The following is a 72,089-nucleotide window of genomic DNA, read 5'->3' on the forward strand; positions in this document are numbered from 1 at the left end:
AGCCTCTGCAGAGATCTGGGTTATAATTCTATTCAAATTGTATTTTATTGGGTCCCTTCAAAGTGCCAGAAATGAACTAGATCCAGGGAGGTGGAGATGGGAGGGTGGAGGGAGAGGGGAGATACTAAGAGAAACAATATAAGATAGTATCCTTTAGTGGGCTTACTCTCTAGGGTGATCAAGTAATTTTGAGAAATACAGGGTTAACAAAAGACAAACCTGTTTCTTTAAGGCATAACTTCTTGGAGCTTTAAATTAGCTGATATAATTTGGGACTCTCCTAAAAGGAGGGGTATTACATTTCCCAAATGTCTATGGATTTTTCTTATTTTTTGAGGAGCATCCCAAGGAAATTATTTTGGAGGAAGTTTCTTTCACTACAGCACTTCAGTTCCATCTTCTTTAGATAAATAATGACATTACATCTTTTGTTATACTCAGATGTCTATGAACACAGGATTGTTTGACTTCCTGGTGAGCCCATGTTCCCTCTCGCTTCTGATCAGGCCTGTTTAACTCAGAAGAGCAGGGCCTCATTGAGGTCTCAAGCTTGATTCACAAGGTGAGTGCTCAGAGTTTTATGAGCCCATTAAGGACAGAGCCCGGGGCTCAACGGATGCACATATTAAGTGGAGGAGAGATATGGGGATCTAGTAGGGTGGGGATCGGAGGCCTTTGGGGCTAGGTAGAGATCCGAAGAGAAGAATCTCATGGACTTGAGGAATAAGGAATATGGTTCAACTTGGTTTCTCTACCTAGAAAAACAGAAGGCATCCAGCTGAGTTTCTCTCTATACCACGCACCTGGTACAAAGCAAACAACTCATAGCAATGGTATAATTGATGATACAGGAAAAAAGAGAGGGAGGAATGAAAGCAGTCCAAATTTTTAGGGGAAAGAGCATTTAAGGTGAGTTGAATCTTTATCTGAGTCTGTCCAAAATTCTATAAGAAAAACACCATAAACGAGCTGCTTATAAAAAACAGAAATTTATTTCTCACAGTGAGGGCTGGGATGTCCAAAATCAAGATGCCAGCAGATTTGGCGTCTGGTGAGGGTCCACTTCCTAGTTCATAGACAGCCATCTTTTCACTACATCCTCACATGGTAGAGGGGGCGAGCCAGCTGCCTGAGGGATCTTTTATAAGGCACTAATTCCAATTACGAGTGCTTTGCTCCCATGACCTAATCATCTTCAAAGTCCCCATCTCCTAATGCTGTCACTTTGGGGGTTAAGATTTCAACATAGGAATTTTGGGTGGACACAAACATTCAGACCATAGCAACTTTGGAGAAACTCCGAAGCAAGTGCCAGGGGTTAGTGACTTCATGGATTGGATTTGGGGAACATTGAAAACTGGGTTCTTTAGGCCCAGTACTCTAAAACCTTAGAAAGGATAGGCATTAAAAGGCACAATACTAGGTAAAATCTAGGGACTGTTGTAGATTTGGTATAAGGGAAAAATAGGTAGAGCGAGTAAATATGGAATTAGAATTTAGAGGCAGAACATGAAAACTTGGGTTATGGTGAGAAAGGAGGTCACAGGTTGGAGGAAGGGGCAGCTTTTTTAAAAGGCTAGGCTCTTCCGGCATCTCCACAAAAGGGAAGCCCTAAAGCTCTGAGACCACTCCGCCAAGGTTAGACTGCACTGCGCAGTGGATGAGAGACCCTGGTGGGCAGAGTGGACATAGATAGGGGCAGGAGCGGGCGTCCAGCAGAACCCTGTGATAGACTGCAGAAAACAGACCAGGGTTTCTGGAAAGACATTAAGTGCTTCCTCAGTGTTGTGTCACTTAATCAGAGGAAGTGGGACAACCGTCGTCGCCTTCTGATCAGAGGGGTATATTCACAAGGGGAGATGGTGTATGTGTCACCCCAGAGCTTTGTCAGGAGTCTCAGCTCCAAGGAGAGTTCTCTTTGCTAGATTTAGAGAAAGAGAAGGAAGAAGAGGTGGAGGAGAAGAAGATCGAAGAGAGACTGAATCAGGGAGAAGTACAGAGAGAGAATCTGAAAGGAAGTGATCACATACAGTAGAAAGTGAAACCGAAGTGTAACCACCCACCCAAACTGCAAAGGTCAAACCTCTCTGGTCCACCCCACAGGCGGAAACATCTCCTCTTTCTCAGGCACCTGTCTGGGCCACAGCCATCTTCCTCCCACAGCCTGCCCTGCCTACCTTAGAAGGTAGGAGCAAATGAGAGGGTGAGTGTGGAGGAGATTTAAATGACTTCAAGTGCTCTACAACTACACACTACAATTTTTGCTCTACTCACATTCAACCTGTTTCTTCTGACCTAGGTGGGGTAAAGGGGTGAGGAGTCAAAAAGCTGGTACTTTGGGCCTTGCTCTGCTTCTCTGCTGGATTTCAGATTCCTTAATTATAAAATGCTGACATAAAAATAAATGGTCTTTAAGGTTCTTCTCAGTAAAATATTTTATGTTTTGAATAATACTAGCTGCCATTTATTGAGTGACTACCCTGTGAAAAATGATTAATATATCTTAACTCTAATCCTCAAAACAATTTAGAAAGTGGATGTTGTGATCCACAGATGAATTGATGAATTAAACGAGATTGTGTCTCTTTCTGACTTTTTTCACCCTGCAAACTTCTGTGCTCACACATGGACCCTGAAACTGATATACAGTCATGTGTTGCTAAACGGGACGGGGATACATGCTGAGAGATGCATCATTAGGCAATTTTGTCGTGCAAACATCACAGAGTGTGCTCACACAAACCTGGATGGTACAGCCCAGCCCACTACACATCTAGGCTGTGTGGTATGGCTACTGCTCCTGTACTGTAGGCAATTGTAACACCATGGTAAGTATTCATGCGTCTAAACATTTGTAACCATAGAAAAAGTATAGAAAAAAAAAAACAGTATAAAAAATAAAAAACGGTACATCTGTATACGGCACTTACCATGAATGGAGCTTGCAGGGCTGGAAGCTGCTCTGGGTGAGTCAGTGAGTGAGCAGTGAGTGAATGTGAAGGCCTAGGACATCACTGTGCACTACTGTACACTTTATAAACACTATACTCTTAGGCTATGCTACATTTATAAAAACTTTCTTCTTCAGTTATAAATCAACCTTAGCTTACTGTAACATTTCTACTTCATAAACATTTTAATTTTTTTTTTTTACTTTTCGACTCTTGTAATAACACTTAGCTTAAACTCAACTTATTGTACAGCCATACAAAACATTTTCTTTATATCCTCATTCTATAAGCTTTTTTCTATTTTAAATTATTTTACTTTTTTTTTTTTTTTACTTTTTAAACTTTTTTTGTTATAAACTAAGACACAAACACACACATTAGCCTAGGCCTATACAGAGTCAGGATAATGTCACTGTCTTCCACCTCCACATCTTGTCCCACCAGAAGGTTTTCAGGGGCAATAAGATGCACGGAGCTGTCATCTACCGTAACAATGCCTTCTTCTGGAACACCTCCTAAAGGACCTGCCTGAGGCTATTTTACAGTTAACTTTTTTTTAATAAGTAGAAGGAGTACACACTAAAATAATGATAAAAAGTATAGTATAGTAAATACCTAAACCAGTAGCACAGTCATTGATTACCATTATCAGGTATTGTGTACTGTGCAGAATGCTAGGTACTATACATTCATACGACTGGCAGCGCACAAGTTTGTTTACACCAGCATCGCCACAAGCACATGAATAATGTGTTGTGCTATGACATTATGAAGGCTGTGATGTCACTAGGCAAGAGGAATTTTTCAGTTCCATTATAATCTTATGGGACCACCGTGGTATATACGATCCGTTCTTCAGTAGAAACGTCACTATGCGGTGTATGACCGTCCTTCTAACAACCACCAGGTGGCAGATTATATCCATTTTCTAAGCTGGCAGTTGCGCAGGTAGGAATCTGAAACTAGCCATTGCCCAGAAGATTGACCTAACCCAGACTAAGGAATTAACCCAGGTATGGACTATCTAGACAACTGCTGTTTGCCTGATGTGAATCACAAGAGGTTGACGGATTTAGGAGCTAAATGGGCAACTGAGGGCTTCTTCCTTAAATTGATCAATTTGAATTAAGTATGTCCAGGTTTAATAAGATTTCAAAAGGTTAAGGAGTAAAAGGAAGGCTGTCCTGGCAGAGAGACCTGAGTGAGCATAAATACCAAGATGGAAAAGTATAGGATATGCTTGGGAAAAATTAAGTAGCTCAACGTGGCTATCCTGTGAGTTGTATAATGAGAAAGAATGAGTGGAATCTAAGACAGTTAATATAAATTGAGATCACATCTAAGAAATCCTCAAATGTCATATTTTGGGGTTTGAACTTTGTTTTAACTGTTAAATTTTTCTTTTGAAATAATTTCAAACTTACAAAAAACTTGTAAGAAGAATAAAGAGAACTCTTGTACACCTGTCACTCCGATTCAGAGTTGTTAATATTTTGCTTTACTATAGCATCTTTTTTTTCCAAAATTAGTTATAGATATTATGCCCCTTTACCCCTTACCTAAAAACAAAACAATGATCTTCATAACTACAGTACAATTATCAAAACAAAAAATTTAACATTGATACAATATTATCTAATTTACAGACTTTATTCAAATTTCGTTATTTTCCTAATGATGTGCAGGCTCACACGTTGTGTATAGTTTTCATGTCTCTTTTGTCTCCTTTAATCTGGAATTTTCCTCCACTTTCCTTTATATTTCATGACATTGACATTTTTGAAGAGCATGGTGCTTCTATTCTGTAGAGGGTCCTTCAATTCGATTTGCCTGCAGTTCATGGGATTAAATTTTGTCAGGATTACTACATGTGATGATGTATCCTCTGTGCATCACGTCAGGAAGCACATGATACCAGTTTTCTTATTATTGGTAACAGAAGGCTGTATTCTCCTTTTTGTTTGACTATAAAGTTATAATTTTTCTTTTTAAATTAATAAGTACTTTTAAATATTTTAAAACTATGCAAATATCCTATTTCTTACCAAACTTTCAACTTGTACCTACTAGTTTTGGTATTTTATTAATACATTGAGTTAAGCAGGATAAAATCAGAGCCATGTTTAGAAATATCACTCTGGAAGCTGTGTGTGTGTGTGTGTGTGAATGTGTGTGTGTGCGTGTGTGTATTTGTGTGAATTTACTATCTCTAACTCCTATACATTGTAGCACTTTCTTCTATCTGGGACTCTAATACTGGAGTTCTAACCTGCTCCAGGAAACCTTTTAACGTGGAGCCTAGCACACAAGAATCTTGGTAGATTAGAAGGTGGGAAATAGATGCCTTTCCAGCCTGATGCAGCCCAGTCTCAGATCACATATTTTGGTTGTATTTGTTACCTTTGGCAGGTACTCTTGCGCAAGGCACAACTGGCTCAACCATGAGTGCAGAGACAGCTGTGGATTGGCTTTTGGGAACATAGAATCTGAGAGAGAACAAGTATATATATTGAGCTCTCTCTTCTAGTTGTTTCACTATGCATCCTCTCATTTAATCTCACAGAAACTCTTCAAGGCAGGCACTATTATTCCCATTAAACAGATGAGGAAACTGAGGTTCAGCAGTCTCTGCAGAAGGCCAGTATTTAAACCATGATCTCTCTGATTTTGAAACTGTATCATTTCTGCTGCATTATAACTCCGCTGATTGCAATGACAATACTAAGAGCAACTCTTGTCATCATCTTATAACTGAAACAATCATCTTTTTTAATATACATTTTTCTCACATTCTCGTGACGATTTGTGGGAATAGAGCAGATGCCATTTATCTCATTCGATAGGTGAAGGTAAATGCCCACATGGCTAGTGGGAAAACCAAGCCTTTTGACTTTTAGTCAAGAGATTTTTCTAATTTTATCATGTGCCCTCTCCTAAGGAGGTGGGAGAGGATTTGGGGGAGTGAGGGAGAAGAGATAAGGAGTGAAAGCTATGGGGTGGGGAGACCTGTGAAATCGAAATGATGCTTCTGGCTTCCTGGACATGAGCTGTGAGGCTGCCCAGTGATGCCTGCAGGCTGCGGATGCAGGGCACATCTGCGCCCTTTCTGGTTCCTCCTGCCAGAGCCCAGGAGATTGGCAGGGACCCTAGAGAAGACCCACTCCTGGGTGCAGGGCAGATGCTGAGCAGCTGAACGAGCAGGATGAGCAGGCAGGGAGGGCCTTCTCCTCCAGCTAATTCAGGTTTCCAGAGGGCTGAGAGTGTAGCCTCCTTCTGTCCTCCTTTGGGAGAAGGAAAGCTGCTTCTCTCCCCTCTTGCTCCCAGTGGCTCTACAGCCCCAGAGGAAGGTCTTTGGGAAAAAGAAACCTGAAGGAGGAACTTTCAAGGTGTGAAGGGAAAGAAGAAACTGGTCTTTTGCTTTACTCTTTCTCATAAGACAAGAGGCAGCTAGGGGAGGACAGAGAATGATTGTGGGGCTCTTGCAGGGGAGGAGAAAGGTTAAAAGCTGCAGAGAAAGTTAACTCTGAGGGTAAAGAAAAGGATGCCCAACAAAGCTCTACTTATCTACCCACTCTCCCAAATAACAGCAGACCTCCGAGTGGGGCTGGCTTAGGCTTGACGTAAAAAAAGATTTTTATAGACCTTCAAGGTTTTCTGTCACTTCATGGATAGACAGACCCTCAGGTCCCTTTAGACGCCCAGAGGGATGGGATAATGCCTGGAGGGGCAGTGTGTTCTGCAGGGAGGCAGTGACAGAGAATAGGCCCTCTGGATTTGAATCCCCACGGTCATTAACTGGCTATTTCAGGTTGGGCAAGCTACACAACTTTGAAGCCTTAGTGGTCTCATACAACATGGGGCAATAATAATGTCTATCTCAAAGGGATGTGGGATTGAAAGTAAAGGGGGCATGTAGGGTGCAATATATCACCTCGTATGTAGTGAGTGAGCAGAGAATCCAGCTGTTACCACACTTTCCACTACAGCGAAAGAGCATTGGATTGAGGGTGAGAAAATCCAGTTCTATTTGTTTCTTTCTAGATGTCCAACTCTTTCCCTGGCAAACAATATTTTCTCCATTTTCCTCTGTATGTCCTCTAGCAAAGAGGCAGTGTTGTGTGAGATCCAAGTTCTATTTGCAATTCTGATGCTAACCTACATTTTGAGCTAATGCCAATTGCTTTACCATGCTGAGCCTCGATTTCCCCATATATACATGGAAAGAATAATACCTATTTTTGGTTATTGATGAATAGCATAGTGTTTAGAGTCAGACAGGCCTGGATTTGAATCATACCTTCAACATTAACTAGCTATATGATGGTGGGCATTTTATTTAATGTCTCCGAGCCTCAGTTTCCCCAATTGTTAAATGGGAATTATTCTACCTAATACTTTGTTGAACTTTGTAAAGACTACTTCAGACAGTAAATGTAAACTGCTTAACTGAGAGCCCAGCTCAAAGGAAGTAACCTGGGAGTAAATTAGTAGCCGGTAGCTTTTCTGTATGAATGAAATCACCTAAGAAGTCTTCTTTTAATCATATTTCCTCTGCCTGAAACAAAAAGGAGATAAGGGGTGTGCAAATTTCAAATCCTTATTCTGTTTCTCCCATTTAAACTGATGCACTGAAAAAGTATCTATAAGGATATTTGTTCCAAACTCAGCCATAACCTGCTCCAATACTCTTCATCCATCCCCTGTAGGGTAACCCACAAGGCCCATCCATCAACTCTCAAGCTCACCTTTGTCATGCAGAGTGGACCAGCCCATAGCTATAAATCCCCCTCCCTCAACACACACTCACACCAACACACACACTCTCACACACACACCCGCATACACACAAACTGCACACACACAGACTGTACACACAATTTCTCAAAAGCTAAATTAAAATCACCATCCATCCACTGCCAGAGCCCCTTTCCTTTTCCCTTCTCCCAAGGGAGTCCTCACCCTCCATTGACATCCCCCTCCCCCTACTCCATCCTCTAACAGGCACACACTGGTCACCATTCTACTTCTCCTCCCCTTTTCTATTGCTCAGTGATTATATTCTCCACCTCCCAGTGTCATGCTAATACAAGCTCCTGGCACAGCTGCCCAGATTAAATTAGAGCCCAAACCAGCAGGCTGACTAATTATATTTTCTTGGTTGGAATTGTCTTCCCCCACCTTTGGGGTACGGGGCCAATAAAGAGTAAATGAGCACTGCCAATATTTGCTGAGGATATTTGACTCTTCTTGTCTGAGTGTTTTTGTCCTCCCCAACCTATCTGGGCCCTTTGAATTAGATTAGACCAAAATGAGAGAAGAGAGTTTTAACCAAAGAACCCTCCTAAATCCCATCGTTTTCCTGCAGGTCTACTCAGCTGGGCCTGACCACTGTCATCAGGCCAAGGAAGAGAAAATGGCATGGAACTCTTTCTTTCTCAAGAATGAGAATCTACTGGACACCCTTGTGAGTCCCTTTTTACTTCCCAGCTCCTCCTTTCTTTCTTCCAAATATTTTTTGCCACTTGTCCTGCAGTGATAATTGCTGACATCGTTTACTTCTGTTTCATGTGCAAAGAATGGTACTCCCCTTACAGAACACTGTTTCAAAGCCTATCCCCAACTTTCATCTTTCCTTATTTATGGCTGGAACATAACAAAAAGTTTCAATTTGCCTAGAGAAAAAGTTTTCTTTATTCCATAAACACTTATTGTACACTTAACATATGCCACATAGTGCAATGAGTGCTAAAAGAATGTAAGGGGCCAGGCGCGGTGGCTCACGCCTGTAATCCTAGCACTCTGGGAGGCCGAGGAGGGTGGATCACTCGAGGTCAGGAGTTCAAGACCAGCCTGAACAAGAGTGAGACCCCGTCTCCACCAAAAAATAGAAAAGAAATTATCTGGACAACTAAAAATATGTATATATAGAAAAAAAAAATTAGCCGAGCATGGTGGCACATGCCTGTATTCCCAGCTACTCGGGAGGCTGAGGCAGAAGGATTGCTTGAGCCCAGGAGTTTGAGGTTGCTATGAGCTAGGCTGATGCTGCGGCACTCACTCTAGCCAGGGCAACAAAGAGAGACTCTGTCTCAAAAAAAAAAAAAAAAAGAATGTAAGGGCATACTTCCTACTTTCAAAAAGATCAGGACCTCATCATGGGTATAAATATGTGCAGATGTACATAAATCAAGACATCTGCAGGGTGCAGTGTAAACACAAGAGGCTTGGGGTAGGAATCAGAAAAGACATTATTGAAGACTTGATCCTTGAGTGAAGTCTTAAAATATTGTTCAGAAGGCCAGTAAAATGAGGACAAAAATTGAGGGCGAGAGATGAAAGATATAGAGGCAAGGAAGGCATAGCAATTTCATGACTGGCAAGTATAAGGGATAAGACAAAAGGAGTATCCAGGGATGAGTCTTGAGGAGTTGTTTTATGTCTGGAGCTCTCTGGGCCCCAAATTCATGTCTTCTGAGCTGAAGGAGAGCAGATCTGTTTCTGAAAGATACAGGCTACCCAAATTAGGGCCCTTTCCTTTGCTATCATCTTCCCTCCTCAAGTTTACCTGCAATAATTCTTCCCATAAATAATTGTCTGATTCTTGTGTGACCATTTCCTTTGGAAGTGCATTTAAGTAAGAATCTAATATTTCCAAAGCACTGAAGCAAAAAATTCTGGCAGTGGAATTTCTAAAAACAAATGAAAACCTCTGACTGGATCTGTAATGTTCTCCTGTATACTCAGTGACCGTCTCTGCCTCTTCATTCATTCATTCGTTCATTTGGTGCCAATTTTTCAGCCCTATATCAAGCACTGTCATGTATTAAGCACTATTCTAGAGATGACCCAGGGTAAATGAATAGGAGGGTCCTTCTCCTTGAGGAGCTCAGTCTACAGGAAGAGAGACTAATACATAGATAATTAGAAAGAGTGTGATGAGAGCCCAGGGGAGGGACATTGTGTTCCTTCCTAGGGTTGCCATTAGCAAAGTACTGAAAACTGAGTGGCTTACTTGTTGCAGGCTAGCAGTCCAAAATCAAGGTGTCAGCTGGCCACACTCCTTCTGAAGCTGGCAGGAGAAGCCTTCTTTGCTTCCTCCTAGCTTCTGGTGGCTTGCTGGCAATCCTTGGCATTCCTTGGCCTACAAATGCATCACCCCAATGGACTACCTTCACACAGGATTCTCTCTGTGTGTCTCTGTCTTCACATGGTCATCTTCTTATAAGGACATCAGTCATATTGGGTTAGGGTCCACTCCACTCCAGTGTTATTAATTATATCTGCAGTAACTTGTTTTCTAATAAAGTCATATTCTAAGGTACTAAGAATGTACTTAGGACTGATATGACTTAAAATAAAATGTAATATCATAGTGGAGAGGGAAGGATAAATAGGTGGGGCAGGGAAGATTTTTAGGACAGTACATCTCTTTTGGAGGGAACACAAATTCACAGTTTAACTTGTAACAGGTACTAATTCTTCCTATCCGTATCAAGAGCTTCCTAGGGTTGGGAGTGATTGAACTAAGGTTTAATTCCAGAAAATCAAATAAGAATTATCTAAAAGAGTAATTCAAGGGAAGCTGTTCCTATGGAAGAAATAACATGAGAAGAGGCATGAAGGAATGGAAAGTTCATGGATAGATTAGGGAAGTGTGAAGAATTTTCTGTAGCTGTAGAGTATAATATTCAAAAGCAAAGTGGTGAATGATGAGATGCGAGAAGTGTGCTTGGATCAGATAGTGACAGGCTCTGTGGTTACCTATCTTGGTGTCAGCAGAGACTGTATCTTATGGACTTGTGACTTGGGCCTGAGTAGTTAGTGAGTGTGATGTGGAAACAGGGAAGTGGGAGATAGCCCTGTCCTCGGTGGCTGAAATGGCCCTCCCATTCCCCCTCCTTCCCTACCAGGCACAGGCATCATCTCCGGACTTCCCTGTGAAATATAAATCCCGACAGAAAGAGATTCTGTCTTATTCATTCACATATTTTCAGCTCACAGCACAACAGCTGGCCTAGTGGACATGATGAATTTAGAATGGTTGAACGAATGAATAGATGGAAAAGTACGTTCAGCACAGCAAAACTCTGCACAGGCCCTATTGGCCAAGTACCAAGTACTGTGTCTACGCTCATGCCATTTACCCATCCTGGTGCCTTCACTTCTCTCTGCTTAGCTATCTTTAAGGTTGCTGCAGGGAACATCTTGTGGGTGGTAAGGAAAGATTCACAGAAATCTTTAGCAGTCTGGACTTACTATAAACTATATGGGGAGGGGAAGTAGCTTGAGATTACATGGCAGCAGCAGCCTAATTATTCTGAGTCCCAGGGATGCTGGGACAGTGATGCACAGAGAGGGAGAGTGGGGTGATTAAGGAAGCAACTTGAACTCTCCTAACTCAGCTTCTGTGTATACCCAGTGTTTGCACTTCCCAAGAGAGGATCTGATAAGGGCCCCTCACCAACATCCAAGATGAAATGTTCCTACTGGGTAGAGTTTTGTCCTAGGTCCCTTCAGAGGGGATTGGTCTCTACTGACCCTTGGTCCAATCAGCTCCACTGCAGGGTTTCAAATTTTGCCCAAGGCCTACATTATCATTTTAGGGAGGATGAACCACTATTCTCAGAAAGGGATAGTGGACCAAATAGACTTGTTTTTAAGACCCCTCTTCAGAATAAACCACTGAGTGTATCAGAATGAAGTGATCTAGGTCTGAAATTTCATAGCCCTTGAGGATTTTGCCACTTCCTAAGCATATGCCTTGTATGGGCATATTTCTATCTTTTATGCCGTCTTTAAAACATTTCCTCACTCACTTATCTATCTTTCCAACATCTCTAAGTAATGAAAAGATTATGAACTTTGAGGTCAGGTAGACAAGGGTTAATGACATTGGGTCATTAATGTTCCTCTTAGCACTTCAGTGTCCTTACTGTAAAAGACACAATAATGTTTCCTTGCAGTTTATATTGAATATTAAATTAGAAAGTGGTGTGAAATTGGCTCATGACATGCCAATTTTCTTTCTCATTTCCTTAAGAGTAAAGATGACTAGGAGTTCTTTGTAACCACTTTCCTAGGACCTGATTCAGAGCAGGCACACACAGTGCTCATTGACACACAAGAATATATTCCACAAGAAAATACCTTACCAGGTGCTAATGAATATTATGGCTACTTACAACAATATTACAACAGCAATCCAAATTATTACGTGCTCATATAACTGCACTGCTTTCAGAATATGGGAAAGGAACACATAATTTGTTTCTTGCCTAACTTTGAAAATGCTGGAGGTCCGACTGGTTTACCAGACTGGCCCCTTCATCAGTGGTTCCTTGTATCTCTTCATTGCTCTTTTTAGCCATTTTTCCTCCTACACACATCCACCCCAGCCACAGGGTGACTTATGCAAGAGCAAGGTGTGGAGAGGAGTAGAGATGTTTGGAGAGAGGAAAACATCCAGGAGAAAGAAACAAGGGGGGTGATGGGGGAGTTCGGGAAAAAGGCATGGAGGCAAGAACTCACTTCACTTCCTTTTCTACATCTTTCTTCCCTATTTTAAGGCATTCTCCTTTCTCCTTTTTGCATTCTAGGCTAACTCTTTGGATGAATTCTTTAGCCTCTCACTATTTTCTCTTTCCATGCTTGTATATACTCTTTATAACACATTTAATTCAATTGTTTGTACAGTATTTTAAATGTTTTAGAGTCATAAACTCCTTAAGGACTGGGACAAAGATATTTATTTTGAATAAAGAATTCTCAACAAGGACTTCTCACTGGAAAAGAGAAGTAGGATTTCTCTCATCATGGGAGGAATCTAGAATAGGTTGAAACCAAATTAGAACATTCTGACTTTAGATATCAGGAGTTTTTATTTTCCCTGAGAATAGCTGTGAAATATTATTTTTTAATTTTTATTTAAACATAGATAATCATGAATAATATCACATAATTGGAAAGAAACTTGTAAGTCCAATTCCCCCACTAGATTCCAAGTCCCTGGAACAGTGCCTAGGCCATCAAAAATGCTCTGTAAAAAATTGTGCAATGATGTCAGGTTGTCACATCAATAATGCGGGGATTGTTGAGAGAACCATAGTTCTGCTCAACACATGTAATAAATGTGCTGCAGAGACTACATTGAAAAGTAAGACAGATTTTTAGCATGAGAAGAGTTTGCATTCTGTAGGAGAAATGAACAAACAGCATTAATTGTGATGACACAGCATACAACAAATGCTATAACAGAGAGAAAAAAACGAGTGCTACTTTCATTTACTGTAAGGACAGAGGGCTGATTCAGCCTGGGAAGGACAATTATTGAGGATATGGCATGGACTAAAAAAATGAATGAGATTTTAACAAACAGAGAATGAAAATTGTTTGTAGGGAGGCAGAATAATCTAATTGGAATCTAATTTGGAGATAAAAAAGGGTCCTAGGAGATGAGGGAGGGAGCATGTGACCACTTGGGGTAAGAACATTTCTGGCTGAGGAAACAGCAAGTGCAAATGCCCTGAGCTAGGACCAAGATCTTTGAGGAACAGCAAAGAAGCCAGTGATCCTGGAGTAGAGTGTGCAAGCCAAAAAGGGTCCAAGATCACGTCGGAGTGATAGGAGGAAAGGAGGGGGCAGAACGTGTAGAGCCTTCTCTGTCATTGCAAGGACCTAGGCTTTTACTCTGAGTAAAATATGAAGTTGTTAGAACTTTTTGAGCTAAATGATGACATAAATATCACTCTCATTGCTGTGTTGAGAATAGGCTGAAAGGATCAAGGACATAAGCAGGGAGACCAGTGAGGAGACTATAAACAATACTTCAGGTGAAAGATGACAGTGGTTCAGACAAAGGTGGTAGCAAAACTAGTGGGATTCTTAAATTTTGAAGGTGGGACCAACAAAAATGTGTTGACGGGTTGGAAGTGTAAGAGAGAGAGCACTCAGGAATGACCTCAAGCTCTTGGCCTGGGAAGAGGGGATTGCCAATAGTAACTGAGAACCACAAGCTTGGAAGAGGAGAGATTTGGGTGAACAGCAGGAGCTCAGCTTTAGACATGCTAAGTTTGAGACACATCTTAGTCACTATTTGATGATATCAAGTTGGCAGTTGGATATATGGGTCAAGAGTCTAGGGTGTGATCTGGGCTGAAGATGCATATTTGGACATCATCACTTTTTGCAAAGACGGCTTTAGAACATAATGATATAGAGTTAGATGATCATATAGAGTTATAGAAGGAAGATAGAATTGTGATTTCAAATTCTGTGATTTGTACCATCATGTTGGATTGCTTTCAAAATGAATTTAATGTTCTCTGTGCTCTAATGGTATGTAATATAGCTCAAGAAACCTGCAGGGAGTTCATCGGAATTATACATTTGACTACTAACTTATTTTAAACTGGTAAAAGATACCTTTTTACTGTAAAAATAAAAAAAATTAAAAATCACACATAGCCTACTGCCTAAGTGATAATTATTGTTAAAAATCTGTTGTAACCCATTGGAACCCACTCTACTAAGTGAAGAATTACAAGAATGGAAAGACAAGCACCACATGTACTTGCCATCAAATTGGTATTAACTGATCAACACTTAAGTGCACATATAGTAATTAATAACATTCATTGGGTGTCGGGCAAATGGGAAGCGGGAGGAGGGGACGGGTACATACACACCTAATGGGTATGGTGCGCACTGTCTGGGGGATGGACACGCTTGAAGCTCTGACTCGGGTGGGGCAAAGGCAATATATGTAACCTAAACATTTGTACTACAGTAGTATGCTGAAATAAAAAAAAAAATCTGATGTATTTCTTTCCCGCCTTTTTTCTTTGAATGCTTCCAAATGCAAAGTTTCCAAAAATTCTACCAAAATAACTTGTTGATAAGACAAAGTTGAATTTCTTGCTTACTGTGACAAGAGAGATCGCTATCTCATTAGAGTCTTACTATTATTTTTCATGATAAAAGACAGGAGTCAAGGTATTTATAAGGTTTGCAGGCATAGCTTAAGAAGGATTTTTCAATATAAGAAATGAGCAGGACTGTATAAGTATGATGATATGATAGTTTAGGATTGGGAGAGGTAAGAATTATGACATGAGAATTTTGAAGAGTCTTAGATGGTAAACAGTCATTTGATGTGTACTTAAATGGTTTTCTTTTTGGGTGAATTCCTGAAATAAAGTTATTTCAGATATATTTTTCTCCTGGCCAAGAGCTTCTGGAATAGTGAAGCTATGTTAATGTAGACAGTAAATTGTATGAGTGTAGAAAGGTTTCAATTCTTAATATACATTGCAGGGAATTGTGATCATATTGTATACATAATTTTGTATATTATGTTCTTTTTATTTACTTTATGCCATTTCTGTGTTGCATATATCTACTGTAAACATTGTTGGTAAAAGCTACATACATTCACCTTATAAACTCACCTAAATTGAATTAATGATTCTACTGAGCCCATTTCAGTTACTTCCTATTTTTAACTTCCACAAATAACACAGGAATGAATTTACTTGTACACAAGGATGGATCATTCTGAACATAGATTGTTTCCTTTAGATAGGAGCATGTGAGGTGAAATTATGGAATCAAAGGATTATAGTCACATCTTAACTCTAACGTGACTTTGGTTTGGTTTTGTTTGTTTTCAGGTAAGCTCTAGTCACGTAAGTCAAGCCACCTTAGTGGGTAACCTCATTCAAGTCACTATGGGTATTTTATCTTTCCTTTTATTCCCATCCATAAAATAATCTGTGCTTTCTGCCCAAGGGAGAAAAAATAAGTGTAAGGCAGACATTTAGAGCTCTTCATAAATATGGGTTTGCTATTCTCTATGGCTCAAAATGGTTAGAACCTTAAAAGCCAGCGCTATTTTGCAACACTTTTCCCAGAAAACAAGTCGCTGCATTATCAACTCCTGTCAAAAATGATAGAACAAGGAAATCTATTGCTGGCTTTTCTCAATTCTCACAATCCCCCATACCAAAAATAAAAACAAAAACACCTAAGTTTTCATCTTAATGTAACCCCCGTGGGTTTACTTATGCATGGTACATAAAATAGGTTACTGTGAAGCTTTAGAGAAAAATGCACATAAATACCCAGTTCATATTTGGTGCTGAGTTAATGAGAATACAGTCCAAAGTTGCATCTGTCTCAAAGCACAGCTCAAATCCCACTTCCTTATGGATCCATTCCCTGAGCCATGAGACACTTTCTCGTAGAGTCCTAGGGCACATTTTGTACCCATATTTTTTCTTCTATTAAATTTATTCATATGTATGACTAACCTCCATTGGACTATGAAACTCTGGAATCCCTGGAGTGTTTCCTATTTTATTCACATTTGTGTCCTCAGCATCTCATAGGATTCGAACAAATAGATATTTGTTAAGCGGGATATAATTTTGGATTTTCTGCCGATTAATATTTTCTGCACCATTGCTCCCTACCATCAATGTGCCTAATCCTGAATTTACCAATAACCTGATGTACTATTACATCAGTAAGTCTTAATTATGTAGCATCAGGCATCCCAGTAGGGGAGTGACTTCATTGGGCTGTACTTTCTCTTCCAATTCTGTGACTTCAAAGGCTTCCCTTGAGGGGACAGCAAGAATCAAGCTGAGTGAGGGTAGAGGAAAGCAGGGAAAATAGAGGCCTCCAGCGAGGGCTGAGAGGGGATGAAGTGGGGAATGGGAACTTTACCTAAATCTTCCACAGCTCCCTTAGAAACTGCCCACAGGGAAGGGGAAGGGGAGGGGCTGGTGGCTGGGGGCCAGGGAGGGAATGTTGAAAGGCTGACAGATGGAGTGCTCCCTTTGAGCGCTCTCTGAGGACCAACCGTTGAAAAGCCACACAATATACAGAAGTAAATCAAATCGAGGAACATGTGCACTAAAGAAGGGAAAGAAGGGAAGGGGGAGAGGGCACACAGTAGGGAGGGGGCTGGGATGGAGGTGGAGATCCCTTTGAGCCAGAAGAAGAGAGAGAGAAAGGAGTTAGGGAGAGGAAAGGAAGCCACACTCCAAGCAGTTTTTCTGGAGCAGTTGGGGAGTAGGGGGAAGATGCGGACAGGGAGGGTCAGAGAGCCATAATATCGTAAGGTCTCAGGGGACTCACTGGGCATTTCATTCATTCTCAGGAGTCTAGGCAAGACCAAATCCTTAATAACTGTGTGTGGGGGTGGGGGACAATACACAGGCAAAGACTCCACCAACAGCCATAACAATAAGTGGTAACATCTCCCCACAAACTATTGTAAGAAGTTCCTAGAGGATAGTGCAGTGGTTAAGCCTGGCCTCAGCTGGCACTCACAAAAAATATTCAGAGCCTTAATTTAGCCTTTAAAAATGTTAAATCCCTTCTAGCCTGGGGGAAAAACAACTCTCACCCTTAAAGCTGGATTTGGGCTTCTAACTCCTGGATTCATCTGCGTAAGGGTAGAAGGAGAGGGACTAATATGAAGAGGCTGACCCTGGGGGTATGTTTTTTAGAGTCTCAGGATGGGGCAAAGGGAGGTTTTGTTTTTGTTATTGCCTTTTTACCTCTCCTTCCTCACTTTATCTTTTCCAATTATCATTTTAATCCTTTTTGTTTATAAAACCCTGAGCCCCCAATATCTCTACATCCCTCTAACGCCACTCCTTTCCAGCCTAGGGAGGATGAGAGAGACGTTTTGCCTTTAATGGTGGAGTAAGCTAGGATGAACCAGGGAGAGCTAAGGTCCGGAAGTCCAAGAATGAGCAAGTTTGGTACTTCAATGCATGACGTGAGTAAGGTGACCATATAATGTACATCCAAGCTGGGATACCTTTAAACATGAAAGAAGCTCAAAAATAATACGCATTAATTGATCTATGACAGGTGCAAACTGTGACTATACTAAGGAAACCAGAACTCATGGTCACCCTATAGATGACAAAATCAGCATGTAACCCACAGTTATGTACTGCCTCTGCACGTGTGTGTACGTGTTTGGGGAGAGGGCAGGAGAACTTGCCATGAAGAATCCCTCTTTATGATAAGTACCTAGGACCATTACTTCCCTTTATCTACCCAATGTTACTCCTTGGAGGTGAGGGGATTCTAGAATGGGTCATGAACTTATTTCATTTTTTTTTAAATTCATTTTTTTTTATTTCACCATATTATGGGGGTACAAATGTTTAGGTTACGTATGTTGCCCTTGCCCCCCCTCCCCCCACAAGTCCGAGTTTCAAGTGTGTCCATCCCTCAGATGGTGCGCATTGCACTCTTTGTGTATGCATATACCCGTCCCCTCCTCCCCCCTCCCCTTCCCCCCTGCCTGACATCCAATAGATGTTATTCTTATATGTGCACTTATGTGTTGATTGGTTAATACCAATTTGATGGTGAGTACATGTGGTGCTTGTTTTTCCATTCTTGGGATACTTCACTTAGGAGAATGGGTGCCAGCTCTATCCAGGAGTATACAAGAGATGCTATATCACCATTGTTTCTTAAAGCTGAATAGTACTCCATGGTATACATATACCACATTTTATTAATCCACTCAAGTACTGATGGACACTTGGGTTGTTTCCACATCTTTGCAATTGCGAATTGTGCTGCTATAAACATTCGGGTGCAGGTGTCTATCCTTCCTGTCCTCAAAGGATAAAAGGAATAGAATAATAATCAAAATAAATAAAAGGGGCATAGAAATAAGCCCCTTAGTACAATGTTCATTTCCTGACTGTGTGATCTTCAACAAGTTACTCATTCTGTTTTGCTCACTGATACATCCCCAGTGCCTATTACACATAGGAAGCACTCAAATATTTATTGAATAGGTGAATTAATGGACCTCATTCTTCTCATCTGTTAAGAAAAGTGATAATAGTAGCACCCATCTCAAAGAGTTGTTGCAGCAATTTAATGAGGTAATGCAGGTAAATAAATGAAGTAATGCTCTCAATTTGATGTAAAAATTCAGAAAATACTTGCTGTATGTGTTTCTAAAGCAGATGAGATGTGCAGACTATTGATGCAACAACCATATGGTTCAGATTCTTAGCAAATGTCAGTTTCCTCATTTATCCTTACCTTTTTCCTCATGCTGTAATTCGGGTGTCTTAAAATACTTACTTTTGAACTCCAAAGGGCTAGCACAGCTTTGTATTCTCTGCATTGCTTTACTCCCTGCCTTCCTAGTTTATACCTGCATTAAAGTGTCTAGATATTAAAGTAGTTCTAGCTGAATGAATGGGTGGGTGGAAGAAAGGTGAAATGTCTGAGAATTTCAGCTATACCTTTGTGGTTGAAGAATCATTTATTGTAGAAGCAGAAAGCTGGAATTTGAGAATTGGGCTATGTGGACATTTCTCATATTCTTTTGCTATTTTTCTTCCCTTAAAATTAGTGGGACAGGCCGGGCGCGGTGGCTCACGCCTGTAATCCTAGCTCTCTGGGAGGCCGAGGCGGGCGATTGTTTGAGCTCAGGGGTTCGAGACCAGCCTGAGCAAGAGTGAGACCCCATCTCTACTAAAATTAGAAAGAAATTAATTGGACAACTAAAAATATATAGAAAAAATTAGCCAGGCATGTTGGCGCATGCCTGTAGTCCCAGCTACTTGGGAGGCTGAGGCAGGAGGATCACTTGAGCCCAGGAGTTTGAGGTTGCTGTGAGCTAGGATGACGCCATGGCACTCTAGTCCGGGCAACACAGTGAGACTCTGTCTCAAAAAAAAAAAAAAGAAAATTAGTGGGACAGTGGGGAACCCTACCTGGAAGATGCTTCTCAGGCTGGTGACCAGTTTATGGCTTGTTTCTGTGGCTAGCTTCTGCAGCGATCTCCTTTCAACACTGCTTGGCTCAGATCCTAAAATATTTTGCACTCTATTTTCATGAGAGATGTTGTTCTTTATGCTCTAGGTTCATAATATAGTGACTTTATGCTCTAGATTCATAATATAGTGTCTTAAAACATGAGATCTAGGGTAAGGTGGGGCTCAGGAAAGGCCAGATGAGTGGAAGGGCATGTTCCCATTGTAGGAGCTTCTAGGGACCAAAATACTACTATCTCCCTATATTGCATTATCAGTTGTGGTGGTAAAAAGTCTTTCCTGAAATGGAATCTCAGGAAAGCATATTGTAGGCAAAATATGGTTCTTCTGGACATATCCTGGGCAATGCAGATGAGCTGCTTCAGGCAGAGTCACCAAAAAGACCAACGTTAATCATTTTACTTTCAGTGTCCGTCCTGGAGCATTGGAGAATAGATTCTGGATTCCTAGTTAACTATCAGTCACCTGATTTAGGATGGCAATATAGTATAGTGGAGGTAGACTGCTTGTATCCAAGCCCCAGCACCCACCACTTGCTGGGCCCATGTGACCTTGGGTGAATGACTTAACCTGTTTGTATTCCATTAATTCATTTGTAAAATGGGGATAATAATAATAAGAATACCTAACTCATAAGGCTGTTGTGATAATAAAATAAATTAATACATGCAAAGCACTTAAAACAGCATTTGACATATGGTTGGTGTTCCATAACGATTAGCTATAATTATTACAGTTAGTAATTAGTTTCTTCTCATTGGCTTCTACCTCACTCAATGATGAATGCTTAGGAGAGGTGACCTGATTAGAGCACTAGCCTAATGGAGCAGACCACTCTAATCTACCATGGATGCAAGGGAACTGCCCTCATAATGCTGTAGAGCCCACTTGGAGTAGTAGCTCTTTGACTTTGATCTGGGGGTGCCCAGCAGTGCTCTGTTTGGTCCTCTCAGAACAGTGAAGGCATCTTGAGGGTAATACTTGGTTTTATTCATCTCTTTATCCTATTTCTTTTTTGCAGTGGTAAATTAAGTTTGGATTTTCAGGCAATTCCAACACCCTCCATCAGATATTTTTCAAGGATTAAGAATCACATGATTCAAGCCTCTTAAATTTAACTTAAAATTTTCTCCTAAAACTAGGCAAATGCTCCTGGGGCTGAGGGTATAAGGGTGGAGTTGGTGGGAGCTAGTGCAGTGATCTTTTCATGGGAGAGTCATATCAGCATATATATTCCATTGTTTGGTGTTGTGGGCTGTGGCTATCAGGTATCTTCCTGAAAATAAGTTTGGCTATGAGTGAGGAATGGGATTTTAAAGATAGCATATTGTAATTGTGTTTTAAAATCAATTTCACTTTCACAGGTTATACAGCTAACACTTAAACAGCACAGATTTGAACTGGGTGGATCCACGTCTACAAAGATTTTTTTTTTTTCATCCAAAGTCAGGATGCGAAACCTGCCTGCGTGGATTTTTTGTACACGTGAGTTCCGCATGGCGGACTGTGGGACTTGAGTTGCATGAATTTTGGTATATGCAGGGGTCCTGGAAGCAATTCCTTGCCTATTCTGAGGGATGACTGTATATGAATAGATTATACCTGTACAAAAAGAAAATAATTTCCTTTGATAACTACCCAGGCTCAAACTACTTTATCTCAGTTCTGAGATATCCCAAGATAAAGACCAATGTTATCAATTTTTGTGTGTGTATGTGTGTGTGTGTATATATAATCAGATATATATCTGTAAAATACATGTATTACTTAATGTATGTGTGCACATTTTTCCTTAAGTGTATCATATTGAACCTGTAGGTCTACAAATTTTTTTACATTTCCCCCCACAGCATGTTAGTACATCTAGTAAGTACATTTATTGTTAGTATATGTAGACCAACTCTTACAAATTCAATGGTATTCCATTGTTTGGCTAACCCAATGGTTACTTAATGTATTGATAATGTACTTTTTCACTATTAAAAACAATGTTTTAATTAACATCTCTGTCCCATAATGACTCCTTGGGCACACGTGTAGTTATGTTAGAAAGTCAGACACACAGAATTGGAATTTTTTGATTATATTTATATATTTAGAGTTTTCTGCCACTATACTGAAAGTTGGTTAGGAATGAGGAGTTTTATTCAGCTATGTATTCCCAGAATCTTGCGCAGTGCCTAGGGATTTATATATTTATAAAACACATTTTTTGGATAAATTAATAATAGTGTGATCATTATTATGATAAAGGAATACTTGGATTGAGATAGGAGCACAGAGACAGGATCTCTAAAGGAAATCCTTATATTAGTTTTTCTTTGATTTTTAAGGGATGAAAAATCAGATTTAAATGTTAAAGACAAAATACTAATAATAACTACCACTTATGGATCACTGGCTAAGTGCCAAACCATAAACTAGGTCCTTTGCATGTATTACAGATGGAGAATTTACAATTTGCAGATGGCGAAACTGAGGCCTGGTGAGATAAATAACTTTTCTGAAGTCACATGGTTAGTAAATGGCAATGTTAGAATTTAATTGAATCCTAGAGGATTTTGCTCTTGGGACTTGGAGACAGCAAGTGCAGAGAAGGGTCCTCAAGGCAGATGGTACAGAATTTTTAAAGATACAGAAGTTTGCTAATTTAAACAAATTCAGGGAGTTTTGTGTAGGTGGAAGGAGTCACTCTGTATACTCTGTGAGTGCTCAAATGGGGTGGGAGAAGATTGAATCAAGTGTCCCTCCCAACATGGACCAGTAATCTAAGTGGAAAGAGGACACTCAAATTTATTACCTGGTTTGTAGACCTCCTTTTGTCATTAACCTATTTTATTGTTGTATTCAAACCCGGGAACTCAGTCTGCATACCTGTGAATAGGTTGGTATTATTCACCCTCAAAGGGGAATTGTGACATTGAACTATGTCATCATCACTGAATGTTAGAGCTGGAAAATATCTGAGAGTTCATAATCCAACCTGATTATTGAATAACGAGGAACATAACGCCCAGAGAGGTTAGGTCACTCATCATGGCCACACAGAGGCAGATTTAGAACACGGGTTTCCTTAGTTTTTTTTTTTTTTTTTTGGTTCACCCTTTGTATCTCAGAGCTTTTGAAAAGAATGAAGCATTTTTTAGATCTAAGGGATCTGAAAATGTCCCTGATGCCATTTTCCAGATAACTCAGAAACTTAGCTGACACCTCTGTGTTTTATTTGAGTCTTTATTCAGGAGAGGGTCGTGCCACAAATCACTTTGCTTTAATCTGTTTCACAATTATTATTGAATTTGTATCATTTCTCTACTAAAGCACTGAGCTTCTTGAAGTCAGAGAATGTTTTCTTTATCTTCTCCTCCCAACCCTCATCCCACCCCAACCCTGTCCCAGGTCCCAGTGACTAAACCTTGGAGAGCAGCTTTAGGATACGCCCAAGTTTTATACTGAATATGGGCAGCTTGAATCCCTTCTTTCTTCGAAGTCTACCTTCCCACTTTCTATAGTTTCTGATTTATGTCTCTGGACTCCATTTGTTGGTGGTATTGGTTTTAATTCAGCAGAAGCTAGTGCTCTCCCAAGGGAAGGTGAGAAAGAGAGACATCTGGGGACCCTTAGCAACAGGATCTGTGGCTTGCAGCTTAGCACCCTCGGGCCTAAAGGCAGACATTGGTCCCAGGTCTTCAGTGTCTGGCTGAAGAAGGCAGTTTCTACCCGCTTCCCCCTCCCCTTAGCGGCCCACAGGCAGGTCTCCTTTGGGGGTCAGGATTACTGGGAATACTAATTAATTCATTAGTGGGGTTGATGGATTATCAGGCTGTCTCCTGGCAGAGGGGCCTTGGGGGGGAACAGATTGTTGCCCATAAATCTGCCTGTTGCCTCCCTTCTCTCAGCTTCAATGGCTCCCGGGCGTCAGGCCTGTGGGCCAGCAACAGAGTGCTGGTCTCCTTTTCCCCACTCAGCAGATGGTTCTAACAGGTTAGCTCGGAGCTTTACAAAAAGCAGCAGAGAAAGAAGGAAGGGCTAGGGACTGGCCCTCTGGCCCAGGAACCATGTGGGGGGAGGAAAATGAATGCAAATGTTGTGTATCCTCTTTTCCCAGGGCAGCCACCACCCCTTTCCTTTGCTGACAGCATACGCCCCTCCTGCCCCTTCCTGCCCTCTCAGAGTTGAACAGCCAACTGTACAACTGTCAAGCAGTTGTGACAAGGGCGGCCCTGATGAAATAGATTCCACCCATCCCTTTGCAAAAGGCAGCTCTTAAAGAAAATATGGTGTCCTCAAATCCCTCCCTGGGCTGCAGGAGTGTGCATGTACACACACACACACACACACAGAGGCATACACACACACAATTGAATGTATTCTGAAGGCTAATCCTATTGTGTCCAGTCTCTTACATCTGTCAGAGAAAGCAAGGAGCCCTGTTCTGTCCCCACCCTCATCTTTGTCACAATATGTTCACCTTTCTGCTAATCCACTATTCCTCCCTGCCCCTAAAAATTTCACAGGCAGAATGCCAACACCACCAATACCATCAACTTTTAAATATCCATGGACATGGCTTTGAAGACACAAAGCAGGAGATTGATTCATTCAGTAAGTGCTCATTGAACAGCTATTATGTACCTCTATTCTCAACACAAATTACCCCATAGATAAATTTTCTATGGCCGAGGAGTGGATTCTGATTTGTTTTTCAGAAATCCACCATTCCTATCATATGTTGTTTAATTATTCTGAAAATGAAGTTTATTTTGCTGAGCAGATATTTTCTGGCTAGGGATACAAAAAAGATTAGTAAGAGATTAAAGAAAGGTTTGCTGAAAATAAAAACTTCCTATGAAAACTGAAAAAAGGGCTATTTTTATTCTCTTGTTTTCTGTGAAGAACAAGAGTCTTATGACACCCCTATCAGAATTTTAAAAAAATAACTATTTCAAATCTAAGACATTGTTTTCAACTTTATTGGCAGTAAAATTATCTTTTGTTTTAACCTTCTGCACCTTTCCTTGCACACAGGTATATTTACAGCTCTTCATCTCTGTTTGATACATATGCTAGTTATATTGGCAGAGCAAGTGATTACCAAAAAGTCTGGGGAATTTACTTCAAGTCAATTTAAAAATAAATAAATAAATAAATAATAAGTTGTGCTTGGACCCAGAATGCTATCATGCTACTGATGAAAAACACTTGAGCAATCAGCTCATTTTACAGATGGGAAAACTGATGCCCAGAATAAAGTTGACTTACTCAAGATTATTCAGCCATTCGCTTAATCTAATCACCTTTCTTTTTCCTCCTTGGAAACAGATGATTGCAAAATCCTTGACATCTTTAAATGAACTCACAATTATTTATTTTCCCTTGGTCAAGTTTTAAATAAGGTAGTATGCATATTCATATATTTAAATTATTGCAGATGTAGTTTTCTTTTCATCTGCTAGCAACTTAATTTCACGTCATAATACCAGAGTGATTTTAAGAGTTATTGTGACCCTTCTTTTCCTCCAAGCTCATTACAACTCAGGTGGACTTTTTCTACCTGAAATGCTTAATGATGTATTTTTGAAAAACAATAGTAGATACCAGTTTGTAATTCAAGGAGCTAAATGTCCTTAAGAGGAAAGGTTTTATTCATTTGCTTTTTGTTTTTATACACTTCAAATGAACAGAAAGTTGAAAGAACAGTACAACATATAGATATAGCTTCATCTGTATTCACAAATTAAAACAAATGAGTTTTAAATGGGAACATATTTTATGTGTTGAAAAGAAGGGAGAGGCAGATACTTCTTCCTTCTACTTTTGTCAAATAGAACTTTGGAGTTTAAAAGCCAAAGACACCAGTCCCCATGGGTAAAGTAGCAGTCATTGGTGCTGAGTCCTCCACATGTGCCTTTCTTATCTATTGATTATTTTCAGACGTGGGCCAGCAGTTTCATTTGCCCTTCTTAGCTCTCTCTCCAAATCTATCCTCAATTTTTTTTCTCCATTCTGCCCACCCTGCTCCACTCCCATTTCTTACCTTTTTAACCACAAACGTTTCCAGTCCTTTTTCTTTACCCCTCAACGCCAGCAACTCTCCTCCCCATTCCCCTTCCAGCAAGCCCCATCCCTGTTTAAACAAACAAACAACAAACAACAAACAAACGCAGGTCAAAGCTGGACCTCGTCAGAGGAGCCCTTTGAAGTAGGCGTGTCTTTCGGCTGGGGAAGGGGTGGAGTTAGATCTGGGCAGCCTCACTCCTCCCTGGTCAGCTGGGAGAGCAATCAAAACTGCAGCAAGGCAGAGGCTCAGGCCAGAGCGCAGGAGCTGCCCAGAGGCTGTGGTCCTGAAAGCCCCACTCTAGGGAGCTAACCAGGGAGCAGAGGTACTGAAGACCGCCTAAGCCACTTGCAACAGACGCATCAGCCCAAAGGCGTCCTTGAGGAACATACAGAACTCCAAAGAAGGAGTAGAATAAGTAGCAGTCAGAGAAACCAACCCGGTGGAATCTCTAAGAGATAGCAATCAGTTTTAACATGGATCGCTGAAAGTACCTCTCTCTCCCACGGTCTGGATGGTCTGGGGGACCTGGCTTCTCTGACTGTCCTCCAGGACACAGATTCACAGAGTTTACTCCAGGAACTGCCAGTGACAGGTGAGCCAGCAAATGGGGTGGCAAGGGGGCTACTAAAGTTTCTGTGGGAAGTTCCCACAGACCTAGAGGAGCAGTTGGGGTGAAGTAAGTCTCTTCTGGGCTAAGGAAGGAGGAAATAGGATTTAGAAAACTTGAACATAAAAGCAGAAGGAGTCATAACACTGAGTTTTAATAATTTTATTAAATTTTATAGTGCCTGCCATACAAAGTGAAATTCCTAGATACTCTGAATCAAATTTCTAAAAAGTGGAGATTACAGATGATTCTCTCCCCTCCCCAATTCCTGTCAAGCTCACTCTTTCATTTTACTATTGCTGAAAAACGTTCAAAAGTTTAACTGCTTTTCCAAGGTGGCCCAGCAAGTAGGTTGGAAGAGTTGACTCAATACACCACTCTGCTCCCAGCATTTTTGGGCTATGCAACGAGTAGAGGGAGAGGAAGGGAAATGAAAATAGAATAAAGAATGGGAGATCTTGGAAAGCCATGGGGGGTAGATTCTCACCATTACCCATGGGTTTGCTAAAAATCCTTGAATGGTTGGGATGGGGTGGGGGAAATTTCCTTTTCTCCAGCTCTTTCAATGGGAAATCAGAAGAGAAATCTAGTCCAAGTATATTTTTCCTCCTCTGCTTCACACTCATCATTTGTCCACAAAAAAGTGTATGCAGAAAATACCAACAAAGGTAAAATGCACTCCCCTCATTTTTTGACAGAGGAACCAGATATGAAATGCTAAAGAACATAGAGGGACAATTGAAAGACTGAGTAACTTCTGTTTACAAAGTTTGCTTTAAGATCTGGGCTATGACAACTCAAGTGTGACTGGTTTTGCTGGATAAAATACGGGTGTATGCACGCATGCACACGCACATATTAATAAAGGGGGGAATAATAGAGTATAAAAGATTAGATAGGAAGAGCACAGAACAGCTTAACTGGCTTTTCCCAAGCAGTGAAACTGGTGAGCACCCTGTTTTGTATTCTGTCTTTTCGGTGCAAAGACTGTGCTACTCTGAGCAAAGAATTTAGTTTATCTGTTCCTTAGATTCCCTAGCAACTGGGCTGGATAAGTCCTCTTCCTGTTGTATTTAGAATATAGACTCAGGAGGCAAAGAGATTATCATCAGCTTTTAAGAGGAAAGACCTTGTCCAGCCATCACAAACACAGATAAGAATGCCCCTTACTTATTCATCAGTTGAAAATTCTCCACGATAAATTAAAAAAAATTAGTAAAAGTGTAGGAAGAACTCCAGAACAGCTCCACACGGTAGTAATGCCCAATGACTTAGGGCCCAGTGGTAAAAATATTGGGTAGTCACAATCATTACCTAAGCAAACATTGCTAGAACAAGTTAAAAAATGAAAGAAATGGGAGAAATATTTTGAATTAAGCAGAATAAGTTAAACTTGAAATTTCATGAAAGGATCCTAAAGAAAGAGAAAAATTCTGTTATATCATGTAGGTGTATAAGAAAATCCACTAAAATGAGCTCTATAAGTTCAGAATGTTTTTGCATGTGGAAGAAGAAGGGGTTGGATTCTGCCCCCAGAGCCAGTATTCATTGTTTTTTTTCATATTGGAGTCTGCTTCTTATATATTTTGAGAGTTAATTTCTTTTCTAAGAATTGAGGAAGCCTTAAGATGGTATATCACGATACTTTGTGAGATAGCTCTACAGACTTTCCCACACAGCTTCTATAAAACAATTGCCAACCCTTACATTTGCATAACAATTTTACAAAGTACTTGTGCTTGCATTATCTCTTTGCCTTTTGTGAAAACTTCTAAATGAGGTAGAAAAGACAAAAATGTTATTTCCATTTTGCCTTGGGGTAAAAGAATTAAAATAATTTTTCTGTGCTCATTTAATAAGTGATGGAAGAAGGTCTTAGTCTCATGCTTCTTCCAGTTCATGCCTGAGATGGCTTCTTAACAGGCTACATTAGATTTAGGTACCTGTTCTGAAGGGAACCCCGGTGGTTTCTTTGATCAAAACTCAGACCACCACAACACAAATTTTCAATACTCAAATATGAAACTGCATGTTTGTCTGTTCCTTTCCCTGCTAAACTTTTTGATGTCTTGAAAATATTTAGGTTTAAAAAGTCAGGGAAATTTTTTTTTCTGTATGTTTGAGGAATCTTGGCTTTTACTTCTATTTGAGAGACACTTCATAGTCTCCTCAGATCTCTACCATTTAGTTTTGGTGGGAAACCAATATTGTTTAATCAAAGGTAAGAATGTTCAAGTGCCAAGGGTTGCCTATATTCTAGCAGGAGCTTCATGAACCTAAAAATGTATATAGTTGAATAGGAGTGTCCAACCAATTGTTTTCTCCCAATTATAAAACAGAATGAAAGTTTGGAAGCTGACTCCCTCCTTGAATATGATGGAAGAGTTCTGGTCAATCTAGTGGAGGCAGCAGATAGAGTTTGGTTTCCTTACCTTTTGCAGCAGAACGGGACCTTTGATATTTGCTTTCATTAGGAGGTTAAGGGAATAGGAATATCAGGGAATTTTTGAAATGTGTGTTGAAATGGAGCCATTGGCGTTTGTTGACATGAAATCAATGTTAAGAATGGAGTATAATTATGTCTATTCTTGTCAAAGTGGCCAGAAAAATTCATGGAGAAGTTTAGGAATAATAGTACTAACACTTATATGAAATTTATGATGTACGACACTATTCAAAGTACTTCAAATATATTAACTCATTTAATGCTCCCAATAATCCTCTGAGGAAGGACTGTTACTATTCCCATTTTAAGGAGGAGAAGACTAAGGCAGATAAAGATTACGAAACTTGCCTAAGTTCACATATCTAGTAAGTGGTGGAGCTGAAATTTGAACCCAGGTGATCTGATTCCAGAGTCTGTGCTACCTAGCCTGCCATGGGGAAAAGATCAGGCCACTAGACAATCGTCAGATGGTCTTCTGAGCCAATCAGAGGAGGTAACATCCAGATAATAAGAGATACACTAGTTAGTACAGACCATTTTCATTATTCACCTGTGAGAAACAATTTTTATTTTTGAATAAACAAATGTGTTCCAATAGATTAGATAAGAAAACCCAAGAATAAACACAAAATACATATATGGATAATGTTTTATGGGATTTAAAACTATAAAATCCTTTCTTATATTTTTGTGTATTTTACAAGAATCACATAAAATATATCTGTATTTTATCAAAGAGGAAATGGAAGAACAGAGAGAGCTTATATAATGTGTTTGAAATCAACAAACAGGATTTAGAAGAATGTGGAAAAAAGTTCACATCTGTGTTATTCCAGCTTCCTTTCTTTTGAAACCACACCATATACTCATAGGATTCTCTTAGAGCTAATGAACCAGTGCCTATGGGAAGGCACTATGAACAGAGGAAGTTACACTGGCGCCATCTCTGTTCTTTCCATGATTAGTAAGAGAACAAAGGTGAAAATTGGTTGCCCTTTTCATTGTTTTGGCTAAAGCCAGTTGGTTCTTTTCCTTCCTACCTACTGACAATCTGATTTGAAAGCAGCTACTTGACTCTTACAGGAACCATCAAATATGTTAAAGATAAAAGGTGGTCTACTATATCCCCCCAATCCCAATTATTGATAGAGGCGAGTATTCAGATCTTGACAAGAGTCCAGAGGTACAGAGGTGGGGATGGTGAAGAAAATCAAATACCCAGGTGAGGATGGCATTCAGATCCAGGGGACTCTCCTCTCTCGCACCTTCCTTCTCTCCTCTCCATGCATGTAAGCAGGACCCAGTGACAATGATGATAGTGAAGATAACAGAAAGGAGAGGAGAAGAAAAAGGAGGAGGAGAAAGGGGGGAAATAAATGGGTGAAAGCAACAAGAAAAAAATTTGGAAGAGGGAAGAACACTGGAATATGAAAGTTAAGAGGCATCTTGGAGAACACTTAAACTAGCCTCCCTTTGAAGAATGGTCACTCCTGTTGATTTAGTTCTATTGATCTACATCTCCTGAAGTCAAAGTGCCTTTTTTGCTTCCTGTAGCTGTAATGGAAAAGAGAAAAAAACATAAAACCTAAGATTTGGAATCAGAAGAACTGTTTTTATGTCCTGCTCTCCCAGCTCTGTGTCTTTACATTTCCATCACTTAAACTACCTGACCCACAGTGACCTGACTATAGAATGAGCATAGTAATCCCTATCTCCCTCAACGGTTTGCTATAAGGAACATAGAAATTAATGGATGCAAAAGTGCTCTGCAAACTTTAAAACGCTGCACAAATGTTGTTATAATTACATGGGAAGCATTAGGTTTCCCAAGCCCATTCCGTCCTCTGGCCTCAGAGTGCACCTGCCCCTGGAAGATCTGTGTTACTTTAACAGAAAGTTAATTAGGTCCTCCACCCTCCCTCTGGATATCTGCTGGAGTTAGAAGTGCAGCTCAGCACACAAGCTCCATCATCCATATTAAAAGTGGGATTTTCTGAGTTGGCTTGGGCAGCCAGTTGACCAATAGGTTCCAATGTGTGTTTTCAATAAAGCTGCTTACCCAGGAAGCCTTATTAAGTGAGTAAGTCAAGCTGACATGATTTCCGTGCTGATTAACATGAAACCTAGGATGTTTTCGCAATGCAGTAACATTAATTATTTATAAGAGGTAAATGAGGTTACAAGGAAAACAAGCTCCAATTACCAGAAACAAATCAAATCATATATTTATATTTTTAAAAGCTATGTACTAATCCCTGCATTCATTGATTTGAGGGCCAAGTTTCAAAGATCACAAAACATTGGAGTTAGGTGATATCTCATTGTGGTTTTGATTTACATTTCCCTGATGATTAGAGACAGTGAGCATTTTTTCATATGTTTATTGGCCACTAGTCTTTCTTCTTTTGAAAAATTTATGTTTATATCTTTTGCCCACTTTTTAATGGGGTTGTTTGATTTTTTTCTTGCTGTTTTGCTTGAGTTCTTTATAGATTCTGGTTATTAGCCCTTTATCGGATATATAGCGTGCAAATATTTTCTTCCGTTTTGTAGGTTGTCTGTTTGCTTTATTGATTGTTTCCTTGAATGTGCAGAAGCTTTTTAATTTGATTAGGTCCCCCAATTTATTTATTTTTGTTGTTGCTGTGATTGCCTTTGGGGTCTTCTTCATAAATTCTTGCCTAGGCCGATATCCGTAAGAGTTTTTCTGACATTTTCCTCCAGAATTCTTATAGTTTCATGCCTTAGATTTAAGTCTGTTATCACCTAACTCCAGTGAGAATGGCTTTTATCAAAAAGTCCCAAAACAACAGATGCTGGCATGGATCTGCAGAGAAGGGAACACTTATACACTGTTGGTGGGACTGCAAACTAGTACAACCTCCATGGAAAGTAATTTGGAGATACCTTGAGCTAAAAGTAGACCTACCATTTGATCTGGAAATGGCACTATTGGGCATTTACCCAAAGGAGAAAAAGTCATTTTATAAAAAAGACACTTGCACTAGAATGTTTATAGCAGCACAATTCACAATCGCAAAGATGTGGAATCAACCCAAATGCCCATCAATGCATGGGTGGATTAATAAAATGTGGTATATATACCACAGAGTGCTACTCAGCCATAAAAAATGGGGAACTTATAACTTTTGTGACAACCTGGATGGAACTGGAGACCATTTTTCTAAGTGAAGTATTGCAAGAATGGAAAAACAAACACCACATGTACTCATTGTTAAACTAGAACTAATCAATCAACGCTTATATGCACATATAGAAGTAAAACTTAGTGGAAATCAAGCAGGTGGGAGGGGCAAGGAAGAGTTGGGTAATTTTACCCCTGATGGGTACAATGGACACTATCTGGGTGATGGACACACTTATAACATTGACACAAATTGTACAAAAGCAAAACATGTAACCAAAACATTTGCACCTCCATAATATTCTGAAATCAAAAAACAAAAAAGAAGAAGAAAACACTTATCATGTTTTCCTCTTTCTCATAATCAAAGGTGATAGAAGGCTTAATATTTCAAAGACTTGCTGGTAAACTGGGATGCCTCAATGGAGTTTATCATATATTTTTATCTGGTAAACTATATACCTACAAATTGCTCAACAAATTTTAAAACAATTTAAACTCTTCCAGAATTAAATGCAAAATGTTTACTAAACCACTATTCTCTTTTGGTTTTCATATAATTTTTAAATAGTAAGTTTTGTATGGAAAATTCTGATTATACAGTATCTGTTAGGCAAGTGAATTAAAGTAGTCAGGCTACTTCTGTGTTTGCCTGAAAGAGTCCTCACTTAGTTTGCAATCACTATGTTCTGTGTTGTGTAGCATTTGTTTTGGATTTTTAATTTTTAACAAAGTATTACTATAATAGTTGCACTAAAATAATCTTGAATGGGTTTGGTAGACCCCTGGCTTGTACTTGTAGCTGTTGTCATGGTCTTGTTTGACTGTGTGACATGCACATACAATGAAAAGAGTTCTCACTTTAACATATGAACAAATTTGAAAGACGATCAGGGATAATCCTCCTTTCTATTCCTGATTCTTTAAAGACATCATGTTGCTAACACCTCTAACACCTTAACACTAGACAGAACACAATATGCTTACTGAAAAACAAAATGCTCTTCTGGCAATGGTAAGAGAAATGTTCAATGATCATGTGTTGTCCCAGCCAGTTGTGCCATGGCCAACTTGAAGGAGATACTTGAAGCTACCAGTTGGAAGTACCAGTGGGAAACATGGGATATTATAGGATAGATGTATGTGAAACACCCCTAAATAGAGGTTGAACAGTCCTTTGTAGAATACATACAGAGTAGCATAAATGATCTTGCTATAATTTTTCATTTATTTTATGGTATAAATATATAATAATTTAGTTATTTATTTATACCATAAATGTTTGATATGCTTTTTATTTTGAAATAGTAATTACCATTACATACATATTATATAATAGTAATTATTTTAGCACCCTCTTTCACTTTCAGAAATTTCTCTATTTGGAAAATAATTTATATGCCCACCTTATTTATGTCCCTTTGTGATCTTAATTCTGCAAAGAAAGAAAAATAATGTCTGGACTGGTATACTAGTTATTTTTGTATAAAATACACACAACAGAAAGAACATAAGAACAAAAAGATTTAGGCACTAGCACTGCAATGAATAATCAAGTGGATTTTCTTTTCCTATAGTTGATTTTCTCATAATATGCCATAACTGGATGAGGGCCCTGGGTATTTCTTTGAATGTTGTATTAATCATTTAGAATGGAAGACTTGGACAAGATAATTTTAAGTTAAATCTCAATGAAAAGTCTGTGCTCTGTATCTAAGGTTTAAAAAGAAAGTTTAGTTTTAAATCAAATCAGATATTCACAGGAATTAACCTTTGATATTTCCCTTTTCCAGAATCTGGAAATGGCAAAAACTTATGTGAAATCCAAGGACATGGTGGAGCTGGTCAACACACCATCCTGGATGGACGAAGGTCTGGGCTCTCAAAATGAGATGAAGGAGGAGGAGAGAAGACCAGATGCTTATGGGATGCTTGGCAGCTTAACTGAAGAGCATGACAGTATTGAAGAGGAAGAAGAGGAGGAAGAAGATGGGGATAAACCTAAGAGAAGGGGTCCCAAGAAGAAGAAGATGACCAAAGCACGCCTTGAGAGATTCAGGGCTCGAAGAGTCAAGGCCAATGCTAGAGAACGGACCCGGATGCATGGCCTGAATGATGCCCTGGATAACCTGAGGAGAGTCATGCCATGCTACTCTAAAACTCAAAAACTTTCCAAGATAGAGACTCTTAGACTGGCCAGGAACTATATTTGGGCTTTATCTGAAGTTCTAGAGACTGGCCAGACACCTGACGGGAAGGGCTTTGTGGAGATGCTCTGTAAAGGGCTCTCTCAGCCTACAAGCAACCTGGTGGCTGGATGCCTCCAACTGGGCCCTCAGTCTGTCCTCCTGGAGAAGCATGAGGAGAAATCTCCTATTTGTGATTCTGCCATCTCTGTTCACAACTTCAACTATCAGTCTCCAGGCCTCCCCAGCCCTCCTTATGGCCATATGGAAACACATCTTCTTCATCTCAAGCCTCAAGTATTCAAGAGTTTGGGAGAACCATCCTTTGGGAGCCATCCGCCTGACTGCGGTACACCTCCTTATGAGGGCCCACTCACTCCACCCTTGAGCATCAGTGGGAACTTCTCCTTGAAGCAAGATGGCTCTCCTGACCTAGAAAAATCCTACAGCTTCATGCCACATTACCCTTCTGCAAGTCTAAGCTCAGGGCATGTGCATTCAACTCCCTTTCAGGCTGGAACCCCCCGCTATGATGTTCCCATAGACATGTCCTATGATTCCTACCCCCACCATGGTATTGGGACCCAACTCAGTACAGTCTTCACTGAGTAGGGCAGTAAGATCATCATTTCAGAGAATGATGTGGAGACATTTCCCATAATTCAAGTAGTTGAGCTGAAGGTTCAATGACCTTAAAGGAACCCTGTGGATATACATCAAACACGATCGGCCTAGTCCATTTAGGCCCTCCTTCACCTATCACCCTCCTTTCTCACCAACTTCTCACATTGTATTGATTGTTTTAGAGGGTCCTCAGGTGAAACTGTATGATGACTTCCAACCCTGTGGAAATAGAAAAGAAGACCTGGGCCCTATGCCAGTGGTGCCAAAAACTCATTGAATAATCTATGCCAATGAATTTTCCATTTCTGGTCTTTGCTTGTTTGCTGGTAATATAAGGCATGAGGCAGCTGTTCGGAGTCTAGATGATTTCTGAAGTCCTTTGCAGTTCTAAAATTCTATAACTTTGGTGATCACTCATAAATTTCTTGAAACTGAAAGAATTGAGCAATAATAGGAATGGACACCATGCACGGAACGATCAAATGGAATTGCCAAAGGGAGCACAAAGTATACGTCTCTCGCCTCACAGAATGTAAAGTTTCTTTGGACTTAACAATAGTACTTCTTTGCATCTATTTATGAGCTGCTTCCAGAAGCTAAAATTCTAACGTGGCTGTCACTGCGAATAACAAAGCCTACTCTTTAAGAGATTGACTCTATTTCTCACTGGACTGAGAGTTGAACATATCTTCCTTAGTGATTTGAGAACCATAATAGAGGCAAGGCCTCATGCCAACTTTATTGCTGATAATATTTCAAATCACTTTTCTCGGTACTAGAAACAGGGCAAGCAAGTCACAGATGCTCAGACTCCTATGATTAATGGGACATAGAGAGATCATCTAGACCATTTCATGGCCTCCATAACCAGATTCTGGAAATTCAGATGAAGCTCAGGTGCTGCTATTGGAACCAGCACACAACCCAGGTTTATAGTAAAGAGCAATAAAATAGCTATTGTCTATACTAACTACCATAATTCAAAAACTCTTTCCAGTTCACACTTGCCAATAGAAAAACCACTGGATCTTTTTTAGCAAGATGAATTTCATTTGGTTAAAGTAAATGTGATTAAAACCACTGATCTCTCTCCACACCAATATATTTTCTAGAAGCACAAGCACCAATTTATTGACCAAGCTTGAATTTTTCCAACATATATGCAATTATATCTCCTCCATTTATTACCTCTTTCTCACGTCTAAAATATAATATGCTATTACATATTGTACATAACATTTCAAATAACCAGATTTAGGAATGCAGAAATAAAATCCAAAGTCAGTGAACACTTTTACCAACGATGTCTTCATCACAGATTTAACCCAATCTGCAGAATGTTTATTTTTCTCCATATAACTCCTCTTTCTTTTATAGCAACACTAACTTTGTCAAATTTATCTTTTTTTTCAGAAAAATGAGATCTGAGAAATTTTATTATCCTCTTCAATCTGCAAAGACAATTATTTTAGTCAAACCAGAGCCTACATGGTAGTGGATCATGTTCTGTTCCTGCCAGACAGAATAAGTTTAGTATGCAGAGTAGCAATAGGGCCAATGAGTATAATTAATAAGTCAGATTAGTATATCATTTCCTACAGCTCAGCTATCTCCTAAAATCTGCCTAACTATATGTATATCTTGTCTTTTTATTCCTCTTATTTATTATCTCCTTATAGTCTAAGTTATTTTCTTCCCATTTTGCTTGCAGCACTTACCCTGCTGTATTTTGCACCCTTGGTTTGTCAATCCCCTTGAAAGTAGCCTTGCAGAGAGATCTTAAACCCACTAGTCACCAAAGTGGTTCCCCTCATTGCAATCTGCTCCAGAGGGAATAGGCAAGAAAAATGACTTAAATGCCATCCTAAGTGCTTTCTGGGTATATACTGGCACTTACCTTCATGAAGGGTTGTGGGAGGATCCATCCTTGAAGTTAGAATTTTCTGGCATTTAAGTTTGGAGATAATGAATGTTGTATGAGTTATTTATTAGATATTATTTATTTAATTTATTTCTCCCTTCCTTTCATGCAAATTCTTTGGCCCCATAGATGTGTTTGCAAACCTTCCCTAAAGCTTCATTTGGAAAGTAGTTCATAATTTTGCTAGGAAGTCCTGAGTTTTGGAGTGAGAGGAAAAGAGGAAGTTAGTAAAGAATGATGTGTAATCATTTTATAAAAAGCAGCAATAATTTGAATGGCTATGCAAGTTAATGTTTTTAGATTTTTTTTCCTTCCATCTAAAATGAGCCAGAGTTGGTTTTTGGGAATCTGTTGTTTATGTCTTTGGAGAGTATAGCGCCCATGAATCAGGCCTCCCTGGGATTGTGTAGAGGGATTTTATAATTGAATTAAAATTTAGGAATGCAATATGCTTGGAAAGAGCCTGCTCTCCAACCCAGGGTAATCTCCTCATTCTTCTGAAGACTTTTTTTTTTTTAGATAAAGCAAAGCAATTGTTTAAATCTTTTGTTTAAAAAAAAATGACTGTTTTTCCTCCCTTTTTTTTTTTTTTAGCAGAAATAAAGCTGTGAGTCTTATTAGACATTGTGTTGTGTTATTAGTCTTCAAAACTTTTCTTCACTCTCCTTTATTCATTTTCTTGGGATCTATGTCCTGTAAGCAACTAGCAGAGCACAAGCTGGCCTTTCAGGAGGATTTACACATCCCATATTTCACTTGATCTTGCCAGAATATTTGAAACATCTAAACTAAGTAGCTGGAAGTCTAGAAGCACTAGTCTCGGCCACCCATACAGCCAACTATAGAATCTGCAGTTAAGAAACAAAATCTTACAGTTTACAGAAATCTTTAGGGTTATGGGTAGTCTAAGCTATCATATCACAGAGAGGTGTTCCAAGAGGAGATGGACTATTATCCAAAATTTAGGTGAGCTTTCCAACTTTTCAAAAAATTATGAAGTATATTTTTTAGCACTTCTTCTCTTACATTTTTTCTTTCAGTTTTCTTCAGTTAAAACTTTCCAGGCACAAAGAGTGCAATGTGCACCACCCGAAAGATGGACATATTTGAAACTCAGATTCGGGGCGGGGGCAAGGGCAACATATGTAACCTAAACATCTGTACCCCCATAATATGCTGAAATAAAAAAAACAAAAAACAAAAAAACTTTCCAGGGTCCCTTCCCACAGGCTTAAAATGCTGATTATAAAAAATAATAATGATGTTAATAATAAACATAAATCAAGCAGAGTTGGTTAACCAAAGAAGGGCCTTGGTTTAAATATTTAAGAAACAAAAAATGTAGAGCAAAAGTCATCTTCCCACTGTTATCTTCCATATGTCAGTTCCTGCTCTCCAGGTAGAAACTACTTAAAAAAAAAAGACTTAGTTTTTTAGTTATCAGAGACATTTTATACATATATAAGCAAATATTAGGTATATTAGGCACACATATCAAGGTACATTATCCTCTCCTTTCTTTTTACAAGTGGTAATGATATAACATGGTTCTGCATATTGCCTTCTTTATATTTAAGCACAAATCTTGGGATATTTTCATATTTAATAAAAAGTTTCTTAATTCTTTGTTATAGCTGGCTAGCATTCCACATTGAAATACCATAATTTATGAAATTAAATTACATAATCTAGATTTTTAAAATCTTTTGCAATACTGAGTGAATAATCATGTACACTTGTCATTTGACACTTATTAAGAGAAAGTTTACTTTGCAAAGAATGTTTCAGAAGGACAAAGACAAACTGACAGATAACAATAATTCCCTCTAGCAGCTACTGGATGCTTACTAGTAACGTCACTTTTAGAAGTGACTTGCACATATTAATTCATTCAATCCTAAAGACACTCCTTTAAGGTAGTCATTATTAGTATTCCCATTTTACAGATTAAGAAGCTAAAGCACAGAGTAATCTGTTCAAACTCACATTGCTAGTCAGTGGTGGAATCAGGGTTTGAACTAGTTGGTTTAGCCACAATATTTGAAATGATTCTAAGTGGTTGTTTGCCTGGTAGGCACATGAGGATGTCCTGTCTGTGCAATGCTGGAGCTGCTGGAAGCGGAGTCATTGTTTAACACCCCTAAATTGTACTCTACATATGACACCCTGTGGTGTCTATGCCCTACTGACCCATGCTTAACCTCTGAAATAGAATCTGAAAAAAAGCTATGTTTCTTTTGAGAAAAGCTGAACTTTCTGTTGGACTTTGCCTGTGTAGACCAGGTAGTTTTAGGCTAGATCACAGACCAGTGCCTTCTTGCTTGAAAGTGCTCATCCTTCAGAGGGCTTAAATCCATTTCATACTGTCATCTCACATATCTCTAGTGTTTAAAAAATGTTTTAACAGGGAATTAGATATATAAAAACAATAAAATCATCTATCAACATAGAAACATTCTATTTTCAAGATTTTTTATTTTATTTCTTTTTTATTAATTTTTTTAAATTTCAAATATTATGGGGGTACAAATGTTTAGGTTACATATATTGCCTTTGCCCACCCGAGTCAGAGCTACAACACTGTTCATCCCCCAGACAGTGCATACCACACCCATTAAGTGTGAATGTACCCATCCCCTCCTCCCTCCTGCCTGCCAGACACCTGATGAATGTTACTACCATATGTGCACATAAGTGTTGATCAATTAGTAACAATTTGATGGTGAGTACATGTGGTGCTTGCTTTTTTTTTTTTTTTAAATCCATACAACTTTGAAATATAATTTGGCTCAGTAATTACAAGCATTGGCTTCAGAATCAAATAAATGATATTTTAGCTATATTACTTAATGATTAATAACCTTTATTAAATTGATTAAAGCTGCAAAGGTTCAGTTTCCTCAAATTTTTTTGATGTTATAAACAAAAAATATTTTTATTGGTGCTAATATATTTTTTCACTTTTTTCCTTTTACTATTTTTAACTGACACATAATAATCATACATATTTATAGGGTACAGAGTGATATTTTGATACATTATATAATGTATAATGATTGAATTTAAAATAGTAATGCCTTCCTCACAGGGTTATTATGATAAGTTAATTGAGATAACATCTAAAGTATTTAGCAAGTATTTAATAAGTGGTAATTATTACCATCTATGTTACTATTCCTTATTCTTTGATTACACTCATATTAACTTTTCTCTTTCCCTCCAATATATGCTTGGGGGAGTGCTGATGCTGACAGCAGCAGATTTAGAGTTCACAGAGTTCTTCAGTTTAGAAGATCTTTAGTTTGAATCAGAAAGACTTGGATTTGAAGCTAACTGGCTGAGTAGTCCTAGGCAATTTCTTTAACATCTCTGCCTCAATTTCCTTCTTTAAAAAAGGGGCACACAATACCACCAAACCTAGAGCTGATATGAGGATTAAAAATGATGATAATGCTAGCAAAGTGTTTATCTTAGGTTCTTGGTACCAGGGAAGCATTATGCTATTGTTATTGCTATTATTATTGGGAGTAGGTGAGAACAGGTGAGGCAATTGAGAACCAGAGAGAACAGCAGATCCTTTGAATTCATACAGTAAATCATTGACTAGAGCCAACACCAAAATCCAAGCCTATTGACCAGTAATCCATACATTGATATGCTATTTTGCAATTCATCACAGGGACAACTTAAACAGAAACCCCCAAAGGAAACCATTCTGCATTTGGAAAATAGGAAACACTGCAATTTGCCTTCTTTTCTAGAAACTGGCATGGAGCTACAGGGAGCCATGTGGTATCTCTTTGCTGTCGTCTGGCTTAAGATAACGTACAAAAAGAATACGATTACCTCACAAATATATAGCACTATGTATTTGATTTCAATTCGATTTTACAAATAGTTTTTGAGAATTTCCTCTGGGCCAGGCACTAAACCAAGTGCTGGAAATATAGAAATGAATATATGAGCTTGTGTTGTGGGTTTACAGTCAGATTATAAATTCATAAAGCACCTTTGCAGTTATCTTTCAATATTGGCAGCAACGTGGGACAAGTGGTTCAAGTATTACAGACACTGTTTGGAAGAGAAGGAAACTGATACTCAGAGACATTTACTGATTTCCAGGTCAAGCAATTAGTTAGGAGTTAAGTCAGAGATTATGATTCTAACATAATTTTGTTTGTTTTAGATAAGTAAATTCTTGCTTTATGGGGTTTATGGATTCTTATGATAACTCTGGGTAATTTATTGATTGAATAAACTTCATTAAATTAATTAAACTTGCAAAGCCTTAGTTACTTTGCTAAAATTGCTAAAATGAATTACTACAAACATTAAATACAGAAAAGAAAATGACCAAGGTTTGATGCAGATGCTTAGTAGCCAGGGAGACCAGTTGATCATAAAATCAAAGGAACTCTGTCATGACTGCCATAATACACATGACGATAATGATGTTTGGGCAATACCTTGTATGTCTGTAAGTAAATGAATTAATTTACTAAATGTGAAGGGAAGAATATTTTAGAAAACAGTAGGTAAAAACTCAAAGAAAGGAAGAGAAAATTGCTGAATTGTTCTTTGTTGGGCTTCCTCACCATGTATAAGTCACAAAGTTAAGTTCTCTATATTGAGTTAGTCTTCAAAATAAGCCAATGAAGTAGGTTCCATATATTGTAGAAACCTATGTAGAAATGTATAAATAAATATGAGAATATGGGAAGTCATGTAAATTCTCTGAGCTTCTGTTTTCTCATCTATAAAGTGAGGTGATTATGCCATTGGACTACTGAAGTTTGTTTTATCTTTATATTTTCATAGTTCCATGAACAGCTAATGTTCTTTTTTGCTCTGACAGAGAAACAGATACAACTATTTTGGAAAAAAAAATGAGTGAATGAATAATTGAATGAAAGCTGATGAATGAAGCAAGAATAGACTACAAAACATTAAAATCAAAGTAGTGTTTGGATGCCTTCTGTGATTTTACAATTGCTGGTCAGCTATTTTAAGAAACTGGGTGCTTTCAATTTGTCATCAATTTAGAAGGCAATTTTCAAGGCAATGAATTTATTCTCTAGAGACAACTGCTGCAATATGTTTAGCAATTAAAAGGCCCATAATCTATGTTAAGCTAAAATAAATTTATCAAAAGCCAAATTGAGAAATAGTGCTATTCCTAGAATTGTGCAATTGCCCTTTTTTCTTCCTCAATGGAAAAAAATAGGGAGATGCTTACTATACTGTTTAGTTGATTGCAAATACAGTAAATTCTCAGTTATCCGTATGAATAATCTATGTTGAGGACTATTGAAGAAAAATATTTCATATAAAGCTTGTTTCTTCATGCCAGTTGACATGTTCCTAATTTTTGTTTTTTGTGTGTGTGTAGATACATATATTAATGTCTATACATTTGAACAAACATATATGAAGGTATATATGTGTATATGTGTGTTTGTGTGTGTGTGCATATGTATGTTTGAAGATATATATATTTGAATACATACATTTTGGTACATGTAGAACCCATATATATATATATATATGTATATATATATATATATATTTTTTTTTTTTTAATGCACTGTGAAGTCAAATGGAAACACTTTTTGGATCATTTAATTTTTGACAAGTCCATAGGCTAAATGTTTTCCTTTATTAACTCAATCAACATTAATAACTGAGGTAATAAGGTTAGGCACTGAGAGAAGAGTGGATGCAGAAAAGCAGGAAGGAAGTTTGGAGGGTCTAGTATTTTCAGTTAGGCTGGGCCTGGAGGGACAGCCTGATAATGGTAAACATTCTTCCTTGATCTAAGTCTGTGCTCTTTCCTCCTCTGCGCTGAGGCAGATCCAGGGCAGGCAGGCACGTGGCTCGCCCACTGAGGGCCAGGCACAGCCGCAAGCTGCTCAGGGACTCCTAGAGCAGAGTATCCCCTGGCTCCTGCTCAGCCCACTGCTGCCAGCCGGCAGCTTCCCTCCTGCCAGACCCCTGGGCACGCTCATGGGAATGGCACAATTACTTAATCCCTGCCCAGGGAGATCTAGGACACACGCAGACAGATGGAGGACCAGGGGGATTCAGAACTGTTCAGTATTAGAAGAGCAAAGGAGACAAGCTTAGGAGCAGTGGGCCAGGCTTGAATGGCAGTCCTGAAATTTCCTTTCTCTAAGCAGGTCCATGGCAAGCTGTTTTCTCACCTGAACAGAAGCTCTGGAAGAAAGGACCTAGACCTTCCCCTAGTGGCTGGCAAATAATCTGGCAAACTGACCATAGCGTCTGGGTTTGCACAAAGAAGAGAAAGTCACAGACAGGTACTGAGTGAATCCAAATTGGTGAGAGTTAGAGCCCCAGAAAGGCCCATATAGAGAGGGTGATAAAGAGACGGAGATACAGAGATTAAAACAGCATGTGCATGAATGTACCACGTGTTACCCTTCTGTGTTCCTTACCCCTCGCTCCTGCATTCTCATTCTCACTGCCCCTGACTTGGTTCAGGGCTTCAGTATCCATTCGTCTGGACTCAAGCAGTAGTGTTCTTCCAAACTTCCAATTTTTTTGCACCTGATGTCTCCTTCCTTCTACAAATCCATCTTGATTGACCATCTTAAAATAAAGCCATTACCATGTCATTTCTTTGGTCAAAAACCTGCATTGGTTCTCTGATCATTATAGAACAAAGCCCAAACTTCCCAACCTAATATTTAACTTCCTCACAACTGGACTTGGTCTACATTTCTAGGTATATGCACCATTAATTCTTCTCTCACTTTTCTCAGAAGCCACCCATCCTACTCCCCCTACCTTCCTTTGTGGCCCTATGTAAAACTTAGTGTTGCCCCTCCGATTACTGCTCCTCTAATCAATAAGAAGTGAAATTGTCCCCAACCTTTGCTTTCGGCAATGCCTTTTCCCTGGAGGGCTCTCTTCTCCATCTTCACTTACTGAAACAGTATCGATCCTTCAAGGCCTCACTGAGGCCTGAGGAGTACTGAGAGTCCTCCTTGATAAACCCTTTACAGAGTATTCCTGCAATTATTGCAATTCCTGCAATTATTGCCTTCTTTTTTTGCAGTTTAGGGAATCATGATAATTAATCCTAAGAGTGAAGCTGCTATTTCCACTAATACATGTATGAATAAAAGAGACTAAACATTTCATGAGTTTTGTCTACTCAATGTCCACTAAACTACTGAATATAGCAAAAACATGGCTTAAATGATTTCTATTTAGACAAAGCCAGAGTGGACAGTTGAAATAATACAGAAGAAAATACGAAAATGAATAAAAAATGTTGGAGAAGTAGAGTTTCAGAAATGAAACCAGAGAAATAAAAATAAGCCAACATCAAGGCTGAGTGAGACTTAGAGAGAGGGAGGGAGAGAGCAGGAAGCCACAAGAGGGAGTCTAAAAGAAGAACAGAATCAAGGCAAGATAAAGGGATTGTGGGTATAGCTTCTTCAACTGGGACATCCCAAGCAAATTTAGATACTGTCCCAGAGGGCCAGGGGACTCCACCGCAGTGAGGGGAGGGTGAGGTCTATGTCAGGAAATAGGCAGCTGCTGCCTCTTGTGTTTTCGGTGGGAGACACGTGTATTGATTCCTGCTGCACAAACCCTGGGCACCACCATGCCCTCCACCAAGCCTCCTTGAGGATAGTCCCTGGCTATCTGTCTTCAGAGCAACAGAAAATCAATACAATGACTCATTTTGGAAAAGAACAAAAACTATATGTTTCCCAAGTTTTACCATCCACCAGAAGACTTATGTTGTGACCTGAAAGTTTTCATTTGGTTACTGGATATATCATCTTTAAACACCAAATAAAACACCGTTTAATGATGATGTGGATGAACAAATTTCTCTAGCTTCCACAGCTATATGATTTATTTTGGGCTTGTAAATCCAACAAACTCTGTGTGAATGCTAGGTTTTCCACATCCTACCATTGACTTTGATCAAGTTTCATAAACTCCTAGGACTTCAAAATCTTTATCTGCAAAATGATGACAATAATATCTTGCAAGGTTTTTGTGACGGTAAATACAATTGACATAATACATGTACCATGAAGCCTAGTGTTCGATAATTGATAATAATTATTATCTTCATCATCATCATCATCGACATCAATCCCTCTTGTGTGGATGAAATTTCCATTACATTGGGCTGGTGGAAACAGAGGCAGAGCAAGAGAAAAGGTGACCCATGATGTACAAGCAGTATCGGATAATGACTAAAACCATTGGAAGGAATTACTGGGTTGCAATCTGGAGTGTGTGACTCAGCTGGAGTCTGAGTACAAAGGGTCCCTAAGCAGAAGCATTAGGGACAGACAGGGGGCAGCTGATACTGTGCCTGCAGTTGGCACAGTCCAACAAGATTTTCAAGGATAAATGAAAAAAAAAATCAGTCCTGAGAGGGAGCACCGCTGAACCATGTTGCCCTGTTTCTGAGCAGCAGCTGCAAGCAGGGCTAGCAGCTGCAGCTGTTCTTAGAAGCCTGGATTCCCAGGGAAAGTGGGCATCAGGCAAGGCAAAAGGGAGGGAGAGACAAGCATCGGGTAATACCTTGGGTTGCCAGGATGGGAGATTCCACTGCACAGAAATAAGGGAACTGGGCAAAGAGGGAGGTTTGTGGGAGGACAACGAGAGGGCGTTCTGAATGTGAAATGATGCTCAGTATTGAAAACAGGCTGATAGATCCAGAGGAAGAGCTCCATTAGGGATCAGGACCTGACTAATTAGCCATTTATGCTTTTAGGTTGCTACATAAACCTGGACCAATAACTATCATAATAAATAATGCAAAATGAGCACTAACCAGGTGCCAGGAGATGTTCTTAATCTTTTGCATATGTGAAATAATGTAATTCGTTTCTTTTTTTTTTGAAATAATGTAATTCTTACTGCAACATCATGAGATCTGAGACACAAAGGGCTAAAGCAGCTCTACCAGGCTGCATAACTAGCAAGCGTCAGAGCTGAGGTTTAATCCCGGAAGTTTGGCTTCAGAGCCTGCTTTCTTATCCATCACTTTCAACCAGAGCTGTCCAGTGGAATTTTCTGTCATGACATTGAACACTTGAAATTTGGCTAGTGCAACTGAGGAACTGAATTTTAAATTTTTATTTAATGATCATTAATTTAAATTTAAATAGCCTCATATGGCTACAGAGTACACAACGGATGGCACAGCTTTGCATTGTTTCTCCAGAGAGTCAGATCTCTTTATTTCTACAGCTTCTCATTTATTATTTCCCATCTGAAAATTGTGGGAATGTACTCAGGGATGGGAAACATGTGAAATGATTCCATGTACTTGCATGTGAAATGATTTCTCTGTACTTGCACCCCGCGCCCCCCGCCATCATTAATCAAGCATGGCTCTCCTTACTACTGAGCCTGGACATGCCTCAGAATCCATCATAACAGAGGACTCGAGGCAGTCTCTGTCAAGAACTTAGACTCTTCATTTAAGAAGAAGGGAATATCCATCTCTGGACTCTAGATGGAAATTTGTGAGGAAACAACCAGGTGTAGGCATCAGGGGAAAAGGATGCCTGTCAGAGGCCATCTTGCCCAGCCCTTCACATGCCAGTAGCGCTGTTTGTCTTCCCTCTCAACCAGTTGTACCCCCACCTAGTGGCTCTTCTCCCACATAATACCTCCCCATCCCTTAAATCTAAATTTGGGGGGACTCACCTTTGCAGTGCGTTTAAGTTTTTAACTGGTTTTCTCAAAAGGCCGGATCCATGTACTTTTGCTGTGCTGATGTCTATTTCCTTTTTAGCAGATGTGAATTAACACAAAGGAATATATTTTTTTCTTCTAAAAATATCACTGAAGAAGTCACCTACCAAGAACTATCAGAGACCAGGAAGACGCCAGTTCCTGCAAACATAAGGGAAGCAGTAGCTCTCCATATAATGCTCAAACTAGAGTTTTTATTTTGAGCTTTGAGATCAGCCTAAGCCTCTGGAAGCTCCAGGGCCATATCGGACAAGTATTTTCCTAGTTGATTCCAAACTAATTTATCTCTCTCCTTGGAATGTCCTACCAGCTCTCCTGCCTTCTCTAGCTTTGCCTGTTAAACTCCTACTTGGATTTCAAGATGCAACTGAAATGTCACTTACCCTGAGAAGCCTCTTTGATTCTGCTCCCAATACACACATCTCCCAGGCAGGGTGAGGTCCCCCTACTCTGTGAAATAATAGCTCCTTTTATCAAACCCACAAAACATTTTGCTCATACCTCTACAAGCAGAGCATTTAATTCATTCTGCTGAAATACTGTGTTTCTAAATCTGTCTCCCCTGAAAGTCTTAGCTCATCAATAGTAGGGAGATAAATTACAGATCGCTGTCCCTAGTACCTTGCAAAGAGCTTGATATATGCCAGGAGTTAAATAAATATTCATTGAATGGGCAGAAGAATAAATGACTGAGCTAGACAAGATCAGACTCGTGTGGCAGAGCAGATCAGTGTTACTGACAGACCAAACCCAAGGTCAGGAACAAAAGAGCCTGTTCTCTGGCCAACCTGAACTTTTCTGCTCTGAACAGAATAAACAAGGATAGACTGTCTCCTCCTCATTCCCTGACACCCCCATAAAAATCCAGTCATTCTAATTTTATCCTCACATTTGCCTCCCCCACCCCCAAATCCTGTGCAGTTCCAAAACACTTGCCTTCTCTCTCCCTCTGTACCAATTGTTCCTCTTTCTATAGCATCGGAATCTCATTGTCCTCCCTGCCCTATTCCCTCCTGACCTCTCAACCGCCCATTGTTCGATGTCATGAGGACCCGGTGACAGCTGGGCCCCAGCAGGGCAGGCCTGGAGTCCCCAGGGCTTCCCTGGCAGGTGCTGGAATACTCAACAGCCGGGCTTGTTATCACCACCCCCTTCTCTCTTTCTGTAGGTTCCCTGTCCCCTCCCACAGACTCCATCCCCCTTCTCAGGAGTTACTAGGGCCTGTATGAGCAGCATGGCTGGGAGCAGGCTTAACCAGAGAAAACAGTCTGATCTGTTCTCTGGCCTATTTGCACTCCTACGGGTATCTCTTCTCTGTCAGACCTCCTATGTGCTATTAGCCTATGAATCCCTGAAAGCACTGTACTTAACTTAAATGCCAAATTCCAGTTCGGAACATTTCTTCTTACCTCCCTCTGCAAAACGGACACTACCACATTATTTGAGCTCTGCAAATGCTGACCCAGTCGTTCACAGCTCTATTCTACAAGACGGCCTTTCTCAATTCCGGCATCTCCTTTACCTTCTTGGCCCCTTCAATACCTCTGCCATAGCATGGATTCTACTCTTCTCTTATTGTAGTGGGTGGGTAGTGCCCAACAAACCTGGTTTGGTGCTTGACACATAGGAACTATGAAAAAATACTGTACGTCAACCACTAATAGACAGTTACAGCTCAGGAAGTTTACCCTTATAATTTCATCTAGTTTGATCCTCATAAGAACCCATTGCAGGGATCTTATCCCCATTTTACAGATTAGGAAACTGAGACTTTCAGTTTATTATTTGTCCACAGCCACATAGTCAACAGGTAGCAGAGCTAAGACTTGATTTTTGTGGTTTTATATCACATGATCTTTCTACTAAACTTTGATAAATATTTAATTAAATTTTATTAATAGAATGTTAAGTCTAAAGATAACACAGAAGTCAAGGACATAGGGACTGAGAATAGAGAAGTTTACATATTAGGAAGAATTTCCTAATTGTAAGAGGGAAAAACTGTATATCTTCTTACTGAATTCAGAGAAATAAAAAGGAAATTCCTATCTATAAAGGGGCGGATTAAGTAGAGATCTAAGAAGGTAGAGGGATGGATGGAAAGATCATTATTTTTATTCTTTCATTTCTCATTTAACCTCTCCACACTCGTGCCTTCTCCTTACCTGCAATGGCAGCAATACCAATGCTAAGTAATAAGTGATTCTCACACTTAGGGGAAGAACTTTTCCATTAAACGAAACATTTATGCTCTTTCTTTTGTTTTACGTTCATGCTACCCTTTACGTCATCCTGTACTCTGAGGCCCATGAACCTTATTATTTGGCAAAGGTGACACTTGCTAAAATGAATTTCATCCCTGAAATAGGTCTGGTTTATAAACTATTTACTCCAAGCCTCCTCAAGGCACTAATGTGTCTAAACAAGATCTCTAGTCAGGATTCTACTCTAAACTTGTGGTCTGAAGACTTAGTCATCATTCTCCTTGCTACTTATCTCATACTACAAGATCTTGGACACTTGATTGGAGTGTGGGGGATACATAAAAATGAAATGCAGGGAACACCTCATTCTGGAAATTGATCTTAGTGATTCTATTCCAGGTCCCAGCAGAAGAGATTGTGAGGTCTTAGTCCCTCTTGCATATTCATGTTGGCTCAAGGAGGCATCCAAGCAACTAATTGGGAAACTCTTCCATAATTTGTCCTCTGGGGAAGGCTGCTGCTTCACTTGGGGCACACAGAATCAAATGTTCAGCTTTCAGTCTCAGATTTGAATTGTACTCAGAGGTCAGAAATAGACAACCGGTGATTCCCTGGGGCAAGAGAATAGTTTTTATAAAGGTAGATAACAGCTGGAAGCTAGTGATTCTGGGTAGGAGAAAATGTATCCCTACCCCAAGTAAGAGTGACTTCCTCTGCCTTTGCCTCTTCCCTACCTTCGGTCCCTAAGTATAGCCCTCCTCCCAGAGATTTCCCATACCTGCCCCAGTGTAGTGTCAATAAACATAATTCTGTAAACCAATTTATATTTTTAATGAGTAGCAGTTAATTTATCATTTGAATGACTTCTGCATTGAAAAATTTTAAAATGCAGATTTTTCAAAAGCAAATCATCCTTATTTTTCTCTCTCTCTCAAGAATGACTGCACTTTTCTCTTTTTTTGAAGAATGATTATTTACTTTTAAATAATGATTGAGGCTTTCCTAAAATGACCAGAGACCTGTATATCTGTAATTTCCCTGACATAGCTTTCCAAATATTTTTATTCCATTAACATCAACTGGTGATTTTGGCTGTACATACATCATTTTCCTATGCCTCAATAACCATATGTGGAAAATAGGGAGGGAGGGGGATGAATCTCTGTTTTTCTCTGCCTAAGAAAACTAGTCTAATAATAATTGAACATATTTCTAGAGAAATGCAAGGTGGTATTAAAATTAATTTGGAGCACAAGTCTTTAAGAGTCCATCAATATGACCTAGATTGAATTTTGTCTTTTTAAAGCTATTTCCATGAAACAAAAGGCCTACTGCTATCCTCCTGCCATGAACATTTGAATGAACACTACCAACCTCTGGCTCTGCTACTTAAGTAGCTTTCAGCAAGTCACTTTCTGCTCAGGTTTCCTCTAGAAAATGAAGGCATTGCATGGGATGGCATTCACTGAGATTGTAATCAGTGCTATATAAACTTATACTATAAGTTTTTTCTTAGAAGAAAGCTTAGAAGGAAGAAAAGTCGATATATTCTCAAAGAATGGAGTAGAAATAAGATTTACCTTGTTTGCCATCTCTTCTATTGGTCTTTACCTTCTTATGTTCACCTCCCCACCTCCTTCTACATTTTTGAATTTTCATTTTTATTTTATTTTAAAATTTTTCTTATTTTTAATTACCTTGGGTCATAATGGTTGTATATTTATAGGGTACAAAATTCCCTGCAGAGCATTTTGAAAATCACTGTTGTAGACTCTGAAGGGTTTATATTTGTGTTCTTGGTTTTAAGGATGTGGATAAAAACAGGGAGTGGTACATAGTATAAAATAAAAATCTATAGATCTGTACTGATATAAATAAGTGATTAAATAAATAAATAAATGGGGGAGAATAGACAAATGTCCTGTGCAGAAGAATTCCAAATAAGTCATGTAGATACCCTGCCCTCAAGGAGCTGAAGCATAACTCCCCACTCCTTAAGTGTAAACCATGCATAGTGACCTTTTTTGAAAGAGTACATTATGGAAAGGGAAAAAAAGAGTGACTTTGCAGTATAAAAACCTGAAAAACACTACCCAACCAGGTGATCAAGGTCAACATCTATAGTGGTAACTCATGATAAATAATCATATCGATATAGCCTTGTGATGTAACGATGATGCGATGAAAATGGCACTTTGCCTCTGTGATCTTCCTATAAAAAATCCCCAATCAAACCATGAGAGAAATATCAGACACTGCTATTGAGGGACATTCTACAAAATACCTGACCTGTACCCTGCAAAAGTGTCAAAGTGATCAAGGACAGTCTGAGAAACCATTATAACCAAGAGGAGCTTAGGGAAGCATGATGACTAAATATAATGTGGCATCTTGGATGAGATTCTGGAACAGAAAAAGGGAAATAGATAAAAACGAAGGAAATTCAAACAAACTGTAGACTTTAGTTAATGATGTGTCCATATTGGTACATTATTTATAACAAAATAAACATACTAATATAAGATGTTAATAAAAGGGGAAACTAGGTGCAAGGTATTTGTGAACTTTCTATATGATTTTCACATTTTTTCTGCAGATCTAAAACTGTTGTAAAATTATGTTTACTTAAAAAAATTTAAAAAGGAGAGTGATGAATAAAGTTTATGAGAACCCAGAGAATTGCCTGCTGAGAAGAAGGAGCCTTACAGTGGGCTTTACCTTGCTTAAGGCTATTAGAGGAGCATGACCTGCTGTGCTGTACCTCAATGGGGGACAATGCAGAGGGATGACCTTCAACTACAGGAGAAGAATCGAAGTCAGGGGCAAGGAATCACTTTCTAACTGTTACACTTTAGATATCTTGCCTTAGAGACTCCTTTCCAGAGGAGGCATCACTATCTTCATGTGGCTGGGATCAAGGGGAAGGATGGGATCACAACTGCTCTTCTAGGCAGCCAAGGATGGTCCTTATTTTAGGTATGGACATTTAGTTAGATCAGGAAAAATGTCCGAGTTTCAGAGAAAACATTGTGGTACTGTTTCCAGCTGTTCTTCTACTTCCAAACAACATAGACACCTATATCGATAATATTACTGACCTCTAGCATGCAAGAGATGACTTCTAAATATCATGTTAATTAATATGGAGTAACTAATGGTATTATGAGTCCATCTGCATAGTGTTTGGTGAATGACTGTTGAAGGAATAAATAGAATATAGGGTTAATCTAATTTTTAGTTCAATTTCAAAAATTTCTCATTGATGCAATGTTTGCTTTCTGTTGATCTTATCCTCATAACAACTCTGAAAGATAGGCAATGTATATAAACAGTGAGACCTCAGACTGTCAGTCCTGGGCACTGCCTGGTGCATGCCTAGCTCCTTTCTTCCCTGGATGGCAAAGTTGAGTGCATGATCTGATTAAACCAATGGGCATTGCACTACTAAAGTGTCAGTATTTTACTTCCCTTGCAAAGGTCTCCTTTTTCTAGGACATACAGGAAATGAGGGTACAGGGGATTACATCATAACCCTCTATAATCATCCTCCTGACAATTGTTCCTCAGGATTATGTTCTCATTCCAGTTCTTCCCAGTTTGCAGTGGGGCTTTGTCTTTAGTCCATTCAGGCTACTATAACAAAATACTTTAGACTGAGTAATTAGTAAACAGCATAAAGGTATTGCTTACATTTTTGGAGGCTGTGAAGTCCAAGATTGAGGCACCAGTAGATTCAATGTCAGGTAAGTGTTCTCTCTCTGCTTCAAAGTTGGGCCTTCTAGCTGTGTCCTCACATATCAGGAGGGACAAGGAGGCCCCCTCAACCCTCTTTTATAAAGGCATCAATTCCATTCATGACTGCAGGGTCCTCATGATCTAATTACCTGCTAAAGGCTCTTTGCCTTAATACTATCACACTTGGTATTAAGTGCCAACATATGAATTTTGGAGGCGACACAGTCAGATCATAGCAGGAATCATCTCTCATTTCATAGCTCATTGCACTCAGTGCCACCTGATTCTCCTCCTCCAGCCTGATATCAGGGAGGTCACAATGTGTCACAGACCACACCTTCCTCCTAAGATCTCCTCCTAAAGATCTGAGATAAATTAACTTCTATGGACAAGCCACTGCCTCACAGTTCTGGTATGACAATGAGTTCCTCCAGGAAGTAATACTCCACCTCCCATCCCTAACTGGAGTTATTTCATGGGGGAACATATTGAATATCTTCTGAAGTTGTTTAGGATCAAGGATATTTTAGGAGTAACGACAGAGAGAGTTTAGGTAATTTGTTAAAAGTCATAGACTTTACAAGTGGGAGAGCTGAGTTCTAGACCCAATCTAGACCCTAGACCCTCTAGACCCAGTCTAGAGCTGGGTCTAGACTGGGTCTAGAACTCAGCTCTGGGGAATGTTCTAGGACTCTTCTCAGGCTGGCCCTGCTGAGCCTGTGTATCTGTAGGCAGCAAGGAGAAAAGGCATGGGCGGGAGTGAGGATGCACCACAGTTACTACTGTAGCCTCTATGTCTGGTGTCTTCTCTCACATTTAGCTTCATCTCTTTTGTTCTCATACTTTGATCAGGGTATTTAATTCAGTGATTCCAGGAGCTTCTCTTCTAGAAAATTTATTTCCCTTTTAAACTGTGTGTGTGTGTGTGTGTGTGTGTGTGTGTGTGTGTGTGTGTGTTTCATGGCATGGGCTAGAGTAAAAGAAGAAAGAGTAAGCTCAGTCCTCAGACAAATAGAAAGTACCACGTAAGACATAAGACTGGCTGGACACAGGGAAGCGAGATCAGGTGTGACTGCTGTTATTATGAAGCCCTGACTCACACCCCATGCCACACACGTCAAAGTAGGCAGTTCCAGACTCCTTGGTGTGAATGCTTTCTGCGAATTAACTGCATCCAGGCATTCGACCTAGTAAAATCAGAAAACTGGGCTGGGATGTGGTGCAGGGAGGGTGGTTATTTCTATGAGATCAATTTTGGAGAAGTATCATGGGATCTGAGAACTCTTGAGCTTGAATCCTAAGTCTGCCCTTTACTGGTTGTATGAAATTAAGCAACTTATTTAGCATTCTGGAACTCAATTTTCTCATCTGTAAAATAGGTATAATAATAGTACCCCCTTCAAAAAACTATTATGATGATTAAATAAACTAATGCACACAATAGACACTTGGCAATTTACATTCCTATGACTTAATGGTGATGGCAAGCAAATTAAAGGAAGATTTTTCCTGATTCTATTGGAGTCTTAGAAATTAATTATGATAGCCATTATTTTACAGATGATGGAGCTGAGGCCCAGAAAGGGGATATAATTTTTCCAAGTTTATTCTGATCATTGATAACAGCATTAGCTCAATGTATTTTTGTTTCCTAGCTTCTTCTTTCATATAAATTAGTATCAGTCCACTCTGATTCTCTGGGGAATATCTTTATTACCTTCCAATGAAGGTCAGTCCTTTGAAGTGGTGCTTATAAAATTGAGGACTTCTGTATTAGTCACAGCAACCCTCTCTTTCGAGTTTGACTGCCTAGTAAAACTTTCTTATCACCCCCCTGAATGTTTCATCTTTTCTTGACATTAGATTAGATATTGCATATTTTTTCTTAAGGTTTTCTGTCTAGTAGTGAGAGAGATTTAAATAAGACCAGGAGAGTCATCTCAGTCCTAGGCTGTTTGTTGATAACAGCACTTATGAACTTTTGCTGCAATCCTTTATCAGAGCTGGAAGGGGACTTCTTCAGCTTAGAGACACAAAGAAAGGGGTGAACATCACACAGTCAGAGTCGGGGCTCGGTTTAGAACCAAATCCCATGACTTCTAATTCAGGCGAGGGTCTACGTGCTTCTCTGCCTCTCTGCCCTGAACGTGTTTGTCTGTATAATGCCCGTTTATAGGCTCCTCACTCCCTAGTCTCTGGGATCAGGCCTAGCAGCAGTAAAGAACAATGACAAGCTGGGCGCAGCGGCTCGTGCCTGTAATCCTAGCACTCTGGGAAGCCAAGGCGGGAGGATCCCTTGAGCCCAGGAGTTTAAAGTTGCTGTGAGCTATGATCACACCATTGCACTCTACCCGGGCTGACAGAGTGAGATTCTGTCTGAAAAACCAAAAACCAAATACCAGTTATAGACCGTCTGCGTGTGTTTCATTGAGACCCTCTGGTTTCTGAGCTTTTTCTGCTTTGGGTAGTCTGATTTAATACTTATGACTGAATTCCCTCCTTTCTCCAGTTTTCAAATACCTCTGTTTTGCACCTGATTTTCTAGGAATGTAGGCTTTCTGCTCTGTTCCTCGGTGATCCAGTTCTTGTCTGGAACTGCATTCCTCTGATAGTCATTGTGGCTCTAAAACTATTGCCAGATACGTCCAAGGATGTCCATCAGAAACGTGGAGCCACCTGGACACCAGTTAATTAGTTAATTATGTATTCACAGATCATCTGTCTACTCACTTACTCTCTTGTGTACACATGCTGGGGCTTGGACTCAATTTGGAACATAGTGTATGAATGTATATATACATCTTGCTTCCTCCTGCCATTGTAAAATGAACAATCATTTGAGACCTACCCTACATTTATACTCACATTTCCATTTATTGGTTGCTAAATAATCAGTCCTTTTTGCCTTCCATACTCTCTTTACCCTTCATCTGCCCCCACAGGCCTTTCTAGATTCTTAGCCATTTTTTCCACTAATCTGATATTCCTCTGGGTTTTTGATATCATATTATAAAATTTCATGCTCTGCTATTCCTTATATATAGGAGGCAGAAAATTAGGACACAAAAGTAAGTTTTGGAGACAATCTGGGAAATTTTGTGCTCTAGATTTTCTTTTGTTCACTGTAAATTATACCATGGTACTTCTTTAAGACTCTCCTGACCCCAGGTTTCTTTCTGTGCTGTGTTTCAGTTTGTCTCTTGTTCTCATCTTATGACATTTGGTACTCCAAAACATTTGCATTTGGAAATATTTATTCTTCTTTTCTGTTTACCTGAATTAAGTTTAATAGATGAGCACAACTTTTGTACACATAGAAATCTAATGAAGCTGTAAAGTACTCCTCCCACATTCTCCTAAAATTAAATTCCTCTGAGTCACCTGGAAACCTAATAGGGGATGGGAAGTCGCATCTTCTGAAGAAAGTGAATTACGAAAATGAGAACTGAAAAATGCGTCTCATGGTGACTTTAGGCTCTGCAGCTGAAACATCACGACTGTAGTCTCAACTAGGAGGTGACAGAATGGATACCAACAGTGTGCTTCCCAGGGACTCTCACTTCCACAGGCCTAAAAAAGGGTCATATTTACAAAGTCATTGACAAAGGAGGGTGATCCCTCAACCCCTGCTATCTCCCCACACTGTGCCCATTTTATACACAGGACTCCTTCAGCATATCTTCAAATCTTAGTCTATCCCCTGAATTCTCTGTGAAGCAAACAACTTGATATCTATCCAAGACTGAGTTTAATGTTCTAATTTATCTATGTGTACACTCTTTACTCACCTAACCCTTAGTGAGCAGGGTCGGAGTTTGGAACAGCTCTTTGTGTATGCAGGACCCTCCACATTTTGAGCAGCATTAGTTTTGCCAGATGTTAATGAAGAAGTTGTTGTGATCCATTTAGCATTTAGTCTCTCTCCTTGGGTTGAAGTGATTTGTATCTATGTTTGTTCCCTCTTATTCATTGTGAGCACTTGGAAGGCAGAGATACAATTCATTATTTTGTTTTTTCATATATTTGTATCTCTCTGTGTCTAACACAGAGTCTGGGGCAGAGACGAAGTAATTTGTAATTTCTAAATTCAGTAGATAATTGGTTAAACGGGCTCTTAGGCATCGTCCACGTAGGCTAAGAGGTGAAAATCTTGGCTTAACTTTTAAAGAATCTGTCACAGATTATACCCACCATTAACATACTATATTTTAACAGCCAAGCCAGGACTTAGCTCAATGCCTAATGCATAGTAGATGCTTAATAAATATTTGTGGAATAAATGAAAATCTTCATTCAAAAATTTTATTTGTGTAGAAAATTATGAACTCAATGTAAGAGAAATGGAGTTAGCTGCAGCAAACTACTGAGAAGGTTGTCAAAGCAGAAATTGCCCTGAACAAAGTTAAGTAGGCAAGGAAGACCTTATTCAAGGCTATTGCAATAGGGGAGAGAGGCCAGAACTCAGTCCAAGCTCAGCTCTTCTGAAGCAAAGGGTGGGGGGAGTTTTAGCCTCTGGGATAAGATAGCAGAAAAATACTGGGAGACGTTAGAAGGAAGTCATAAATCATCTGTGCTTGCTAATTTATCCAAAGGAAAGATAAGTTTCTCATATCTTTAAGAAAGTAGAAGTTTTGCAGCTTGGAGCAAGCAACCTGCCCACTGAGTTAGGCTCCCACAGAGACTGGGAGATATGGGCATTATCTTCCTTGATGATTATATTTCAGAAGGATGGCTTCCAGGACTCTCAGAAAGACATTCCTGGGTGGTAGAACTGGCAAAAGGACTTCGAAAAGATTTGCAGAGAAAGAATTTAAAATGATAAGTTTTCTGAATAAAATGCTCTAAGAACAAAGAGGTCAGGGACCTAATGTCAGGAAGAAGCCTGTCTAAAGTTTAATCAAGCTGAGTGCAATGTTAAGGCCTTCTTGGTCAAGATCTCAGACAACCCATGACTCAGTGGAACCTGCTATGTTTTGAGTGTCAGTCTTGCTGCCTTCTAGACACAGCTCCTCTTTTATTCACTTCGTAGCCTGGCCATGTTACTTAAACTTTCTTAACATCCTTTAGGACCAATGAGAGTAACAGTAATGTTCTAGCTCCTTCATAGGTCTATTGTACAGATCTAATCTCTTCAGATCAGAGACTGCTTTGTAAGTTAAAGGTGTTGCACAGTTGTACCAGGGAGAGAGGCTGAAATTGTTCTATTTTCTTAAGATTTTGGAACTCTTTGGCTCTGTCTCAGACCTTTCAAGTGTATTTTCTGCATTATGGGAGCTTCTAGCTGAGCATTTGTCTGTGCCACTCATGAATCAGAGAAGACACCTTGAAATCTCAACCAATCTCATAATTTTATGTAAGAGAAGACTCAGTTCTTGAACAAGGAAGGAACTTATCCTTGGACATACTTAAGTAGCAGCAGCAGAACCTAGGACTCCTGCCTCTTTTTACTATACAATAATGCATAAAATATTCACTGAAAAGCCAAGACTTTTCCCTTGGGAGCAGCTCTAAATGCACTTTCTCTAGGAACTCACCTTTATTCTGAGACTTCTATTTATATTACCCTCTGCTCAGTCTGATTGTTGCCTTGACAGTGCTAAATTGTTCCTGTTGCTAGTTATCAAGGTTGCCTCCCCATGTCTCTGTGCCCCTTTGGGGCCTCAGGCATCCAGAGACAGGGCGGACTGTCTGGCCACCAGAAATGGGATTGCTTTTCTGGGCTCTCATACGCTGATCTCTGCTTATCGGCTGTGATTTGTTTTTTCATCTCATAGATGAGAGTGAAGATTTGATGATTCTGGGGCTCTGATGAGAGAACTGTAGCAATCTGGGCAGGGTGACCCCGAACTTGATCCCGATAGGCCCCTTGGGCTAATCCCTGCCTCTCTTTCCCTGCCACCATCTCAGGAGGTCAGGCGGTGAGGTTGCTGACGTTGGTGTGGGGGTGGGAGCAGGATTTTGAGCTTCCCTCCCTGTCAGCTGGTGTCTATTTTCACGACAGATGGTGGGTGGTGACGTGGCTCTATTGTCCTCCCTTGCCTGCCCTAGAGGGAGGTTTCCTTTGCCAGCAAATATGCTATACTTCCAGAGGAAATGGCATCTGCCTCTGAGGGCACGTCCAGAAGGCAGCTCTCGCCTCCCCATTACATCCCTTGGCCTGGAAGCAATTCTGTGCTCCTTTAAGGCCCCAAAAGTAACCTGTTGTTCTTAATTGGCTGGAAGGGCTGTAGCAAAGGAGTGAGTTTAACTTTCCTCAGGAGGCAGTAAAGTTAAACATGAGGACGAACATTTTTTATATAAGGATTATTAGGTATGACTTAATGAGGTCAAAAATTTGAGATTTGTTGATAATTATGCCTACTTCCCTACTCCATGCTCTTCCCCTCTCATACCCTCCTCCCCTGTTCCAATACTGTGATATTTTCCCCTAAGATTGTTCAGTGGCAGTCCTACTTTTAGACAGTGGAAAATGGAAATTACTTATGGATGGCTTTCTGAGAGCTCAGTAGTGCTCAAATTTTAACATGCATCAGAATTGTTTATGTGCTTGTGGCGGGGCGGGGGGAGGAGAGAGCTTGCAAAGATGCAGGTTCCAGGGCTACATCAGCAGACTCTTAATTTAGTAGGCATGACTACCCTAGACTATGCATTTTTGGTGAAAACCTCAGTGATAGTCAACTTAAATAGTGTGTCCCAAGGGTTTAGGCTGTTTATTCATTTAACAGATCAGAAAAAGGTTTTGGAAGAGAAAAAAGTAGAGAAAAGATAGGAAGTTTCATTGCTAACAGAGGACAGAGGAAGCAGGGAAGAGATACGGAGAAAAAAGAGAAAAAAAGAGGGCGATTCTGGGAGTTAAACAGCTCAACCACTTGTGAAAAGGTGGGGTGACAGTCCCATCTCATGTGGAAGTGCTCAGGATGCAGTGTCACTTCAAAATAATACTATTATATTTTTCTTTAATTTGAACTAGAATTAAAATGAAAACAGTGCTCTGGTTAATGAAAGCTGTTCAGCTTAGAGGCTGAAACTTGGAACTCTACTACAGGACCATGTCAGTTACAGGGCCTTGAGATATCCCTGCTCATATGCAGCTACTGGAATAATATTAATATTTTATATGTGTAGAGTAGTTAGTAGTTAGGAAATTAAAATATCTGTTGGCTACTGAATCAAAGAAACACAAAATAATTGTGTCGTAAGCACAATAGCTTATTTTTCCCTTATAAAAAGTATGGAAAGTGTGAGCAGGAATGGTAGAATAACTACACAGTTATCAGGGATTCAGGATCCTTCTATCTAATTTTTTTTGCCATTTTAAACATGTAGCTTTTGTCCTTCTCTCAGATGGTTGCTGTACATGCTGCTCTCATAGTCACATTCCACCTGGAGGGAAGGACAGGAAGTGGGAGCGGGGGTGGAGAGAGGGGAGGGTGGGCATGCACGCAGGATAAGAGCGTGGCCTGTAAGTCACTGTGTATCAATGACCTGAACTTAGTCACATGACCGCGCGTAGCTGCAGGGATGCTGAGCGACCATATGCCCACCTTCACCTTATATGCTACATAAGAACAGAAAAACGGATATGAAAGAATGTCAACAATCTTTTCCACAAGGAGGTTATAGTTTCTAAAACCTAATACATGAATCATAGCACATTCTCAGTGTGAGACAAGTAATACAGTCAGTGTAAGTGATAAGCGGCAGAGTTTGGTTTTGAATTCAGGTCTTTTGATTATAAGTTTCCTGCTCTTCCCACTATGTTGGGGTGTTTTCCATTAAAGCAATGGGAAGGCAGAGCTCCCCTAACCTTCCTAATTGTACCTAGTAAGTAAATACAACTCATATCCCTCCTGCACCTTCAAATTTAGGCAATATCCCTTTACTCTCCTCCCTACCCTAACCCGTACTCCTGTCCCTCCAGGCTTGGTTGGAGAAAGATTTCTAGGTCCCTTCCTTTGAGCTCAACAGCTGCCAGGAATGAGAGGGCTATACTTTGTGGTTATTTTAATACAGGTTTTGGGAGCAGCCTCTCAGTATAATCCTTGGCAGATAAACTAACAGTAGAGAGATTGGGAGTTATTTACGAAGACTTGCTGGCTGTAGGAGATTGGACAGTTGTTAATCTTTCCTGCTGAGGTTGGGGGAGCCCATTTTAATCAGAATTTGTACAGGAATAATCCTTTCTTTAAATTCTGACCCAATCGCTCCAATAATTGCATTAGGGCAGTCCTCTTTGGAAGACAGTGTATTAATATGGAGTTTAAAGGGATGAAACAGGCTGACTATGAAATAGTACCATAAAAGTATCCCACAAGAGTTTGGAATGGTACTCTTGCATAACTTAAGGTTCCATGGCCAAAGGAGTCTAGAAACGACCATCTTTCCACTTGTGCCTGGGGATATTTATTTGAAGTTATCTTACATGTGACCTTGGGAAATGAGAACCCAAATAAAAATCATCATGACTTTCTAGAACATCTTCCCCAAAGAAAGAATATAAAAGGAAGAAGCAAAGATTATTTTCATATAGATCTATAGAGAGGACTTAGGATAAAGCCACTGAAAAAATACATAACTGTGTTTGTATGAGAAGAAAAGGTGTCATTCAACTGTGAGGCAAGAGACAAAGTATATTAATTTGGATATTTGAGAAACAGACACCAAGATATGATTATACAAGTGAGAGATTTTTGTGGGGAGAAATGCCTATGAAGGATAAAGGAAGGGGAACATGAGAGGTAGTCCTCAGATCATCATGTAGGTCTGATATCTATGAAAGGAGAGAGGAAGGAAGAAGGACTGTACAGGAAGAGACCCAGACTGCAACATAGTTCTAAGAAAGTTTTGGGCATGCCGGTGGGGAGTCCTAAGCCAAAACTGTCTGTTGAAGGAGTCCTGCATACCGGAGGACCTGTGCTGTGCTTGGTCATTGGCTGGGAGCAGCACAGGGGTAATGCGGCCCCACTGTGTATACGGAGGTGGGTCAGAGGGAGCAAAGCTGGCCCTGTCAGTCAGCTATGCTCCCAGCAGGAAGTTCTCTTGCAGAAGATCAGAGTGGTGCATTTGCATGGCCACCACATCTGGGCTTTCTGTTGTTTGACTTTGGGGAATTTCTTTCCTTATCTGGGCTTTAGTTTCCTCATTTATAAAATGAAGTGGTTAAGGCTAGATCATCTTTAGGGTCTATGCATCTCTGTCATTTTCTGATTTTATAGAGTCTCAACCTTTGATCCCCAAAGGGTAGATGTGTGTGTGTTGGGCAGGGAGTATGGGGAGGGGGTTGTTGTCATGGAGAGAAATGGATTAACGGCTAGGAAGAAAGACAGATCTCTGTGTCAGGTGCCTTCTTTCTGTCTGCGGCTGCCTCCCTTTTCTGTGCTCCAACCTGGGCTGAGGGCCGGACTGACCACAGCTCAGTCTAATCTAATCTAATCTAATCTATCAGAGAGGTAATGAACTATAAAAGTGTGGATTCAATTACAATTAGAGGGGAGTTTTGTGTTGGCTGGAGTCTGGTGCTAGCCAGAGAATAGAAGCCCAGGCTGGGCTGAAAGGCCCCATCTGTGCTAGCAAGGTCTGCCGTTAGGGGCTGGACAAAACCATACTGAGCACAATGAGGAAAGAACAGTACTCATATCAGTGATTGTTTTTAAAAAGGAAGAAAAGTATTCACTTTTTAGATTTTGTCTTTTTTTCATGACAGGGCTGGAGGAAAGAAATTTTTCTTAGATTTTCTCATTCCCATTCTCTGGGTAGAGTCTCAGGTGCATCCAGAGCATTCACAACCCTGACTTTTTCTTCTCTACCAAGTCTCCTGGATGCTCACGTTTAATCCTCCTCTATTTTCCTCCTAAATGGTATGGATTTAGACCATTGGTAGCCTGTCCTTGGGATTTTGAGATAAATTTCATTCTGTTGGAATCCCAACACATTCTGCCAAAGAGCTTCATGGGCACTCATTCTTCTTTTGTCTCTGTAGTCCAAAATTGTACCCATTTTTCAAGGTCCAAGAAAAGGATATTTCCTCAGAATTCACCCCCAGAAGGCTCATAGAGAGTTGTGATCTGTTTTTCTTTCCTGAGCATCCGCTGTGCTTTGTAACTCTCTCAACGAAATCTATCATGTTCTGCCTTTGCATTAGAGATATTTACATACTTATTTTACTCATTTTCATTTTTTTTACTGCACTATAAACTCTTTGATTTCAGGGATTATTTTTTGCTAATCTCTATTCTATATTCTCTGTACCAAACCCATCTTAAGCATATATTAAATAGTAGTCATTAAATACAAGCTTATGAGGAGAATAAATACCTATTTGAGAGAGATTGTTTTCTCTGCCTTCTTTGGCCTCATCGTTACCCTTCTTTCTGGCTTCTTTGGCTAATTTCCTTTTTCGAAGAAAACATTGAACAAGCCAATTAAAAAACAAAGTGAATTTTTAAAAATGAAGTTTTTTTGTTTTGTTTTGTTTTTTTTGCCATGCTATTTGCTCTTCACCTGTTCCTTGACCTAACTATAATTATTCTTACCTGAGATGCTTTAATTTAAAGTGTAAGTTTGGGGAGCCCCATTGCAATACGGGCTTTCCTGAAATTTTGTATGAATTTAGAGAAGACTTTCTCAATATTCATCTATCTATATGCCAGTGTGGTAACATCCTTTGTACATTTTTAAAATTTTTAACTTTCAGTAAAGAAGTAATAAAAGATATCCTTCATCCCAGCTCTGCCTCTTACTAACAATATAATCTTGAGAATATGAGATTTCTCTGTGCCTCGGTTTTGTTATCTGTAAAACGGGTATAATAATTTTATCTTCCTTATAGATCTGTTATGAATATACTGTGCATGTATATGTATTTGCTGTTTTTATTACTATTGTTGTCGAAATTCTCAAAAACAGAAATATTTTAAAAAACTCTATAGTAGTCATGCATAATCCATTACCACAGGCCCAGATTTCTTTAGAGAAATTTTTTAAAAAATGGCTAAAAATTTTCTTTCGTCTTTCAATAGATACACATATGTCAGAGACTGAACCAACGTTTTGAGGATTTATAAACTGTCAGCAAAGGGAGTTAGGCCTGCACCTTCACACAGGTACTCCCATTGGACTGATCTAACTTGAAGAATATCTGGATCACATAGAGAGTAAGGATGGATGCCCCCTATTACAGAGTGAGACTCACAGACAGCAGGGCCACTGCTTATTTCAAAATCAAGTAAATAACATGAAAATCAGATGCAAAATAAAACCCAGATTAGCATATAATCACATTAACAGACTAATTGAGTCAGGAGCTAAGCACTTTGTGTAATAAGGTTGCACCCTTCAAAGGGAGAATAAGAGAAAGTCCAAATTGTTTATCCATCCTTCTATTTCAATGCAGAGCAGAGGGTCCTGGGACCAGATGTGGCCAGAGTCCCATCTAGGCAGTTAGCACAGTGTCACTTACTCAAGGGGACCCATAAGAGGGGATTAGGGGTCATAGACTGAGTGTGGCAGCCCCCTAAGGCCTAGGGGATTAGTGTCTAATGCATCCAGCTTTGCAGAAAATAGGGCTCAGATGAGGATCTAACCTCCTTTTTTCTTCTTTATTTTCAAAAGCTCTAAGAGTGAGAGGGTTTCTTTTTCTTTCCATACAGTGAAGTCCTTTCCATCCTGAGAAGCTGGGGTGGGGATAGGGATGCTGGATCTACAGGTGCTCTGGCAGCTCTGAAATAGAATTTATTTTCCTTCTATACATACTTCCTCCATTCCTTCTGGGGATTTGTTCTTCCTGCTGAATTTCCCTTCACCGTATTTCCTCTTAGATGCCCAACACCAAATATTTCTATTTTAATTGAACCCGGTTTCTTTACTCCTCCTAAGTTCTCAAAGGAAACACAAAAATAACTCTTACCTTCTAGTGCCCTCAACTTAGATCAGTTGTTAATGTTGTTACCTTTGCTTTTAGTCATCCAAAAGACACTTATTTAATGCTTACTATATATACATCAGGCACTTCTAATCTCCCCTTTCTAAATCATTAAAATATATTGGAGGTGACTAGAATATAATAGACTGGAACTTAAGGCCGTCATATATCTATATGACTATAAATTCATGTGGTCCAATTTCTTTAATTGGACTAGTAAGTAAGATGGGTGAGGTGAAGTTGTGAGATACTTAACAAGGTGTTTATGACCCTAGATGTAGTTATGGGATGAAAAAGTAGTAACACAAGACTGTTCACCCCATAAGAGTGTTTTTTTTCCCTATACCTCTCTGTGTACAATTATTTCATAATTCACTTTCCCTCTGGTTATTTTTAAACAGCTCATAAATTTGCAATGCTTATAACTTATCTACCACTTCTGTAGAGAAAGAGTTCAGTTTGAAAGTGGAACATTTTGTTCTCATTTATTTTCTTCCTCAAATTTGCATTACATATTATTCAAGGCAATCAGAAATTTCTGTGAAAGACTCATATCTCCTGCCCCTTTCTCTGAGGCATAGGAAAAGCACAATAGCAGAAAATAAAGAATAAATTCCTTTGTAAATCTATGACTTTAGTGAGAACACAGGAGTCCATGGAGATAGTGTTAGAGTTGGATCAGGGTTCCAGTAACACTTCTAATAGTCACTTCTTGAGTGACTTCTTGAGTAAGCAAGCTCCATAACGAAGCGTCAGTTTTCCTCATCTGTAAATTGTGAGAGGGGTGTGACCCACCCAGGATAGTTTTGAGAATAAAGGTTATACTGTATACATACAATGGCTGCCACTCAGAAGTCACCAACCAAATGGTAGTCTCCAAGCAGATATATATTTATTAACCATCCACTGTATAAGCTGCCTTATACTTTGCAGACCTACCATGAAAGTAAAGGCAATTTAAAAGAACGTAGCACAACCTATGTTCCAAAGACATCTAGGCTCTCGAGAGATGGCTGTAATCAAAAATTCAATTTCACAGGCATTTTTTAAACTGTCACTAGGATCTAGTCTTGGAATAGACATAAGACCCTGCTGAATCCTTCAAGGAGATTTATGTCTTTTAAGAAGACAGACCATTACATGATCACAGAAAAAATGTGATACCTGCTAAAATATAGGTATTGACTCAGTACTACATGACACAAAGAGGTTTATACAGAGAGAAGACAGTGTTATAAAGACATTAAAGTGGTACATAAAATAGCAAAAATAGAGAGAAGCAGTCTAAGTGGTGAGAATGGCAGTGCAAAACACAAACTTGAAAGTAATTTGGGTGCTCTGGGACTGAGGAATGTTCCAAGGGATCAGTGTATAGGATTGGTGGACGTCGTGTGCATGTGGAGGAGGCAGGTTAAGGATGAGATCAGGTAAACTATAACCAAGTAGAATTAGCCTAAGGCGTCTGGACTTGGTCCTGCTGACCATGGGGAGACATGGTGACGCTTTTACACAGAGAAGGGACAAGATTCAGTATTGGGGGATGGCTTCATCCTGGCCCTGGGAATGGTCCATGTTGGTTAAGTTGCTCTTAACAAACCAGTGTTTCCTGGAGGAAAGTTCACTGAGTTGCTTTAGAGTGGCATATTTTTGCCAAAACTGGGATAGGGAGATACAGATTACTCCTTGCCTCTTTGATGAATGGGGAGTGGGTTGGAGGCAGGGACGGCTCATCAGTGTTCTGTCCCCAGATCTGGACTCTACTCCTATCCCTCTGCAGGCCCATGAGAAACTTTTTCAAGGTGCCAGTCTGGTATTCATAGCCCATCTGTCATGATCCCAGTCGCAGTTCTGACTCTCATTAGAGGGATGGGCAGGGCTGCCCCTTTCAGGGCTACCTCCACCTCCCTCTCATCCAGCCTCTACACCCGAACAATCAGACCAGAGTCCAGTTGATTGTTTCCTATGGAAATCAGCCATGTGGAGCCCTGGGGGAATAGCTCTGCTCTCTTGTGTTCATTTTCTTCCAGTGTGGACAGGGATTGCAGAGGGCAGTTTCTAGCCCTTCACATATGCCTGAGAGAGAACGGGATAGGAAAATAGAGGAGAGACCAAGAGGGACAGGCGGCGGTTCAGGGTAAAAAAGGATAAGGGAGTAACAACATAATTACCAGTCTAGGACACAGACAATTTTGTTTTGGGAGAATTTCATATTTCCAATGCTCTGAAAACTGAGAGAGAGAAATCTCATAGCTAGCCATCCTAAATATTAGCATTTAGGATATTAGCATGAAAGTGGCTGAAATAGACCCCTCATTCATTTTACTTGTATACCAAAAATTCCACAAGCAAAAGGAACATCATGCAAGTTTGCAGATCATTTGTTTGTCTTTGTTCTGCTAGACATAGCTGGATGGATTTTTTAAAAATTGATTAGTTACTTGGCAATGCTCAAAGAGCCAGCATGTTCGGCATTGTGCAGATAAAATATCTGCAGATTTGACAATTGGTTTTAGACTTCATCTGATGTCTTGCTTCCAATACTCCCATATTACTTTCAAACTTCACTAGAATTACTATCTATTTATCCATCTATACGTAATTTTGTTTTTTTTGTCTTCTGGACATCTTATACTTTTAAAATTTTGCTAGATATACCTTGTTCATAGCCCTTACTTCTCACCTCCTCACCTCATTTTTTTGCAAAGCAAGCATACATGATTTACTGTATAACTGTATTTTTAAATTCAAATTTGATGTATTTATGAGGAAAAACTTTGATAATACAAAATCAGATATTCTTGCTAATTTGAGACATTTGTGTAAATTCGAGGTGGAGATCAGCTCAGGGCCCAGGTGTTTTTCCCAGGTGCAATATGGGTGGATGATGGGGGCTGGGAGTTGGATTAGAGGGTGACTGAATGGACAGACCCAGCAGCTCAGATTCTGATTCTTGGATTTGATTCGATGTGAGGAACTTAGACAAAGAACATCCATGTCCCTTCCTTTAGCCTGACTGGTGCTTATTCTTTGACAGCATCTTATTAGAATACTTCTTTTTTAGAAATTATAAAAATTATAAGAAATTTCTTATTGAATTAAATAGTATTAAGTTAGTAAGTATGAAATGTCCGATTTCCTTAAGTACTAAGTTTGACAGTTGATATCTCTGACACTTCATTTTGACACTTCTTGTTTTACTTTTATTGTGAAGGTACATCCTTAGTCTTTTAAGCGCATGTTTTGGCTTTTGATTATCTTTCAAATTTTTTTTAGGGCAATTTTTGTGAAACCATGGATAAGTCAAAAATTTTTGAATATGAGTTTCATCGTGGAACCAAAGCAGCACGGACAGCTTGAAATGTCAACAAAGTGTTTGGGAAGGATGTGGCTAATGGACACACAATACATGGATGGTTTTAGAATTTCTGATAATTTTATTCTTGAAAGTGAGCCACATGGGCAACCTGAGACCAAGGTGGATAATGATGAGCTGAAAGCTGTAATGGAAGTGAATCCATGTCAACCTAGGTGTGAATTAACAGCAAGGTTTGACGTTACTATTCCAACACTATCGGACCATTTGAAAAAAATAGGCAAGGTAAAGAAGCTGGATGGATGGGTTCCATATGAATTAAATGAGTGTCAAAAGGGAATCATTTTGAAGCTTGCCTTTCTTTGCTGTCATGACAGAAAGGTGAACCATTCCTACACTGTATTGTTACGTGTAATGAAAAATGGATTCTTTTTGACAACTGCAAGCCTTTGGCACAATGGATGGATAAAGAGAAGTGCTGAAACACAGTCCAAAACCAAATATTCATCAAAAAAAAGCTAATGGTGTATGTTTGGTGGTCTAGCACCGGTATCATCCACTACAGTTTCATGAAACCTGGTCAATCCATTACAGCAGATGTCTACTGCAACCAGTTGGATGAAATGATGAGGATGCTCATGATTAAATAGCCAAGATTGGTCAATAGAGACAATCCTCTTGCAAGACAATACTCAACAACATGTCACACAAATAACACTGCTCAAACTATACAAGCTGGACTTGGCAACTCTCTGTCATCGACCGTATTCACCAGCCCTTGGCACCAACTGACTACCACTGCTTCCAGGCTTTGGACCACTTCTTGCAAGGAAAATTATTCAATTCTCAACAAGCTGTGGAAAACAGCTTTCACGATTTCATAGCCACTCACTCTCCAGGCTTCTTCGCTGCTGGCATAAACAAACTACCATTAAGATGGCAAAACTGTGTTGATAGTTTAGGCGCAGACTTTGATTAATTGTACTGCTTCTTGTTTGAGATATAGTATAATAGACTACACTTTTGATTTGAAACCAGAAATTTCATATTTAATGACCTAAATAATATTGAGAATAATTTGACAAAGCCTCCACACAATAGTCAATTTACCATTCCAATCATTTATCCAAATACTTCCTGATAATGTACTTTATACACTTGCCAAACTGAACCATTTTCCCACCCATTCATGCAGATTCTGCTTTTCAATTTTCCTAGTTCAGTGGTTTTGCTCCTATGTATCTCTTTGCTTGGGATTCTTATAATCTTTCCCTTACCTCCACTCCATGAACCTATCTCTCTCAATCATGCCTGATTTCTTGAAATCAGACACATGGGATTTATTTCCTTTCTCTAAGTCTTCATCTCTGTTATTTATCCCTTTTTATCTTAACTTTTTTTTAACCACATCTATCAGGTTCCCACCGGTAGTCTAGACCTTTATTTAGAGCAATGGGTAGTGTCCACGTATTCCCACTCCAATCCCCATCACAGCAGACCCTCATGCCTCGAAAATATACCTGCCCTACCAATATATATATTGAAGGAGCTCAGGGAATTTCACCCCAAAACATAACTTCTTGGTATAAAGAGTATTTTGAATCAAATCCCCGTAAAGATCAGCAGGCATCGCAAGGGACTTTCCTTCTATCTCTATAGAAACAGATGGACCCATCAAGAAGAATTGTCTTTCCTTCCCCTCCCTGTTATCTCAATATATTGCAGGAAGGAAGATCAAGAATGCAACCAGACCTAACCCAACTGATTGTAAAGATAACAACTGTCTCTCAGGTTAATTTAATTTCCAAAGAGAATCATTTACAAGTCAATGTGCTTCTCCCCCAAATTCATTCATTCTCCCAAGTATCTATTCATCCTCCCTAGTAACCATTTATTGCCCCTCAACAGAATTACCTATATTCCTTATCTCTCCCTCCCCTCTAAAATGAGGGTATATAAATTTTTGGACCCCACTGGGATATTGGATAATCATTCTGTGATTATCCCCATTCATAGGGTAAATAGATTTGTAATCTCTTTCTCTTATTAATATGCCTTATATGCCTTCTTGTGAGTTGATCTTTCAGTGAACCTCCTGGGGGTGAAGGGGAATTTTCCTTCCCCCTCACTATACACACACACACACACACACACACACGCACACAGACATATAGCGAATTTAAGTACCTTTTCATCTTCCAACTTTGTATCTCAACGTATTCATATATAAAGTTAAAGAGCTAAAAAAAATAAAATAAAAAAAAATAAAGTTAAAGAGCTTTTATTCAATGGTCTTTTACATGTATTGATTGATTGGTAAAGTGTTACAGATTCTATAGTCCCTTCTAACTCCTTCATTAAGTGCATAATTTGTGATTATTGGGGGGCAAGGACTAGCTTTTAAAAATAGTGTCTTACTCATAGCATCTGTCCCATATATATTTATTTGAATTAGAAGCAACTGTCTAGAGTCTTCTTTACCTCTGTGAAGTTCAAAATGAGCCTCTTTTCTCTGTCTCTTGCCTCCGCAGTTAGCAGAGACCCTGCTGTGAACGCAGCATCCCTCCCTGGGCCTGGGCCACAGCTTGATGGGAGCTCAGCTGTCCAGAGAGCGCTGCAGAGGCTGGGAGGGTGACAGACGGCTCCGCGGCAGCAACAGTTTAAGGAAGGAGCCACTGAGGGGAATTCAGGAGGGTCTTTCTACTGGTGGAAGAAAAGACCCAAGGGTGGTATAAATATCACGGGTTATTTTATAGACAGGCTTTTGCAAATTTGGACTAAGGAAACAAGTGCGAAATAAAAAGCTTATTTCTTGGACAAAGTCTTATTTTCCACGCTCCTCACTACCCTCAGAAGCCTCTGGGCAGGTTACTCTGTCCCTGCTGTGTCCTCCTACTCAGCCTCCTTTTGCAACTTCAAACAGGGATCTTTCATGATCTAACAGGTTCTGGGATGGGGTCAACACCTTTCTCAGGCCCAGGGCTGAGACCTTAACCTGATCCTTGAGCTCTGAGACATGATTTCTAAAATGTTTCAGGGCTGGAAGGATGCTAAGGGACCCCTGAGATTTGGACATCTGGGGGTCCCAGTGAAGGATCCTGCAGCGGCAGGAATGACCGGGGTGCGGATAGGACAGGGGTCTGCGATGATTGTGTTTCCAAGTCTACTTCTGAGCAAGTGATTAAATCTCAGGGTTTAACCGTGCTGTTGAGAGTCTGTTCGCTCACGTGCGGCCCTGGCCCACCCGCCTCCCTCTGGGGCCATTCTCTCTGAAAATCCTCAGCCCGCCAAGCCGTTTACACCAGCCCCACAGGATCAGACTGGGTGGCCACCTAGTGGCGGCCAGCGGGGACTGCAGGTTGGAAAGGCTGTTCCTCAACTTCTTTCTCTGCAGGATGTAGGGAGAGAGAACAAGAAGGAGTGGCACCCACGGGCCAGTCCACCAGCCCCACTCCCTGACCAGTCCCCACTCAACTGGAGCCCAGAGACTTGTAACACTTGTCATCCAAGCAAGTTCTTTCGAAGCATCAATCATATCCCTTTCGTGAAAAGCTAAACCTACTAATTTCAGTCCACACACTTTGGATCGGTTTTCGTATGTTTCTCTGAAGGAGGGTGATAAAGTTAGTGATTGTGTGGTCGAGGATTTTGGACTTGAGTGTGATTGGGACAAGTCAATTTGTGGAAAATCCATTTCCAGATTGGTAAAACGAAGATGACATTTTCTGTTTCACATAATTATTAATGCTTTACAGTTTATAAAAGTGTTTTAAAATACAATTTATATAATGTATGGTGCTATGGTAGATGATCAAGAGAAATTGTTAATATGAAAATGTAAGTTATACTAATAAGAGGATTCATATAATTAAAGATCTTAATCCTGACAGAATTCTGAGGAAGATTTGAAGTGATTCTACCCACTTCCCAGCTGGGAAATCTGAGGCATAAAATGAGAAAGTGACTTGCCACGGAACAGATTAGGATCAAAATAAAATTAGAGCCTGGCCTTTTCACATTAACATCCAGGCACTTTCCCACAGATCACACTTTTTTTTTTCCAACCACTCTAAAATATACTCACTTACCAAATGACAGTGTAACTCTTGTTTACCGAATATGCCTGAGCCCAAAGTGAGAATTCAGTTATCCTTTGACCTCACAGAAGTAAAGGTAAGTTACTCGTCCCCCACCCCTTCTATCAGGGGTGTTCGGTGCGTTTTTAAAAGACAAATTATTTTAAGTCCTGCCTGAGGGAGTTGAGGGGGGAAAAACATTTGTTGAGCATTACCATGCTCTGGTCACTGAGATAATTGTGAGGTATTTTACATTTGTCATTCTAATTTTAATCCTAACAACAATTCTAAAGAGAGAATGCAATGGAAGAAATAAAATTATAT

At 39.7% G+C, this 72,089-nt stretch overlaps 1 protein-coding gene across 1 annotated transcript; it reads left to right on the forward strand.

The window, feature by feature from the left end:
- Positions 1 to 33,834: 33,834 nt before the first annotated feature.
- Positions 33,835 to 37,384, forward strand: NEUROD4 (neuronal differentiation 4). The gene has a single exon (XM_012651468.1). It carries the CDS (start codon positions 33,836 to 33,838, stop codon positions 34,829 to 34,831), a length of 996 nt encoding a protein of 331 aa, XP_012506922.1. The 5' UTR covers position 33,835; the 3' UTR covers positions 34,832 to 37,384.
- The last annotated feature ends 34,705 nt before the right edge of the window (positions 37,385 to 72,089 follow it).

This window comes from Propithecus coquereli, unplaced genomic scaffold (assembly GCF_000956105.1).
Source record: "Propithecus coquereli isolate 6110/MARCELLA unplaced genomic scaffold, Pcoq_1.0 Scaffold111, whole genome shotgun sequence".
In the NCBI taxonomy this organism is placed as follows: domain Eukaryota; kingdom Metazoa; phylum Chordata; class Mammalia; order Primates; family Indriidae; genus Propithecus; species Propithecus coquereli.

Bases quoted from the DNA above. Each gene is read 5' to 3' on its own strand.
- NEUROD4 (XM_012651468.1), top strand. From the start codon at position 33,836: ATGGCAAAAACTTATGTGAAATCCAAGGACATGGTGGAGCTGGTCAAC.